At 37.2% G+C, this 72089-nt stretch overlaps 6 protein-coding genes across 8 annotated transcripts; 3 read left to right on the plus strand and 3 right to left on the minus strand.

Moving 5' to 3' along the window:
• Nucleotides 1–18994: 18994 nt before the first annotated feature.
• On the minus strand, nt 18995–20069 carry LOC145051961 (thioredoxin-like protein CXXS1). Of its 2 annotated transcripts, none has more exons than XM_078999788.1 (3): nt 19920–20069; nt 19545–19661; nt 18995–19333 (listed from the first exon to the last, which is right to left on the minus strand). In XM_078999788.1, exons 1-3 carry the CDS (start codon nt 20013–20015, stop codon nt 19142–19144), a joined length of 405 nt encoding a protein of 134 aa, XP_078855914.1. In that variant the 5' UTR covers nt 20016–20069; the 3' UTR covers nt 18995–19141. The 2 variants fall into 2 exon arrangements, with proteins under 2 accessions (XP_078855914.1, XP_078855913.1); XM_078999787.1 differs by having other exon boundaries at nt 19539–19661.
• A 4319-nt stretch (nt 20070–24388) lies between these two features.
• On the plus strand, nt 24389–25844 carry PNSL3 (PsbQ-like 1). Its single transcript, XM_078999790.1, has 3 exons — nt 24389–24733; nt 24988–25274; nt 25459–25844. The coding sequence occupies exons 1-3, from the start codon at nt 24457–24459 to the stop codon at nt 25555–25557; spliced, it is 663 nt and encodes a 220-aa protein (XP_078855916.1). The 5' UTR covers nt 24389–24456; the 3' UTR covers nt 25558–25844.
• A 2876-nt stretch (nt 25845–28720) lies between these two features.
• On the plus strand, nt 28721–34464 carry LOC145051963 (uncharacterized). The gene is made up of 6 exons (XM_078999789.1): nt 28721–31014; nt 31313–31772; nt 31845–32739; nt 32823–33031; nt 33110–33345; nt 33419–34464. Exons 1-6 carry the CDS (start codon nt 30871–30873, stop codon nt 34298–34300), a joined length of 2826 nt encoding a protein of 941 aa, XP_078855915.1. The 5' UTR covers nt 28721–30870; the 3' UTR covers nt 34301–34464.
• A 6764-nt stretch (nt 34465–41228) lies between these two features.
• Nucleotides 41229–42035, minus strand: LOC145051965 (putative histone H2A.3). The gene is made up of 2 exons (XM_078999791.1): nt 41765–42035; nt 41229–41656 (listed from the first exon to the last, which is right to left on the minus strand). Exons 1-2 carry the CDS (start codon nt 41954–41956, stop codon nt 41444–41446), a joined length of 405 nt encoding a protein of 134 aa, XP_078855917.1. The 5' UTR covers nt 41957–42035; the 3' UTR covers nt 41229–41443.
• An 8604-nt stretch (nt 42036–50639) lies between these two features.
• LOC145051968 (uncharacterized) lies at nt 50640–52083 on the plus strand. The gene is made up of 2 exons (XM_078999794.1): nt 50640–51261; nt 51418–52083. Exons 1-2 carry the CDS (start codon nt 50640–50642, stop codon nt 52050–52052), a joined length of 1257 nt encoding a protein of 418 aa, XP_078855920.1. The 3' UTR covers nt 52053–52083.
• A 1611-nt stretch (nt 52084–53694) lies between these two features.
• LOC145051969 (calcium/calmodulin-regulated receptor-like kinase 1) lies at nt 53695–56602 on the minus strand. Of its 2 annotated transcripts, none has more exons than XM_078999796.1 (5): nt 56378–56602; nt 55264–55606; nt 54819–55185; nt 54444–54719; nt 53695–54300 (listed from the first exon to the last, which is right to left on the minus strand). In XM_078999796.1, the coding sequence occupies exons 2-5, from the start codon at nt 55578–55580 to the stop codon at nt 53962–53964; spliced, it is 1299 nt and encodes a 432-aa protein (XP_078855922.1). In that variant the 5' UTR covers nt 55581–55606; nt 56378–56602; the 3' UTR covers nt 53695–53961. The 2 variants fall into 2 exon arrangements, with proteins under 2 accessions (XP_078855922.1, XP_078855921.1); XM_078999795.1 differs by having other exon boundaries at nt 55264–55594; nt 56378–56601.
• Between the last annotated feature and the right edge of the window lie 15487 nt (nt 56603–72089).

The raw sequence follows: 72089 nt of genomic DNA on the forward strand, positions 1-72089 counted from the left end.
GGAGAGTTGACTTTGTCCAAGGGTAAAAGAGTCATTTTACCCAGTGCAGTGTTTAGTATTTGATTGAGTGTGTTATGGATTTGTAGCCGGGGAGATACCAGAGCAGCATCAGTTAGCTTCCAGAGCCATACACACAGCATCCAGTTCATGAGGTGAGTTTCCTTCCAGTAGGGACGGGTCTAAGGCCACAATGCCGGCCCGTTAAGTTAGCAGTAGTTTCCGGACTTCGGTCTGATGCAGTAGTTAGTATGTTTGATGCCTTCGTGGCTCAGACAGGAATTATGTGTTATGTGTTATGTGATCCGGGCAACAGCCCGATATAGTATGCAATATATATGAGGATGCTAGTTGTTATGTTATGCTATGCTGTGTTCAGTCAGTTCCGGACTTTAGTCCGATACAGTCAGTTCCGGACTTCGGTCCGATGCAGTTAGTTCCGGACTTCGGTCCGATGCAGGGGACAAGGTCCCAGTCAGTTCCAGACTTCGGTCCGACGCAGTCAGTTCCGGACTTTGGTCTGATGCAGTTAGTTCCGGACTTCGGTCCGATGCAGGGGACAAGGTCCCAGTCAGTTCCGGACTTCGGTCCGATGCAGTTTCCGGGCTTCGGCCCGATGCAGTGGGCAAGGCCCAGTATGTGCTTTTTATGTTCTGTATGGTATGTGGTAGTTTGGGAGAGCTCACTAAGCTTCGTGCTTACAGTTTCAGTTTTGGTTTCAGGTACTTCCGCAAGCAAAGGGAAGAGCTCGGGATGATGGCATCGCACACACCACAGCTTCAGTTTTTATCCTGGGAGCTTGTTCAGTTTTCTTAGATATGTTTGATACAGTTGTGACACAGTTCTCTTTTTACAGTATTTTAGTATAGTTTTGAGATACGCAGCGCACGGTCTTATTATGATATACTCAGTTTTATGATTTTTGGTTATATTAAAAATGAAATTTTTGGGTCGTATTTTGGGTCGTTTCATCTATGCACATTCTCATGCTTCCGTCCTTCTTCTTTACGAATAACACTGGAGCTCCCCAGGGTGATGAATTAGGTCGAATGAAACCGTTGTCCAACAACTCCTGAAGTTGTGTCATGAGCTCCTTCATCTCCGTCGGTGCTAATCGGTACGGTGCTTTCGCTATCGGTGTTGTTCCTGGTAACAAGTCTATACGAAATTCTACTTGTCTATCCAGTGGTAATCCAGGACGATCTTCGGGAAAGACTTCTGGATAATCGCACACAACCGGTATATTCTGCACCTCTTTCTTTTCTTTCTTAGCATCGATTACGTATGCCAAGTATGATGCACATCCTTTGGACAGACATTTTCTGGATTTCATCAGGGAGATGATTCCAGAATTCACTCTGCGTTTGTCCCCGTACACCATAAATGATTCCTTTCCGGGTGGGTTCACCCTCACTATCTTCTTTCGGCATTGAATCTCAGCATCATTGGCGCTAAGCCAATCCATACCCAAAACGATGTCGAAACCGTTTAACTCTATGGGTAATAGCTCTTCATGGAATTCGTTTCCGTTTAGGTCGATGACGATGTTCCTAATACGATTACTAACAGGTACGAATTTGCCACTGGCAACTTCTACAATCAGGGCATTATCAAGTTTTTTTTACAGGTAATGCTAATTTCCCACTAAATTTATGCGACACAAAGGAGTTGTTGGCTCTGGAATCAAATAGTACATTTGCAGGCAAACCATTTACAAGAAAGGTACTTGAAGCGACGTCTGCTGCTTCCTTTGCAGCCTCGAGCGTCATCTGGAAGGCTCTCACCTTCGGCTTCGGTGGTATGTTGGGTCTTCCTGCCTCCTTCTTCTTTGGGCAATCCTTTGAAATGTGCCCCTCCTCGTTGCACTCATTGCAGACCTTCTTAGTGAACGTGCATTCGTTGGTGTAGTGCCCAAGCTTTCCGTATTTGAAACAAGTGACCCCTCCGTCACACTTCCCAGAGTGCTTCTTCTTACACTTGTCACACCACTTCTCTTCTAATCCTCCTCCTCTCAAACCAGACTTCGAGAATCTACTCTTCTTGTTGGACTTCGAGGATCCATCGAACTTCCGTTTCTCACCAACCTCAGCTCTTTCTAGACCTCTTTCCTTTTGTTGGGTCTCCACATTCTTTGCTGCTCGAACGGCTGATTTCAGAGTGGTTGCCATCTTGACTGTTGGGCCAAAGTCAGCCGGTAGTCCGTTTACGAACTTCTCAATTTTGGAAAGTTCGGTTGGCACTAGGTATGGAAACAACTTCATCTTTTCCGTTAATGCAACAACATAGTCATTGATGCTCATTCTCCCCTTTTTCAAATTTTGGAACTCATTGTTCAGATCAATCAGATCTATCTCTGAACAGTACTGCGCCTTCAGTTGTTCCAAGAACTCATTCCACGTCATTTTTAGAGCTTCTCCTTGCGGCATTGTATCTGCCAATAGCTTCCACCAGCTCAACACTCCAGTTTTCAATTGTCTCACAGTGAAGACAGTCTTCTGCTTCTCGCTGCAGTCGCAGCTTTCAAACACCATCTCCATCTCGGAGATCCAGTCCATGATCTCAACAAGCTTTGGGCTTCCTGAGAGACTTGGTGGTTTCGCACCTAAGAAATTTTTGTACATCCGTCCATCCTTGTTGTTTCTCCCTTCTAGGCCATCCCTTTGCTCACCTTGAGTCCCTATTTGACTCACTTGGCGGCTGTAGTTCCCTTCCTCGGATTGCTCGGGAACTGGCTCCGTCGGTTCAACATGTATGGTAGGTTCGTCCCTATTCTCGTGGAGCATCCGTCTCATTTCTTCCCTTTGTTCAGCTAGCATAGCCTGAATCATGGCTTGAACTCCAGCCATGGTGACTGGCTCAGGTGCAACTTCTTCAACAAAAGGTATTTGCTGAACCACTGGGGGTTGGTTCCTATCCCCATTTGCGTTCACGTTTCCACTACGGGTCCTTGCCATCTTGATCTATACACCGAATAAGGTGAATTTAGATCTTTATTTAGGATAAATGTTTAAATCGTCCTTATCACTCCGAAACGTTTACATGCTAGTTCTAATATCGTAGTCGTACGTTTAGAATCCTAAACACATAAGGTTTCCAGATCCGGTCGGCAACAGACCATAGATCCAAACAATTAACAACATATCAAGCACAAAGCATTTAGCACATAAAAGCATTTTAGGCATAATTCCTAAAATAAGCTAGTGCTCACACCTCACAATCATAGCTTAGCATTCTAAGTTTAAGTCTAGAAATCCTACAAATTCCTAGTTCGCTTAAACTAATGCTCTAATACCAACTGTGACATCCCCAAAATCACGGCGAGAAAAAGACTGGTTTTGTTTATACTTTATTTCAAAATCAGAGTTATCTTATAATAAAAGGGTTGCAGAATTTGTCCCAAAACAATAATATGATAAATATTTATCAAAATCATTTCCTTAGAAATGTATTTCATTAAAAGACTTGGGATGTCATGTTCGATACAGTACATAAGTATAAACAATACAATATAAGCCTTACTACATTATTTCATATCTACAGGCCTATATCCGTAATCCCTCGTCCAAACATCATATCTATGCTCAAGCGCCACTACCTGTAATACATAAAACTGAGTGGGTCAGGCTTGGGAGCCTGGTGAGCACATAGGGTTTTCAACCCACAATAAATAAGTTTATTAATTCCATCAATCAACAATAACCCGATTACCCGTTCCCGTTATCCTCACATTACGTCCCTAAACACCTATTATAAGGGACCTATGCTAAGGATCATCATCGGGATGGATACTACTACTAAGGGGGTTCCTCAGCAATAAATGCCCTAAAGGCAACCATGTGGGGGATGGAGTACACCGGTGACCACATCGTTCACAACACCTACAGGTTGCGAGCTTGCCAGCGTTCCACTGGACTGTCTAGAAGAGTCCGTGGTCGTCATCTATACCCCGCTAGATGACTGGATCAACAACAACAACAACAACATTGAGGTCTCTCATCATTTTATCACACATCGTCTTATTACATCTACCCATGTTTTACCCCAACATTTTTGTAGATATAAAATACATATACAGTTTAAATCATTTAAAACTTGTATAAAAACATTCATCCAGCATAGATAACTGATGGGTTTTAGCCATAAGAACTTTCCTATGTGCGCATGCAAAACCCTAATGCTTGGATCTAGGCTTTCTAATAAACATGCTTTGAATCCAAGTCTTCTAATGACTAATTAGGTTAAATAACAACATTGAAACAGATCTAGAATCATACCTTTGAGTTCCTTGTTGATCTTGAGGTCTTGGAACTTCTAGAGTCACAAATGTCACTCCTCTAATGGCTTACAAACACCAATAGCAAGGAAGATGATTTAGGAGAGAGGAGAGGGGAGGAATTCGGCCAGGGTTCTCTTACTTTATGAGATGTTTCGAATTCCCTATGCCATGGGGTCTATTTATACTTGTAGACTCCTTAAGGGTTACAACCTAAACCCTAATTGGATAATCTTCTCTTAAGGCTATCCAAATCCATTCCATAGATAAGCCTTTGGACGATTTTAGCTATCCTATATCTCATAGAATTCGTCCAAAGCATATCCCAATGGATTTACAGTCTAAAGTTTAACTATCAAACAATTGACAGTTTATACCCCTTTATTTAATTAATCTCTTTAAGTCATCAAATTAATTCTAATTAATTCTATGACTTATATTAATCAAATAACAAATATATTATTCTCATAATATATTAATAATATTTACTCTCTCTTAATAAATCATCCTATCAAGTTGCTATGGTGAAGGCAACCCAAAAGGACCATGCACAACCGAGTCAAACACTTGTCTAATATAGTTGCAGCCTTAGACACTATTCCAACAGTCTCCCACTTGGATAAGTCTAGTAACCATACTCACAAGTACAATTCGGTTTGCAATCGTAGCTCTCAAAGACGCTGTCAACTCTGATCTAATCAATCTTGTCCTTTAGATAAGGGAACGTACAGTCCTCTGTTAGATATCATGCTGACAATCCTATGGAATGGTTAGTCAAGCATTTAGGTTTCTCGATCTCTGATTTATTTGACATAGAACTTAATCGAACACATCAATTCAGTTCTGACCGGGCCCGGCACATAAGTCAAATCAAATCATCGAGCGGCCGAGATATCGCTTTTACCTTCTTAAATAAATGTTACAGATAAACTTCGACTTATATGCATTTACTTATTCATTAACCAACTATACACAACAATACGTTTTATAACACCAAGTTACTGATGCGTTTTCGTATTATCAATGTACAATCAATTAACAAATAATAAACCATATATCTAGGTTTTAAGACTATATGATATTATCGTCTTGCGATCACCTTTTATATTGTATTCCATAAGGTGATTCCAGCAAGCGCGGGTTTATTCCAATGCTCAAAACTAGTTCATAAGCACTCATGAACGTTGCAGCAATCCTTTGCTATGTCTAACACCATTTAGACATTCTACACACCAATTCATGACAATCTTCATTCATATCTACTCCCAACATATGAACGATTGTGGACCATTTGAACAATTCGATTATTCCTAATAAACTCAATTATTCTGGAAGTCAAAACATGCAAAGTGAAACAATAGCTAAACAATTAACATAAGATAGTAACATTACTCATAAATAAAACTCCTTTATTTAATCATCAAATGTCAATTACATTTATCTATTACACGTTTCTAATACTATCTAATCTATGCTAATATCATCCTTCAGCCCAATACTCCTAGCATGCTGCAAGTGCTTAACCCTACTCAGTCCCTTCGTAAGCGGATCTGCTGGGTTATCTTCTGATGATATCCTCTTCACTACGAGTTGTCCTTCTTCTACACGATGTCTAATGAAGTGATTCTTTCTGTCGATATGTCTTGATCTACCATGATCCCTCGGTTCCTTGGTTAAGGCAATCGCGCCTTCGTTATCACAGAAAATCTCCATTGGCTCCTTTATGGCAGGTACAACTCCAAGATCACCGATGAAGTTCTTTAGCCATATTGCCTCCTTCGACGCTTCGCTCGCTGCAATGTACTCTGATTCGCACGTTGAATCAGCTACGGTTTCCTGCTTGGAACTCTTCCATGTCACTGCTCCTCTATTTAGGGTAAAGACCCAGCCCGACTGCGAACGGTAGTTGTCCCTGTCGGTTTGAAAGCTGGCGTCACTATACCCTCACACCTTCAAGTCATCACTCCCTCTGAGGACTAAGAACCATTCCTTCGTCCTCCGAAGGTACTTAAGGATGTTTTTCACCGCAATCCAATGTGCTTTCCCAGGATTCCCTTGATATCTGCTAACCATGCTCAAAGCGAAGGCTACATCAGGGCGAGTACAAGTCATAGCGTACATGATTGAGCCAACTGCGGAAGCGTATGGTACTCGGCTCATTTCTGCTATTTCAGCTTCGGTACTCGGACTTTGAGTCTTACTCAATTTGGCATTACTTTGTATCGGTAGTTCTCCCTTCTTTGAGTTTTCCATACTAAAACGTTTTAGTACCTTCTCTAAGTAAGTATTCTGACTAAGTCCAATTAGTCTCTTACTTCTTTCTCTTACTATCCTTATTCCCAAAATGTAAGAAGCCTCTCCGAGGTCCTTCATAGCAAAGCACTTCCCGAGCCAGGACTTAACCTCCTGCAGAGTCGGGATGTCATTTCCTATGAGTGATATGTCATCGACATATAGAACGAGGAAGGTTACTATACTCCCACTGGCTTTGACATATACACAAGATTCGTCTTCGCTTTGTACAAATCCAAACTCTTTGACTTTCTCATCGAAGCAAAGATTCCATCTGCGAGACGCTTGCTTAAGTCCATAAATGGACTTCTCAAGCTTACACACTCTATCCGGATGCTTCGGATCCACAAACCCCTCTGGCTGAGCCATGTAAACATCCTCAACCAACTTTCCGTTAAGGAAAGCGGTCTTGACATCCATTTGCCAAATCTCATAATCATGAAATGCAGCAATTGCTAGCATCACTCTAATAGATTTAATCTTTGCAACTGGTGAGAAGGTCTCATCATAGTCAACTCCGGGAGTTTGAGTAAAGCCCTTCACGACCAATCGCGCTTTATATGTGTGTACGTTCCCATCCACGTCGGTCTTCTTCTTGAAGATCCATTTGCACCCAACGGTCTTACGTCCGGGCACGTAATCAACCAAATTCCAAACTTGGTTATCATACATGGATTGGATCTCGCTATCCATTGCCTCTTTCCATTTTACAGACTCCGAGCCTGCCATGGCTTCCTTATAGCTATTAGGTTCATCAAGATTTACTAGTGTACCATCACTAATATACGTGTCCCCTTCGGTAGTAATATGAAAGCCATAAAACTGGGGATAAACTCTAACTCTATCGGAACGTCTAAGAGGTAAGGATTCGTCAATCGGTTCAACCGGAGTTTCCTCCTCGGGTTGAATGCCAGCGGTAGAGGTTCCTTCATCTATCGACTCTTGAATCTCTTCAAGTTCGATTTTCCTCCCACTGTCTCCTTGGCTTATGAGTTCTCTCTCTCGGAAAACTCCTCTCCTCGCAACGAAGACAACATTGTCCTTCGGTCTATAGAAGAGATATCCAAAGGATGTCTGCGGGTAGCCGATGAAAATACATCGCTCACTTCGAGGTTCAAGCTTGTCGTGAGTATCTCGTCTTACGAAAGCCTCGCAACCCCAAACCTTGATATGTGCCAACGAGGGAGCTTTCCCTGTCCACATCTCGTGAGGTGTTTTGGCAACCTTCTTAGTAGGGACTCGGTTAAGGATATGGGCGGCAGTCTCTAAGGCATACCCCCAAAAGGAGATTGGTAGTGAAGCACGACTCATCATAGAGCGAACCATATCTAATAAGGTTCGATTACGCCTTTCTGCCACACCATTCAACTGCGGTGTCCTAGGAGGCGTCAATTGTGAAACTATTCCACACTCCTTGAGATAATCGTGGAATTCAAGACTTAGGTACTCTCCTCCTCGATCGGATCGAAGCATCTTGATTTTCCTGCCCAATTGATTCTCCACTTCATTCTTGAACTCTTTGAACTTTTCAAAGGTGTCTGACTTTTGCTTGATTAAGTAGATATACCCATATCTACTATAGTCATCGGTAAAAGTCACATAGAAGCGGTTCCCATCCTTCGTGGTTGATCTAAACGGTCCACATACATCGGTATGTATTAGGTCCAATAGACCCTCGCCCCTTTCACATGTACTCGTGAAGGGTGACTTAGTCATCTTTCCAAGCAAACAAGACTCGCATGTTTCATCTTCCCTAAGGTCGAATGACTCCAACACTCCATTCTTTTGGAGTTGGGCTATGCGTTTCTTGTTGACATGTCCAAGACGACAATGCCACAAGGATGCTTTATCCATACTAGTGGAAGAATCAATATTCAAAACATCATTTCCTAAGTTATCAACAATCATAACGGTTTCATATATTCCATTACATGGTATAGCTTCAAAGTAAAAGACACCATTTAGATAAGCCAAAATAGAACCATTCTCATTATTAAAAGAAAATCTAAATCCTTGTCTATATAAACCATGAAATGAAATGATGTTTCTAGCCATTTCTGGCGAATAGCAACAATTGTTCAAATCTAAAACCAAACTATTCCTAAGCACTAAAGAATACACTCCAATCTTGGTCACAGGCGACGATCTTCTGTTCCCCATGATTAGATTGATCCTTCCTTGCTCCACATCCCTACTTCTTCTTAGTCCCTGCACATTAGAACAAATGTGATAACCACAACCGGTATCAAGAACCCAAGAAATAGCATGATTAGAATCGTTAGATTTGATTGTGTATATACCTGAGAAAGATGGCTTGATCTTTCCCTCTTTGATTGCTTGCAGGTAATCTGGGCAGCTTCTCTTCCAATGTCCTATCTTGTGGCAGTGGTGGCACTCTGCCTCCTTCGGGTTAGAACAAGGCTTAGCGGGATCAACTTTGGTCCCACTAGAAGAGGCACCATCTCGGGCTTTCACCTTGCGATAGTTCTTCGATGAAGCTTTCCTCTTCTTTCCCTTCCCTTGACCAATAGCCAAGACAGGAGCAGCGGACGGATTGGGAGTAGGTGCAACAGACTTGTCCTTGAAGTTGCTCTCAGCGACCCTCAAGAGACCTTGGAGCTTGCTTAGGGTGACCTCTTCTTTGTTCATATGGTAGGTCATCCTAAATTGATTGTACATCGGAGGCAAAGAGTGAAGCACCATATCGATCGCCAAGTCTTCACCGAAGTCAACATTTAACTTGCGAAGGCGGTCGACATACCTTTGCATCTTTTGCAGGTGCACGGTAAGAGATTCTCCATGACCCATCTTCGCGGAAATCATGTTGGTGAAAATCTCATAACGCTCTTGTCTCGCGTTTTGATGGTATCTCTCCAATAAGTCTTGGTGCATCTCGTATGGGTACATGTCCTCGTAGGACTTTTGGAATTCGGAGTTCATGGTGGCGATCATGATGCAATGTACCTTCGTTGCATCTCGCTCATGAGTTTCAAAGGCGGTGACTTCGGCGGGAGTAGCAACTTCGGGGTTGATTTTCTCGAGCTTCTCATCGAGGACATACTCCTTATCCTCATAGCGAGCAATGGTGCGAATGTATCTTATCCATTCGCTAAAGTCCGTTCCATTGAAGGTGACCTTTTGGCAAAGGCTCATCAACGTGAAAGAACTAGCAGCAACGTTGTTTGCGTTCGACATCTACAATTAGAAAGGACAAAGATAGATTAGAATAAGAATCCCTAATTATCACCCAATAAGAAAAATTAGGGCTAGGATCCAACAATAACATTTACATACTAGAAAAGGGATGCCGTAATCTAACATGCAAATAAATTGAAGGTAAGTGAATGACGATTCACTAATTCTCCATCACAAAACTTAAACTATTAGTCCTAAGTGTTTTTGAGAATTCCTAGGTTCGGATGAGATTCATTGAAACTATTCAATGGCATGTTTAAATCTCGATATGCCCCTCTTGTTTGTGACTGGGATGCCGAGGATCACAAAGCGGGTGTGAATTACCATGCAAATTCACATGGTGCCTTCATTGTAACGATCACCTATTCGATGTGCCGGTAAACCACACACGCTCCATCGAGCTATGATAAACAATGAATCACCCTTTGCCACCTTCGCTTAGAACCAATTAGTGTGCCGGTAAACCACACACGCTCCACTAACATCTTAGCAAGGTGCAAAGTGTAATTTCATGGGATTGCATCAATTCACTTTTCCTAAAGTAACTAGGATTGGGAAATTTAAAAAAAAAATGTGTAGTTACTTTGTATTTCTTATTATACTTTTAATGAGAGGATGAGGTTGCCCTATCCTACCCGTTCGGCTAACGACCATCCACCAATCAAGCAAGCGGTGGGTGTGAGCGTACACCCATTAAGCGCCATTTTATAGGCCGCAACCTTATACCCACCTTATAGATCGGCTTCGTGAATAAGGCCTACTAACGGTAAGACTAGCATTTAGTTATACATATATATATTATTCTAGTAATATCATATTAGTATACGGTTGTATTTTAAAAATTTTAAAATCTAGGGTTTGAAATTTAAGTTGTCTAAATTAAAACTTTTAATCACAAATATAAATTTCAAAACTTGAGGGTAGGTTTTAAACATTTAAAACATGGAGGATCAAATAACAAATAATTCCAATTAACAATTAATATCCTAATTATCTATATTTGATTTTATTCAAGATAATTACCAAAATAATTAAAATAATTAATTAATTATCATATAAGGAAATTAAATATTTTATTAGTTGATAAATACCTTTAACTAGATCAAGATAATAGTCATATATATCAAAAAATCGGATTTAGATTGATCTATTATGATTAAGGTAAGTTTCCATAAGATAATTATGAAAAAATCCCGAATATGGCCATTCCTGACGCCTGGACTCGCCGAGTGCACAAGGGGACTCGCCGAGTCAGGCCTACTCGCCGAGTCCACCTTGGGACTCGCCGAGTCAGTGACTCAGAAACCTAAAAATCGAATTTTGCAGGTTTGTTTCAGTTAATCAAGCAACAATTTAAAGAAAACCAAGCTAGGCTCTGATACCACTGATGGGTTTTAACTATAAGAACTTTCCTATGTGCGCATGCAAAACCCTAATGCTTGGATCTAGGCTTTCTAATAAACATGCTTTGAATCCAAGTCTTCTAATGACTAATTAGGTTAAATAACAACATTGAAACAGATCTAGAATCATACCTTTGAGTTCCTTGTTGATCTTGAGGTCTTGGAGCTTCTAGAGTCACAAATGTCACTCCTCTAATGGCTTACAAATACCAATAGCAAGGAAGATGATTTAGGAGAGAGGAGAGGGGAGGAATTCGGCCAGGGTTCTCTTACTTTATGAGATGTTTCGAATTCCCTATGCCATGGGGTCTATTTATACTTGTAGACTCCTTAAGGGTTACAACCTAAACCCTAATTGGATAATCTTCTCTTAAGGCTATCCAAATCCATTCCATAGATAAGCCTTTGGACGATTTTAGCTATCCTATATCTCATAGAATTCGTCCAAAGCATATCCCAATTGATTTACAGTCTAAAGTTTAACTATCAAACAATTGACAGTTTATACCCCTTTATAATTAATCTCTTTAAGTCATCAAATTAATTCTAATTAATTCTATGACTTATATTAATCAAATAACAAATATATTATTCATTATATTATTCTTATAATATATTAATAATATTTACTCTCTCTTAATAAATCATCCTATCAAGTTGCTATGGTGAAGGCAACCCAAAAGGACCATGCACAACCGGGTCAAACACTTGTCTAATATAGTTGCAGCCTTAGACACTATTCCAACAATAACAAGTATACAGATACTATGCACACATAGCACGTAATATATAAAATACTTCATATCTATGTGTAAGATGAAAGTAACTATGCACTCACCTGAAAAGGTGGTGATTCCGAAATCAGACAGCGCTTCGCTTCTTAAAATAATTTCCTTCGACGAAACCTAGTATTATTACCACTAGAGTTTAGTCTATTATTCGCTGAGACTAATTAATAGTCTAGCTATTATTACTATTATATAAGCGTTAAAAAAATACTTATATAACCCATAATAGTAGCCCAAGTATTTATTATAAGTTCCTAATAACGTTACTATAATTAAATAAAAGCTATATTAAAAATAGCGTAGGCGTAGCTCACTTACAATGAGTTTTATATAAAACCAGGATTTGCTTGGAGCAGCGTTCCTAAGCCGAAAAGCTCTTCTTCTCGGAGCCGTCGAGCACTCCGGGGCTTCTGCCTCGTGCTAGGGAGGTTCCCTAGGCTTTTCGGGGGATTTTGGGGCTAGAGAGAGGTTATAGAGAGAGAGAGAGAGAGTAAAGAGAAGAAAGAATAAGAAAAGTGTGAAGAAAATGAGGGTGGGAGAGGTGGTATTTATAGGGTGAAATGTGGCTGAACTTGGTGCCACATGTCACCATCTGGTGGCAAGCCTTGGGGAGAAAGCAATGGCCAAGATTGTGCCACATCACCCATTTTCGCACAACACACTTCCGACTTCTAAAATCCGTAACTTTCACATACGACCTCCGTTTTTGATGTTCTTTATATACACGCATAGGTAATAATAAGATCTACAACTTTTATTTTGACTCCGTCGGCTAATTCTCGACCGATCTTAAATTTAACAGTACAAGGAGATTATGCTGTTAAACGTCCGCGTAAAATTCATAACTTCTACATACGGACTCTGTTTTCGTCTGTCTTTTTACAGTTGATTTCCTATTAATAACATCTTCAACTCTCATTTAGGTCGCGTAAGCCAAAAGCCGCTCGAACTAAAATTCGAGTTTCGGGCCGTGCACTGCTAAGCCGAATCTTAGAAAAATCACAACTTCCTCATACGAAGTCAGATTTGGGCGTTCTTTTTATGGATGTTCTCGGTTTAACATATACTACAACTTTGGTTTAGATCACTAAGGCTAAAAATCCCTTCATCGTAAATACACTATTTACGTCTCCCAGTGTCGTGCCGGTTTTGCCGTAAGACTTCGGCGAGCCATAACTTCTTCGTTATAACTCGGATTTTGGCATTCTCTATATCCCCAGAATCCTTGTTTCGACCACTACAACTTTATATAAAGATATCAGGCTTATCCCATACTTTAATTTTGACGCTTATTTTTATTCTTTATTAATTATACATTTATAATTAAATAATAAGCACATAAATACACATAATTCACATAATACTCAAATATTTCATCTTTATTACTTCAAAAAGAGTTACAAGAGTTGACCTAGACTATTACATTGACAAATATGCTTAGCCCTGAAACCTGGGCGTTACACCGGCCAACAGTCCACCTGGTCCACCCTCCGAGTCTAGCCATATACATCGTGTCAGGAGTGTGATTGGTCCGCCCGCACCAGGCCTTCAATCCACCTGGTCCACTCTCTGAGTCTACAGTATGAATGGTCCGCCCGCACCGGGCCTTCAGTCGGCCTGGTCCACTCTCCGAGCCTCGGCACGTCTGGTCCGCCCTCTTGGGGCCTACAGCCTATCCGGACCGCTCGCTGGGCCTTCGGGACAACCGGTCCGCCCTGGGTATCTTGGCCTACAGCACAAAGCAGGACCCGCCTCAACCCAATTCCAGTCCAAACAACCATGTGCACATAAAAATACAATCATATAATAATTCACAGTCAACAAAACCGATCAAACAGATCACATAGTATATCATCATCCTAACCAGGATACCCACCTAACCGGTCACTAGCATAGCATCACCCTACATAACCGGATACCGACCTCAACCAGGTCTCTAACACATACCATCCTAACTACCGGGATGCAAACATATCAAAGCAATAACATAACAACAAATACCCGGATCTCAATCCGATAAAGGGCCGGCCTTGGTGCCTTAGACCCCGCTGATATAGTGAGGATAACTCACCTCGCAACTGCCGACTGAACAGATAAACCCGAGCTGCTCCGACCACTGATAAGATCTCCACCACTCGCCAACCACCAAAACACTGAACTCAAAACAATAACCAACAATTACCAAAATGCCCCTGGAATCAACTGGTCAACCCTTGGTCAAAGTCAAAGTCAACCCCTGACTGACTCTACTCGCCAAGTCAACCCGATGACTCGCCGAGTCCCCATGCACAGCACTTCCGCAATCCGTGACTCAACTCACCGAGTCACCCCGAGACTCGTCGAGTCCACAACTCTGAGTCCTTTCACACTCGACTCACCGAGTCATCCCTCGACTCACCGATTCACAGCTCAACCAGAAGAAAGGTTAGGACCTCACGACCAGACTCGCCGAGTCCAAGAACAGACTCGTCGAGTCCAAGGCTATCTGCAACCAACTCGCCGAGTTGTTCTTCCAACTCGTCGAGTTCCCGCCCATATTCAACCAACTCGCCGAGTTGTTCCTCCAACTCGTCGAGTTCCAGCCTATCTTCAAGCTACTCGCCGAGTACACCCTTGTGACTCGCCGAGTACCCCTAGATCTGAATCCATACAGAGGCTTTCCAAGCCATGCAGAAGCTCAAAACCATAGATCTACTCTTTTACAAGCCAACCATCACGTAAAGTGGCAAACTTGACGTGGATCCAAAGAGATCTAGGCATTTTACACTCTAGGGTTAGGGTTTGGGACAAGGTAGCTTCGTCAATCACTTATCAACAGGGACTTTATGCGATTTTGGATCATCACCACTCCAGATCTGAGGTAGCATCCTCAGATCCATCCTCCAATCCCGAAATGACTCATGAAATCCTCCAAAAACCCCAAAACAACCACCATAGACGACAATAAGGGAAAAGGGGTTCAAGACAGAGGATTCTTACCCCAAAGATGAGCCTAAACTGATGTAGACTTCAGATCCACAAGCCCTCTTGATGCTATCCTCGAATTCCTCCAACTTCTCTTCACAAATCCCTTCTTCCAAGCTTCAATCCTCTCAATAATGGAATTTCTCACGATTAGGGTTTTCTCTGGAACTCTCAGGGTAAATAGAGGCTGAAGAGAAGGCATAACATCCTTTAAATAGGGGCAAACCTCGAAGATTAGGGTTTTCTTCACCAAGCACCAACTCGCCGAGTCCAGCCGCCGACTCGCCGAGTTGGCCACTTAACACTCGACCGGAGTCGCGACTCTACTCGCCGAGTCCACCCATGGACTCGCCGAGTTTCCCTTATACATTTTCACTTTTAGCCCTTCAACTCTACTCTTGATATTCCGGGATGTTACAGTATGTTTGTTGTTTACGGTTTCAGTTTTTTGTTTGTCATGTCACTCTCTAGCATAGTATTTCAAATTATAATCTTATTACGTAACATTCATTATTCATATCTTTGTTGTTTGCACAATTCAACTAAAGAAATACATAAAAGATGATGAATACGTACAAATGAGGTGGATGCAAACAAATAAAAACGTTAGTAAAAAGTCACACTATTTTATTAAAAAAAAACCTACACTATTTATATATAAAAAATTTGCACTCAACATCACTATTTTTATATAAAAAATTGCACTATTTTTATAAAAAAAATCACACTTAACAACATTATTTTTATTAAAAAATACTGCATTATTTAAAAAAAGAGTAAATTACACTAATCGTCTCTCGGTTAGGCACCAAAAAGCGTGTTTAGTCCTTATTTTCAAAATTTAAATCGAATCGTCCCTATGTTTCACTTTCTTTGCACAGTTAGTCCCTATTGCCGTTAGCCGTTAGTGGTTTCTGTTTAAGTGCGGCAAAAGCTCGTTTAGTCCCTCGTTTCTTTCAAATTTATCATTTTAGTCCCTCGTTTCATTTTAAAAGAATATATTGTCAATTTTTATTTTATTTTTTCACTTATTTGTATTTTATCAATTAAATTAGATTAATTATAAATATTAAAAACTTATATCATTTCTCTCTCTCTCTCTAATTTTTTTTCGAATCTGTGTTCTCTTTCTCAATTTGGGCAACTATCTAATATCATCGTCGACAACCATATCCTTTCACCATCAGCACCTTTACCAACCACCACCCATCAACACCAAATTTGATGCTATAACCAAAATCTAAAACCCAAACCGAAATCTAATACTAAAACAAGAATCTATAACCTATAGTTAACACCAAATCCTAATCTAAAACCTTTAATTAGCACTGATTTTCAACATGAAGTCCCAAAACCTATAATCAATCATGAAATCCCTACATCGATGCAAAATCCAGAGGGAATGAGATGTAGAATCAAAACCCTAGATTTGTGTCTTATCTTCTTTCTCAGCTCTTGCAACCACCGCTTATCACCACCAAAGAAGAGAGAAGAGTTGTCAAAATTTAGATCCGCGAATGGAGTATATATCTGAGATCTAGATGTATAAGGGTTGTTGATGGCATGCCCTAAGTTACATATTTAAATAGAGAAGCAAGAGAGGACGACAACGAAGGGAGTTGGTTGTCGGCAATGATACGGGGTGGTTTCCCATATATATATATATATATATATATATATATATATATATATATATATATATATATATATATATATATATATATATAAAGTTTTTAAAATTTATAATTAATCTAATTTACGGTACGCCAACAACAACTCCCTTCGTTGTCGTCCTCTCTTGTCTTCTATGTTTCAATTTGTGATTTAGGGCATGCCATCAACAACCCTTTTACATCTAGATTTCAGATCTATACTCCATTCGCATATCAAAATTTCGACAACTCTTCTTTCTTCTCAGTGGTGATAAAGAGGTGGTTGCAAAATCTGAGAAATAAGATAGGACACAATTCTAGGGTTTCGATTCTACATCCCAGTCCCTCTGGATTTTGCGTCAATGTAGGGATTTCGTGACTGATTTTAGGTTTTGGGACTTCATCTCGAAAATTAGTGTTGATTAAATGTTTTAGATTAGGATTTGGTGTTGATTATAGGTTCTAGATTATAGTTCTAGTATCAAATTTGGGTTTGATTTTTAGATTTTGGTTATAATATCAAATTTGGTGTTGAAAGGTAGTGGTTAGTGAATATGCTTACGGTGAAAAGAGATGGTTGTCGATGATGGTATTTGATAATTGCTCGAATTGAGAAAGACGATAGTGAATAAAGAGAAAATGAGAGAGATGAAAATGATATAGGTTTTTAAAATTTATAATTAATCTAATTTAATTGATAAGTTATAAATAAGAGCAAAAAATAAAAAAATGGCAAAATAGTTTTTTAAAAAGAAACGAGGGACTAAACATGTTTTTGGACACTTAAATGGAAACCACTAACGGCTAACAGTGATAGGGACTAACCGTGCAAGAAAATGGAAACACAGGGACGGTCCGAGTTAATTTTTAAAAATAGGGACTAAATGTGTTTTTTTGTACCTAACCGAGGGATGATTCGTGTAATTTACTCTAAAAAAAACTGCAGTATTTTTATTAATAAAAAATATAGTAGGAAATAACTTTTGGTTTTTCAAGAAAAAAAATCGACACTATAATACGATCAAGAGAAGAGACCGAAAAAAAAAATTGACACTATAATGTGATCCACAGGATAGGCCGAATCAATTCAATTGGACAACATTTTTTTTTATTTTGGTAATTCTCGCTTACTGTTTGTCGATCAAAAAAAGAAAATAATTTTTGGTTTTCCGGTCCGATCCGGGTTAAATCATTTAATTCGGGTACGGTCCGGTCCAAACCCGAAACCCGATTATTGATAAAAACAAACCTGAAAACCGGCCCATTAATATGATAATCCGGTTTGGTCCGGGTCCGGTCCCAGGTTTTTTCTGATCCGGTCCGGTCCCACGGATCGTATGCTCATGCCTAAACAAATCTAATGATTGTAAACTTAATGGGATGGTGATAGAAATGTTTATAGAAATGTACGATAAATATAACTATAATAAATGGGCAACTGACGATGTGGTTGATTGCAGTTGTTCATTAAAGAAAGAAGAGAATTTAAGGCGTGTAGAATTCAAACACGCACAGGACATGACATCACTAAGTAAATTGATTTTTGTTGAGCAAGATATATGGAAGGTGGGTATATTTTTAGTTTTAAATTTAATATTTATGATTAAATACCATACCCGGATAATCACTAATAAGAGCAAATTGGATGATGTCAATGATACAATACAAAATAATAAATGTCAATGGGATTTGCATAATTTTTTTTTTGGTGAAATTTATTATAAATAGTATCCACTACAAAAAATTTCATAAAGTACATTTTATTAATATCATCATTTCGTAAAGTACAAATTTTGCAAAAAAAATTGCATTTTCACAAAATGTATGTTGCGAAATAAGTAGTATTTTATGTTATGTGTTCAAAACTATTGATTTGATAACAACAGTTAGGAAATCCCGATTTTTTCCATGGTTAGCCGAAAAACAGTTCCTCCAAGGTGTGTGGATAAAGAACAGATCCGCAGAGATGTTGATGCGTTCCACAGAGGTGTCTTTGCGGAACCTTTAGAATCATTTATATTCTTTCAGCTATCATTTCCTTAGAGAGATCAATGTTCCGCAATGCATACCGCATTTCCGCAAAGCCATCTTCTGCGGAAGTATGTACCCTACCGATTTTTTTTGTCTTTTTCCCCTGCCACTTCATTTCATCATTGTTGTTCACATTCCTCAGAGCTATAAGGCTTCCGCATAAAGGGTCTCTACGGAAGTCATGATCATTTTACAAATCTTAGTTTTTCATGGTCAAATTCTTCGTACACACCCTATAATTTGGTCATTTTATAAATTTTTTCTTTTATATGTACGTATAATATTACTAATACAATGTTTATAGGACTTTATAGAAAGAGGAAAAAGAAATACAACCTAAATCGTGGACGACTATTCAAATTGAGTATGTCTAGGTCGTCCTAAATAACTATTAAATACTTTAACAAACTTACTAGAATGTTTTATTTGATAGATCAAAGTACAAGTGTACAACAATCTTTTTTTATAGGATTTACATTACAAACCTATTCCAAAATCTTGAAGAATATCTAGAGATATTTTTTGAAATAACTTGTGCTTAATTAACTAAAACTCTAAAACTTCAACGTTATTTTGGACTTGTATGCAACCAAATTGAATAAAAGCAGCTATTCTCTTCTTGATCTCTTTTGGATTAGCACCAACAACTTTATCCATCACTTCCCATTCTTTATTTTTGTTAGATGTCATCATTAAAAAAGTAGGCATTGCTTTTATTTTCATTTTCTCCCTCAATCCCTGTACATTTCACGAAAAAAATATATATATTCAAATATTAAATAACCAACTGTTAGTGGGGCCATCTACGGTTTTAATACCATGCTTCTAATTTCAATTAGACATAAAATAAACAAATATTACATAAAGTATTAAGTATATCAGTTGTTATTTAAATAACATGTTGATATGAATGATTATATTAGTCCTAAATAATTAACGTTACCTTCACCTCATCCACATCAACAGATAAGAAAATGGCATCTTTATGTATCAAAGCTTGTTCTTGAAACAATGGCTCCATTGCTGTTGCAGGTTTGCACCACATTGCAGTAAAATTCACTATTATCTGCAAAAGTTTCATAATAATCAACTTTATATACAGTATAATTCATCAATGCATGTAAGATATCTCAAGATATATCAAAAACTTAGGTTATAACTGCTTAATGTCTAATGGGTTATATATATATATATATATATATATATATATATATATATATATATATATATATATATATATATATATATATATTCTTTTAAGATATATTTTTTATTTTAAAGCACTTAACATAAATCTAAATATGAGATAGCTTAAAAAACTTACAGGAGAATCTTGATACATAGGCTTAGATGTGATGTGGTTCCATTTTTCTTGAGAGTCTACTTGCACGACTCTAGATTTGACACCTTTCTTAAGCATTGTTTTTCTTAGGGATTCTTCTTCCTAATAGCTTGAAGGCTTATATATAAACTCGGGCTATTTATAGAAAGTTGAGAGGGAACAACTTCTTTGTGAGCCAATAGTATTTGAAGTCAACTTTAACCCACTTTTTTATATCAAAAGTAATAATTTTGCTTTCAATATATAAAAATGTTTGCTATAAATGATAAGATCTTTTCTTTGATTACAAAGTGAACTTTATTTTATGTAATCAATCTTTTATTTTAAATATAAATATAGAAAAAATATTAAAATTAATCTAAATTTTAATGTATTTTATTCTTGTCTTTGAAGTTTAATTAGATACCGAGATTCATTTATATGGTATTAGGTGTAAAACCCGTCTATAACACGGATTGATTAAACAAAAAATTAAATATTAAAATATAAATGTTAAATATTTTTTAAATAAAATTTTGAAATAATGAATGTAAAAACCTATTAATTATAATTACTATAACATTTAGTATTACATTTAATATTTATATATATAAATATAGAAATTATGTGACTTTTTAATATAAATTGAAAAACCAACCATATGTAGATATTATTTATTTTAAAATATAATAAAATAATAAGTGTCAAAATTCAAGAGAGATTGACACGTGTCAAAATTAATTTTCATTTATTATAATTGATGTATACAAAGTTTAATTGTGTTTCATATTTTAATCTTGTCATTGAAGTTTGCAAATTACCAAGAAATTGTCTGAGCTTTGAAAAGAAAAATCGTTTAGATGTATTTGGAACAATAATATCTGATTTTGGGTAAATACAAAAATGAAAACCTATTTTAATTTGGTCATCAAAATTTAAAAATCATCAAGAAATTGCTTAAACTTTACAAAAGAACTTGTTTTGGTGATACTAAGAAAACCCTTATTATCATTTTTTTTGTAATCTTAACATGGTCAATGACTCAATGCAGACAATGAGTAAGATGTAAGATCTATATTACCTTAAATGACATCGTTTAGTAGAAAAAAAACATTTTTTTCGTGGATTTGGATTAAAGAAAAGCCTTAAAAGCCTAAAACACGTTTTCCCCTTTTTCTATACCATTACATTTATGTGACATGGTTTTTGACCATTTATACTAAGACAAGTTGTCTGATATAATAATATATAATTAAAGCGATTTGTTTTATATTTTTTGTATGCGAGATTCACGAGAATTGACTATTTTGTATATGATTGTTTTATATTTTTAGTCGATAGAAATTGAAGATTGTTGAAGTTTAAAGTAGGAGGGACAACAGATTAGGTTTAGTTAAACGGGCTTATAATTTCTAACTCAATTCAATTTGTTTAATGAATGGGTTGAAATAGGGTTTGATATGTTTATATTTTTTCACAACCTAACATTTTTAATAAATGTGGATAGACCCGTTTAAATATAAAAAGTTAAATAAATTGAACTTGTATGTTACATATCTCTAATCATTATTCAAATAAAACTAAAAATTTACAAACTCAAATAATTATTGAAGTTTGAAAATAAAAAACTACCGAGCCCAATTGTTCAAATAAAATTAGAAATAATACTATTTAATAAATATAATCATTAAATGTTGAAATTAGGTTAAAAATTCAAAGCATAACTCAACTCATTTAATAAAATGGATTTGGAATCTCAAACTAACATGCTAATTATTGGTTTGGATTGATAGATTGGTGACTTTTTACGTGCTCTAGTTTAAAAAGTTTAAATTGTTTTTAAAATTATGGTTATACAAATCAATAATGAAAATTTTACATATTTGTGATAAAAATCGATTTTAAAAAAGCAAACATTATAATATGCAACATAAGAAGCAAATTATTATCAATTATGTGAAAAGATTAATTGTTTAATTGTGGTTGGATTAAGATGGCAACAAACTATATCTCCTAATCCAATTGATTGATATTATATATCCTCGTCAGCATTAATATCCATTATTCCTACACGGATCAAACTTATCGGTTAGAGATGCCATAGTCCATAGAGGGTGGAGCCACAGCAAGTGAACCGGATATTTCCTTTTTTTTTTTTCCTCCGGTTAGGTTGATAAGTTGATTAGAAACACTTTTTGTTTAAATTTTTTGAAAACTTGCATAAATAATATGTATCAGTAAGCAGTGACGAATCTAGAACCAAAATCAACGTGGTTCTTTATATAAATGAAATGGAAAAAAGTATAAAAATGTGGGTCTTTTGACAAAAATAAGATAGTTCCTTATGTTTTTTTATATAGAATTGTTATATTAAAAAAGAAAAAAAGGTAGGTCCTAGGACCCACCTTCACATAGTGTAGCTACGCCCCTGTCAGTAAGTAATAACTAAGTTTTGAGTAAACGACACAAAAACCTTTTCAAAGTTGGTTCATTCGGTACTTATAGTTATTTTCTTATTTTATGGGGTATAAAATAGGTTATGATTTGTTTTTTTTAGTCTCTTCAACCTCTTTCAACCTCTAATAACTGGCACACCATATGACATGTGACCATTTAGACCCGACAAAACTCAACTTATGCTCCCATAAAGCCAAAAAATAAGTTTGAGGATCATTTAAACCAAAACTCAAAAACACACACTTGTTTTAGTCTTTTCAACCTCGCATAACCAATACACCATGTGCCATGTGATCATTTAGACCCGACAAAACTCAACTTATGCTCACATAAAACCAAAAAAATAAGTTTGGTAATCATATAAACCAAAATTTAAAAACACGCATTGAAAACACACACTTGTTTTAGGTCGACTTCATCTCAGCAATCTCTGAATATGAAGAAATGAAAGATACACGAAGATCTGAAGACATCCCTAAAGATGAAGAAAAATGTGACCAATAGTTCCATTAGTTGAAGACTAATAAGATTTTAATAATTTGGATGCTTCTCTTCCAAAATGGTATGATGAATAGGGAAAGATGATGATAGAGCTCTTGTTGTTCCATGGGTGCTAAGTTGTGTTAGACTTGATCTCTAAATGGATAACGTGTGTTGTGTCTCCATAACTTTAGTAGCATAGGTTAGCTTAGCGAAACTCCATAACATAACTTGTGAATGTCATTATGCATCTATCACACATGCAACCCATTAAACAGATTAAGCTATTAAACAGTTAAACAGGCATCACGTTAATAAATTAATTACCCTAATTGAACGACATTCATATGATCCCTAAAAAGGCAACTTTCAACCACTCAATCCAATCAAGTAACAAATCACATAGCAACTTGAAAAAATTCACACCTTCACGACATTGTACATCACTAGAATGCAATTGAAATCACAAGACGCAAATACAAAATCTTTACCTTAGATTATAACCATAAAATCCTACAATCTGAAAACCTAAACAGCATCGATTGCTCTTTAAATTTCGAGGTTTCTAAGGAGATTAAGTTGATGCAAAATTAATTTTTGAGTGGTTCCCTTGAGCATAGAGACATTTATCATATTAATTTCATCACCGCTGTCTCGACAAGACATAAAAATGACGACAATTAGTGGGCAACCTCCTTGTTCAATTTGGCATTTGCTTTCTGTATGCAACAACAAGGAAGAAAAATGGAATACTCTGCTAGCACATCGGTGGCGCGTGGAGACAAAGAGGATTATGTAGAAAAATAATTGGCGGAGACGCCGTCGGCCCCACCGGACAACACCGTATAAGTGGTTGTTGGTTGTTGGGTAAGCTCCAAGTGCTTTGAAAACATATTGGTGTATGGCTTCAAATTACTAATAAAACAAGTGAGTATTTCAATGTGTTTTTTGAGTTTTTGTTTAAATGATGCTCAAACTTATTTTTTGGGTTTTATGGAGGTATAAAGTGAGTTTTGTCATGTCTAAATGGTCACATGTCGTTATGATGTACCGGTTATTAGACGCTGAAAGGACTAAAAAAACAGTTTGTAACCTATCTTAAATCCCTGTAAAACCAGAAAATAATTTTAAGGATTTGATCAATCAACTTTAAAAACATTATAGGAATTTTGTTTTGTGATATTTCTCCATAATTTTTTGAAATAAACAACTTTGCATTGCGTTGAAGTGTTCAGGACTTCAAGTACAACTCCCGTTTGATTATTCTATTTCTTTTCTCGCAGATTAAACAGCACACGTCACTAAATGAGTCATATGAGGTTTTACTCAACGTAACGTGACACATAGCATATTCGAGTCTATTGGGCCACATGACAGACAGGTCTAATTGTATAAATCTAAAGCCCACAAAATTTCCATATACATATTACATAGACATAGACTTACCATAGAGGTTATCAACTGGCCCAAGTGGCCTATCTGGCTGTGTAAAATTACCGAATTGCCCTCAGTTTAGGATGTCTATTTCGTGGCCGGTAACACCCATCAATCTTCAAAACCCATAACACTCTTATCAGCTAAACACCACCAACAGGCTACAACCATGGCTCCGATGGCAAACCTTAACCAAATTTTCAGCACTTTTCCGGCAATCCCAAAACTTTCCGGCGAAGGAAAGTCCCGGCCAGATGTAGGTGCAGCCCGTTTGACAGGAATCAATGCGGAGGAAACTCAAAACCACCCATTAAAACCAACAAGAAGACTGGCATTAGGACTCGGCTCTATGGGACTCTTTGCAAATTCCAACATTGCCGTTGTTCTTGCAGAAGATAACGGTTTTTGGCTCACCGGACCTATTCCGATACCCCGGGCCTTAAATAGTAACTCTCTCGTATCCTTCTTTCAAGAAATAAAGAATGTTAATTTTAACTTTAAAAGTCAAAACACATCACTTTTCAGTTCAAGATTATTAATCAATATGAATTTTTAATCATGTAGAATGTTTTCCCTTTTTGAAAGTAGTTAAGATGATATTTAACCTACTGTCGACAAGTTCGATAAAAATAAGGAATTTGCTTTGAGTCTGGTGTTAGAATTTTCACGACTTTGACTTCGAAAGTCAAAATTGTTACAGTGATCGATAACTTGGAGACGGGCACACGGTCTTTCTTAAAGACGGGAGTGTACATAGCCGATATTGGGACTAAAGGAAGACAATTTCGGCTAAAGAAGTACGCATTTGATCTTCTAGCATTGGGGGATTTGATAGGTAAAGATGCATGGAATTATGTTCGAAAGTATTTGCGTCTCAAGTCAACGTTCATGTACTTTGACTTTGATAAAGTGATCTCTGCTGCTACATCCGACGAAAAGCCACCACTCCTCGATCTTGCAAATAGATTGTTTGATACGGTTGAAAAGGTAACTAATTCAAAACACCACATACATAGATCAAGTTTATAATCTTGACTTTTGGGATTGGAAGATCACCGAAGTCAAAAGTCAAACCATACTTAGAAATCAATAAATTTGAAAAAGAGAGGGTAAAACCGTAAAAGTGCATTTTGTTCTGTATATACGTGTGACTCATCTTTTTTTTTCACAGCTAGAAGATGCAGTAAAGAAACAAGACCTTCCTCAAACTGAATTATTGTACAAAGACACAACAGTTATTCTTCAAGAAGTTATGACGAAAATGGCATAAAACTTGTCATGACAAGAAATGTATGTGCCATGATTGTGAATCATCTTCATCAGCTTTGTTTTTATTGTTAATTGTTCTATATGATGATAGAAATACAACATGTGTTGATCATATACATATTCCAAACTTTTAATGTTCACATATAGTCATATGTTTGTTAGAAATTAGGAGTGTGAAAAATGGTTTGATAATCAATGAATATGGATTTCTTCAGAATTATGTTCTGTATTGATATTTCTCTCAAATGTATGGGTTAACATGAAAATCAATGAATATGGAATTTGATATTTCTGTATTGATATTTCTACTCTCTCTCTCTCTCTCTCTCTCTCTCTCTCTCTCTCTCTATATATATATATATATATATATATATATATATATAGAGAGAGAGAGAGAGAGAGAGAGAGAGAGAGAGAGAGTAGAAAATGGTTTCTAGAGATAGCTGCCAACAGCTCCAGCTGCAGTGGCGGAGCTACATGGTGCGTTGGGGGTGCAGCACCTCCTAAAAATTGTTTTACATATATATAAAAAAATATTATTTATAAGCATGTTTCATGTTATTGTATCCCCAACTAAAAAGATTATATCATGTTTTTAATGTCCGATTGGATAACTATATATAATACATTGACAATCTCATATCAAAATTCCTGATTCCGCCACTGTCGAGCTGGCAAAACGGACCAAACAAACATCTTGGCTCCAAGTTGTCGACAGTAGGACAGGCCGTTGGACATGGTTGTGAAAGAGCTTAAGATGATACCAACAAACCCAAACTTACCCTATTTCTTCTATGTTCCTTCATTGACTTAACATCTACATCGACAACTCAAAATACATTTAATCAACATTCAATGTCATATAAGCCCTCCCTTGCTTCTTTCAATTTTATTAAACTTTCACTGTGACTTCTCTAAATTTCATTGTGACTTCTCTAAATTTTCAATAAGTTTAGGAATACTTTATGAAAACGTGAGACTTTAGATTTCTTCGTTGTCTTATTAGATATTTTCAATTTTTAACTTTTATACTCATGGCACACAAAATCATCTCATTCCCCAAATAAAATTCTTGCATAGTGAATTAAGTTTTCATGTTAAGAACGGCTTATAGCCTTACACATTCATACTAATTACTTTTAAATTTATACATTTTGTCCACAATGATACTTAAACTCTCAATCTTAGGTTGAAGTGCACATAATGTTTATTTAGGCAAAAATCATTTGATAAGTTTTCATGTGTTATGTATCATCCCAAAACAACGTTCATTTAAAATAAAATTTGAATTTAAAATGTTATATTAATGACAACCAATAAATAAGTTTCGAAAATATTTAAATGTACCTGTAGTTAATTTCTTATATATCTAGAGTAAATTACACGAATGGTCCCTACGGTTTAAGGTAATTTGCGCGTTTGGTCCCTAACTTAATTTTTTAATTCGGAAGGTTCGTACTATTTGTTTTTGTTACACGTTTGGTCTCTGTCTTACCTAAAAAACTATTTTGCCCTTCATTTTTTTAAATATTTAAATAAACACACCCCAACCCCAACCCCCTTCACCTTACCTAGAGGTGGCAATCGTATCGTGTCGAAACAATAAACGGGTTGAAAGTGTTTGACCCTAACCCGACCCATTTAATTAACGTGTCGTGTCGTGTCAACCCATTTATTTTCGTGTCGAGTTCGTGTCGGGTTTCAGGTTAGGGTTGTACCTTGAAATATATCATGTCATGTGAGGTTAAAAGATTGAGCATGTTGAAAGAGTACGAGTTGGGTAGGCGGAAAGTAAAAACCAATAGTTTGGAGGCAGAATAGATGAAGTCATAACAAGTTCAGATGACAAAATTAAATGAGTGGGAGTTGGGTAGGCGGATGACAAGGTCATGTGGATGTGAGAGTGGTGAAAGAGACTGGGCAATTTGGGAGAGAATGGAAAAACTTAAATGAAGTCTTGATTTAAACGGCTAAGTATTTTCAACATTACAAACATGAACATCTTTCATCCACATCCATTTTTGGATGTATGAAATGAATCTATGAAGGTATGTGGTGTATGATTGTATGCATATGACCAAACATGAACATCTTTCATCCACATCCATTTTTGGTGTTGCGTCGTCAACCATCTTCATATCGCTAATTATATATTGCTTAAATTGAATCTTTCCAAAAAACGCATACATGTTGTCTTTGAACGGAACAGTTGACTGCTCTGAATGCTTGATATATAAAAAAAGTAAGGTAAATAGCACCATCTGAGCGACACAAGTCAATCCTCCCCAAGACATACGTGAGATGTCAGTCGATGAACACTAGCAATATTTTAGGTGTGCCAATGTTTAAACCATATACATTGGATGTGATTATTTTTTCAACCGTTAAGCTCCCATCATGAGGACATATGTTTGATGTATAATGATCAACATTTTTGACTCATGCCCTACATTTTTTTTGAACAACCGAATTATTATTAGAAGACACTAGTTTTTACATTTTGATTCGTATTTGCAAACAAATTAAAAGAATACAACATGATTATCTTGAAAAAGAATGCAACATGATTATCACAAAAGTTAGAAAACCATAATAATTCGGTAGGTCCACAACAGTCGTATAGTAGTCATACAAACAACCTCCATCACAACTCTTTTGATCATAGTCAACGACAACTATCCACCCCTTCAAGTATATCACGAACTTGACTGATATTAGGGAAGTTCAAATCCATCCAAGAGGTCACCTAACTCTATGAACTTGAGATGCTAACAGAAAAGATGATTAGATTTTTCAAAATAGAATGTCAAAGTTTCGAAACCAAGTATATCTCCCAAATGGTTCATGCGCTCATGTAATTGAATATATGTTGTCAAACATACGTCATGTACATAAATAATCGACAAAACTTCATAAATGGTCCTTGTGGTTTCACAAAATCTGAAGTTTAGTCCGTAAGTTCAAAAAACCTCATTGATGGTTCATGTGGTTTCAAAACTTTTAAAAAATGATCATTTTAGCTAACGCCGTCATCTTTTGGCCGTTAATAGAAGGGCATTTCCGTCCTTTCACAAGACAGGGACCATTTATGGAGTTTTTTCTTTATTTAAAGAAAATTATAATATAATGATTTAATATAAAAGGTCCTCTCTCTCTCTCTCTCTCTCTCTCTCTCTCTCTCTCTCTCTCTCTCTCTCTCGTTCGTTCCTAGTGCCAATCCCTTTCAATCCTCTACTGAATGAAGTTTTGTTGTAAACTTAATCCTTTCAATCGTCTCCTTAATGAAGATTGTATGTTATTCGGCAACATCGAGTAAACATCATCCCTAGCATCGACTCCAATCAATTGTGGCGATCATATCATCTTCTTTGTCACGATGATTCCTACAATCTCAAAAGCCAATACTAGCGGCAGAGTTTCCTTCCAAATTGTTGTTGTTTTGTGAAGTGGAACCAGAAGAAGGGGGCGAAACCCCACTAATATTAAGTCATCTTGCAACAGGTTTGTTGTGGCCCTAATTTTAATCCCTACATTTTGCAGATACTGCTTTGGTGAGGTCGAAGCCTCCGATAAAATCCAATGTCATCTTTGATGCCAACCACCTATGACTCCAATTTCCAGAAGATGACACATATCACGCCTCCGCCTCCACCTTTTGATGCGAGATCCAGATCCATTTTATGTTAAAACTCTTCCAATGTCATCAAAAGCCAATACTCTGACCATTGATTTCTTGATCACCGGTTTCCCGTTTGGTAGGAGAGAGTGACCATGGGCGAAATCGAAGCTATGTGAGATCGATTTTTTGACCTTGATTAGTCATGTTTCAAGACCATATTGTGGTTTCGATTTCGTTAGATGGAAACAAACAAACAAACAAGTGTGTCTGGATCAAATATTTGAGCAATATATAGTGGGGTTTGGTTCTGGTTCGTTGAAGTAATTAACACAATAGCAGGTTAACTGTTTGAGGGTTTGATTTGCGTGATCGAATTTAATTCGAGAGAAAAGAGAAAAGGAATTGCAGAGAATATGGAGGATTAAAGATTGAAGGTTTATGGGCTCATAAGAAGTGTGAAGAGATTCATTATATTGCCTGCTTTCAAACCACTGTGTGTCTGTGTCTGTGAGAGAGACGGAGGTGAAGGACGATGACTATGGTGGTTGGTGGGTCTCTTACTCTGAGAGAGAGAGAGAGAGAGAGAGAGAGAGAGAGAGAGAGAGAGAGAGAGAGAGAGAGAGAGAGAGAGAGAGAGAGAGGGCCCTTTTATATTAAATAAGTATATTTTATTTTTTATTTTTTTAAATTAAGCAAAACTTCATAAATGTCCTTGCTTTGTGAAATGACAGAATTGCCCTTCTATTAACGGCTAAAAGATGACGGCTTCAGCTAAAATCTGTGAGGTTTTTTAAACTTAGAGACTAAACTTCAGATTTTATGAAACCAAGGACCATTTATGAAGCTTTGTCCAAATAATCTTTATGTACTCATTACATTAAATTGTGTCCATGCAAAAGATTTTATGATTTAACCGTGAATGTTTTTTTTTATCTTTACCATCTCATTTGAATTTCATTCGTATTCCTTCACCCCCAAAACTTTTTGAAAAAAAAAGTTCCGATTTTTTTGAACCTTTTAACATGAATCTCAAAAGGTTTTCATTAAATCTTTGAAGAACAAGAAGACGACGACATGTCAACAATTTGGTTTTCTTTAAAGAAATCATTTCACTGTAAAACGAATCCTTCAGAATCAATATCCAAGAACCATTTATCCACCATCTTGACCCGAAAACCAGGCAGGTGGGGTTGTTCAAGATCCATTTCATATCTCCGTCGTCTTTCTTACATTCATAATGGAGTATGATTTTTCCTTGAAATAGTCGACGGAGTTGCTCCCTTTCGAAGACGTCCCCTTTCTCTGTTCGTGGAATTTTTTATGTAACTTTGGGGGCGTGAAGAAAGTATATCAATCGAAAAAAGGGAATGAAATTAAAGCTTATTTTAGAAATCAACAGGAATTGGAAATCGACTATAATCAATATTCCTCATACATAATACGTGATTATAGGTTTTGCTCGAGAATCTCGTTAATTTCGAGTTTTTTTGTTGCTTGATTAGACGAACAGGGGTTATCCTTGTCCGCGACTTGTTTGGATTTTATCATTCTCGATTATTATCGAACGAGATTTTTTGAATTATTTACGAAAAACCTGCATACGGTTGGCGATGATCAATGTTTTAGGGTGTCATGTTCTTTTGGTTGTGTTTATATTGTTTGGTGAAATGATTCGGATTGATATTTCAAGAGAAAATGGGCGCCAAAGTGGTGATTTTATTCATGACAATTATCATTCTACTTTACCCTTTGGCAGAGGCAATAGAATCAGACAGACATCGCCAACAACTGCCTCCTGACAACCAAATGTATTTGGAGGAGACCATGGATGAGGACACGGTATTACTCCATTCTTCCTCTTACTTTGAGCTTGATATATGTTCCAGAAACTGTCAGACTTGCTTTTCTTTTACATAATGTTAGTTTAATCTGTTGAAAATCAAATAAGCAAATAGTCTCCAATAAGCATCACCAATGCCCACCATGTGTTTATGAAAAGACTTACTAAAATCCCATTGTTCCTTGGTATCCATATTCATGTTTTAGAATGTTAGAATCTATTAAAGTGTTGGTTTCAGCTAAAGTTTGAATGTGATAGTCGTTTAGATCTTATTAAGTTGTGTGGATGATGATGTAGGCAGAACTATTATGGGTGAACTGTGGAGCAGAGTTGATGTACACAATGGAGGCTTTTGAAGATCTTGAATATTGTGGTTGTGATAAAAGCATTACAGGAAAAGAAAGAATAATAAAAGCTATAAATGTCCAGGACCCACATGTGAAGAAAACTATATTGGATTGCTTGAAGGAGAAACGTATTGTTTTATCCAAACTCAGAAAAGATAAACTTTCTACAAGAACAAGTTTGTACATAGAGTATTTAGTTTCATTTTTAAGCAATCCTAATATTATTATTGATCATGTTCATGGAAGACGAAAGTTGGGTGAAACTGTTAGCCAGGGCACAGTTGTTGTTGCTGTAATTGTTACTGCAATCTTCACTATGTGTCTCGCTGGCCTTCTCTTTTATTGTTACATTAGAAAGCATGGTGGAATTCAAAATAATGATGAAAAGCCTCTTCTCAGTTTAAGTATGGGTAAGAAGAAATTTAAATTCCACTATCATTTCCATTTTTTGATGTTGAGTTAGCAATGCATTCATCTTTTAGGTGGTTTTCGAAGAAAGTCTACTGATAACCAATCAAATGGACAGAAAAATGATTCGCCGATGGATGCTAGAGTCTCTGTTGATCCAGATGCTTCTGGAATTACAAACGTTAATGATGGCTCATCTTTGGATCCTTCTATGCAACAACCAAGGGTAAAAGAGTCTTTACGCCATACTTTAAAGCCTCGAGCAGTTAGGGCAGAATCGTCTTTGCGGCCTACCGGAAAAACGGAATTTGCTCTACGGCCTTCCGCCGGAAACACAGGGTCTCCAGTTGGGGTTGGTGGAATAGAATCATCTCCACAGCTTGAATCGTCTGAACAGCAACCACCGCCTACCGGATCTTCTCTTGCTCCTCCTGCTCTTACCGCTGATCCTCCTCCACCTCCAGCTCATGTTGTCCCTCTTGTACAACTTACTGAACCTAAACCTTCTTCTGATGAGCCGCCACCTCCTCAAACTCAAGGAGCGGCGCCGCTTCCTCGAACTCAAGGAGCGTCTCCACTGCCTTCTCAAACTCAAGGAGCACCACCATCTCCTTCACAAACTCAAGGAGCACCACCGCCACCACCTCCAACTGGGGAAGCAGGAGGAGCACCACCGCCACCGCCACCAGTAGCTGAAGGATCAGGAGCACCACCGCCACCGCCACCTACTGGAGGATCAGGATCAGGAGCACCTCCTCCACCGCCCAAACTTGGCGGGAATGCAGGTGCACCTCCACCTCCTCCTCTACGTGGATCTGTGGCACGGCCATTAAGTGCAGCCTTGAGACTTCGACGAACTGAGCAAGTTGATGCTTCTAAAGCTAAGCTAAAGCCATTCTTCTGGGATAAGGTTATGGCCAAACCTGATCAACAAATGGTTTGGGATAAGATTAGATCAGGATCATTTCAGTAAGTTTTATTAACTCTTATTTCTTTGATATTTTCATTTTGTACATATAAGCTCATAACGTATATGTTCCTCAATCAAATAGGTTCAATGAAGAAATGATTGAAAGCTTATTTGGGTATCAAGCGGCTGAAAAAAACAAAGATCAAGACACAAAGAATGCTGCCACGAAAAACAAGGATCCCCCCGTGCATTTCGTTCAAATTATTGATCCAAAAAAGGCACAAAATTTGTCTATTCTCCTAAAAGCACTTAATGTGACAACAGAAGAAGTTTCTGCTGCGCTTATAGAAGGTAATTCTTCTTTCTTCATATACCATTTTATTCTCCCACCTAAAACTAAAAGCATCTAATTTTTACGAGTTGAATCAGGAAATGAGCTACCACTAGAAATCGTTCAAACTTTGCTAAAAATGGCGCCCACTAGTGAAGAAGAATTGAAGCTGAGGTTATACGATGGGGATCTTCATCGACTTGGACCTGCAGAACGATTTCTAAAGGTTTTGGTTGAAATACCTTATGCATTTAGAAGACTAGAATCCTTGTTATTCATGTGCACACTTCAAGATGAGGAATCGAACATCAAAGAATCCTTGGAAACCTTAGAGGTTAGTGTTTTGAAATATCTGCATTAAAACATAACCATTCTGTGTTAATTAATTTTTATAAAAAAAATCACAGGCTGCTTGTGTCCAACTTAAAAAAAGTCGGTTGTTCCTCAAATTGTTGGAAGCCGTACTGAAAACTGGGAACCGGATGAACGTGGGAACATTTCGTGGCAGTGCAACCGCTTTCAAATTGGACACACTTTTGAAACTATCGGATGTTAAAGGAGTCGATGGAAAAACAACTCTTTTGCACTTTGTAGTTCAGGAGATTATGCGGTCAGAAGGTATACGGGCAGTCCGGTCAGCCAAAGAAGGGAAAAGCATCTCCAGTATCAAAACCGAAGATCTTCTTCTAGAACCTCCTCCTGAAGAAGCCGATGAACATTACTGTAAATTAGGGCTTGAAGTTGTTTCATGTTTGAGTAGTGAACTTGAGGATGTGAAAAGAGCAGCAATTATTGATGCGGATGGGTTGACGAGTTCGGTTTCGAAACTCGGGAATGCGCTTTTGAAAGCGCGTGAATCGCTGAATACGGATATGAAGATTTTGGAAGAACAATTGGAAGAGGAAGCGGATGAGTTTTGGTTGATTTTGTCAACTTTTGTTGAGAATGCTGACAAGCAGATTACGTGGATGCTTGAGGAAGAAAAGAGAATAATGGCGCTTGTGAAAAGTACAGCGGATTACTTTCATGGGAAATCTGGGAAGGATGAAGGGTTGAGATTATTCACGGTTGTTCGAGATTTTTTGATTATTTTGGAAAAAGTAGTTAAAGAGATTCAAGCAGCACCTATCAAGCCACTAAAGAAGAAAGCTGACATGTCATCAGGTACACAAAAGAAAGAGGACATGTCATCGGATCCTGAAAGAAAAGATGATCAGAATCAGGCGACGAATGGAGCTCCTACGTTGACCCGGATACCGAATTGTCAAATTCCTTCTCCTCCTGATTAAGGACAACACATTTGTGCATAGTTCTAGTTCTAGTTTAGCAAAGATGGTGATTAGTCCACATATTTTTCGAGTCGTATAAACTAGGTGTTGTGTTTTACACGTTATAAGATTACATTACATGACTTTGTCCGTTGTTCTCGTAAAAAAAAAAAATTGTAAACAAATCAACCACACCAATCTGATTGTGATTGAGAAATCAAAATCAAATGACCCCAAGAACACACCTTGAAGGCTCTATACAAACAAAACAATAATGATATAACCAATCAATAGAATAGGTAACCGAATAAAGAACAATCAATATAAACAAACAAGGTAAGGAGTCGATGAAAAGGTAAGTTGAATCCTGAACATAACAAAAGGCGGGGGTGAATAGGTCCATGTCCACTTATGGGGGTCAAGAGGCAAAGCTTTGGTGGTGTTCCTACAGACTAATCAATAGTGGGTCCAGGGACAGCTCCTCGAAACCTCTACAAAGTTTAGGTTGGAATTTTGGTGGAAAAACATGATTAGAGCAAATGATAAAATGAAAGAAGACATATTTTGAGTCAGGGGCAACAGCTTATTGTGTGTCAGCCAATGTTGGTGGCAGGTTGGCAGCTATGCATCCTAAAATATTCGTCGTTAGTTTTGTCAAGCAGCTCGAGCTTCTAATGGTTTTTTCATAAACTGTTTGCTTAATGCTAAAATCGTAATTTTATTCGGTATTATTCAAATTTTGGATGTATGAGTAGATCTAGCCATATCTTTTCAGATTATGAACTCTTTCAAGATCTAGAGATTTGTATATGATCCGGTAAAGTTGCTTTTTGTTTTGTGCTTAAAACTGAAATTGTTCATGGGGAGTATTAATGATTGAATTTCTTGAAACTTGTGCATATGGTGTAATATGAATTTAAAAAGAGAACTTACAAAGTCCTCAAGTGGCCACTGATGAGCCCCTCAGAGTTACTCTAGTTCATAATCAGAAACATATAATCTTAAAAATGCATGTATAGAACGCAGAGGCTCTAAAACTAAATCGGTATCATCAGGCATAGTAAAAGCATAGGCAATAAGGTCAACTTGAGCATATCTTTTGGGATGTACTATTTGTCCCTCAATATATCTATTGCAATGTTGCACGATTGGAGAACCTTGTGTTTGTAGGTGAAGTGTAACGCTCTAAAAATTCCAACCAATTTAAACTTTTTAAAAACAACCCACTTTCATAAAGTTATTACAAAAAGGTTTTCAAAACATTTATTGTCAGAGTATTCCCAAAACCATATCATAAAACATAAACATGAGGAGCGGTACAATCACGTCTTTGCCTTGCCACGGTCTCCTGAAGTACCTAAAACATTTAAACCACAACTGTAAGCCCGAAAGCTTAGTGAGATACCCCCAAAATACCAACCACATATACCATACACAGAACATGCCATATCGCAACATAACGCAGAACAGCCATGTACTTCGGGTCTACTGTGTGACTAGTCCGCCGCACCGGCCTACAGTCCACCTGGTCCACCCTCCGAGTCTAGCCATATACATCAAGTCTACAGTGTGATTGGTCTGCCTGCACCGGGCCTTCAATCCACCTGGTCCACTCTCTGAGTCTACAGTATGACTAGTCCACCCGCACCGGGCCTTCAGTCGACCTGGTCCACTCTTCGAGCCTCGGCACGTCTGGTCCGCCCTCTTGAGGCCTTCAGCCTATCCGGACCGCTCGCTGGGCCTTCAGGACAACCGGTCCGCCCTGGGTATGTTGGCTACAGCACAAAGCAGGACCCACCTCAACCCAACCCCAGTCAAACAACCATGTGCACATAAACATATAATCATATAACAACTCACAACAAATCAACTAATCTAGCAGATCACATACGTAGCACATCCCTACTAGGATTCCGACCTAACCGGTCACTAGCATAGCATCATCCTATAAACCAGGATACCGACCCTAACCAGGTCTCTAACATATACCATCCTAACTACCAGGATGCAAACATAACAAAGCAATATCATAACAAACAACTACCCGGATTTCCATCCGATAAAGGGTCGGCCTTGGTGCCGTAGACCCTGTCGATATAGTGAGGATAACTCACTTCGCAACTGCCGAAAATCTGAACTGAAGAAATAGATGCCCGAACCACCGTCTCACTAAAAATCCCGAACTAGCCAAAATAGCAGAAATAACCATTAGATCAATCACAATATCCTTCCAAGGGTAAATTGACCAATTTACCCTTAACTCAATCTAGTACATGACTAAGGCTCACAATCAAAATATGAAAGGCCCAACACTAGGTAAGCTCTCAATCCCACTAATGGCCCAATTTGCTACATTGGGCCCATTCTCCTTATTGGGCCTTAACCTAAGCCCAACACCCATACTTGGACCATCTTCCCTGACTCCTGATGGCCCACTAAGGCCCAAAGACCCAAAGTCCAAAGCGCAGCCCACACCGAGGCCCAAATACTCAAGGCCCAACTGGCAGCGTTACGCGGGGCGTAACTCAACGTACGCTTAGCGTACCAGCTCCATGACGATTACGTTGGGCGTACCTGCACGTACGCTCAGCGTAGTGCTCTGTTAAGTCATTTCCTCATTAAGTGCTTACTACTCCATTCCAAGGGCTACCAACACAGATCCAGATCTTATTTCACGACTTAAACCATAAAGTCACTGACTTGGTGACTTAATATGGCTCAAACCAACTCAAACTTCCAAAATGATCTTCTACATCCAATAAGAGAACTAGATCTCATGCATGGGTTTAATAGGACCCCAAAGGTTGGAACTTTACTGCTTATGGGACACATATGACTCTAAGGGAGGCAACCCTGGTCTTAGAAACGAGCTTAACTCACAAAGACCCAATCTTGGGACCAAAAGGTCCATAAACTTGTACTAGAGGAGATATAAGAGATTAGACATCAAGCTCAGAACTTTTTACCTCAAAAGGGCTCCAGAAGATGATAACTTTCCAGATCTACGAGCTCCAGCCACCCCACTCCTTCTTTGACAACTTCCTCTTTCTTCTTATTGGCTCTCCTTTGCCAAAACAAGCTTTCCAAGGTCAAACACACCCAACAATGGAGGTGAGACGGCTTTCTAGGGTTTTATGAGGGTAAGAGAGTGTTTATGGAGGCTAGGGTTAGAACCATAATGTTCCTTTTATAGTGAATGTCCCTAAAATTAGGGTTTCATGACTCTGGGCGTACGTGTCCTGGTACCCGCGATCACTTACCCTACTACGCTGGGCGTAACCCAGCTTACGCTGGGCGTACCCACGCGTGTCCCCAAACGCGTGCATGGTCTTTTTCATCACTTTTTCCATTATGGGCCATAAATGTCAATATCTTTAAAGTATCATAACTCCTTCATTCTAGATCTGTTTCCGACGAACTTTATATGCTCGGAAAGGTGGCGAGAAGATCTACGATTTTAGCAACACACCCCGATCCGAAACCTTCCCGAATAATAACACATTGCTCATGAAAGACCGAAACGCCCTTACTCTTGATCTCGAGAACCTATATATATATATATATATATATATATATATATATATATATATATATATATATATATATATATTAAGAACGGGGTGTTACATGAAGGAAACAAGTTAACCACATGCTAACTAGACGAAGATGGCTCCCGTTATATGCGTAGTGGTGTTAATGAGAACTCTACCTCCACTTAGCAACCTCGTGCATTGATATGTGCATATTTAGTTCATATTAAGTATAGATTTTTATTCATTTATTAGCTAAATTATTGCATTTTATGGACAAAAGGTACTTAAAAGTTTTTGAATTATTTTTTCAGTCCAAAAATGAAACTCAGAAGTAAAAGGAAGCAGGAGAAGCGGTTGAGAGTTCGAGAATGGAACAAAGAAGAAAAACACTAAAAATAACACCTACTCGGCGAGTAGGGTCGACTACTCGGCGAGTCCATATGAAGATTCGAGAAGATAAAGACTTGGAAACCCAGAGACTTATCACAATACGGGGAATGAGAGATGGACTCGACGAGTCGATTTGTATATATAAAGATAACTCCACAGAACGATAGAAGGAAATTTTGGAACGATTCAGAAGGATTTAGCTGCGATTAAGAAGTCAGAAAAACCCTAGAAGACGAAGTCATAAGCTAGAATTCAATCCCGAAGGAGAATTGAGGCAAATCTCATCATTATACTTAATCTTTTGTTTTGTCATTATGGTTAAACAATTAGATTATGTTTGTTTGCTGTTATTTACTTCAATTATGAGCTAAAACCTTTAGACTTCTGTTTGGGGATACAAAATTGATACTATGGTTTGATTGATTGGTAGGATTAATTCTAAGTTGGTGATTTTTGTTATTTTAGCTTGCTAAAGAACCTTGTGTGTGAATAATAATTAATTTTCTGTTAATAGGAAGATAATTGATTAGCATGAACATCTATTGATTATCAACCTCATATGTTATGTGATCACTTTGTCATATGTCTAGGATTAATGAAATGAAACTAGAGTTAATAAGAAAATTGAGTAAATTCATGTGCAAGCTTGTTTGATGACCATCAACAAGAAGTTAATAAAAAGACCAAATTAGTTAACTATTGCAAGTCTAATTTAACCCGAATAATTAATCTAGTAAATTTAATTAAATTAGACAACTGGCCACTGTTTAAGTTAGTTTATTTGCTAAGGATTAGTGTAGTGAATGCGAATCTAATCACTTGAATCGGTAACCGACAAAAGAATTAATCAATTGCACCATTACCTTGAAATCAACCATAGGATCAATTGAGTTGAACTAAACAGAAGTTCCTTCCCATTATTGAATCTAGTTAATTCTTTATTTTCTAGTTTTTTTTAAATTAGTAATAGTTAGCAAGTTTCTAGTCTTGTAAAACTAGAGAAAACCCTTACTTATTAAATTAATTTAGATAGAATTAGTTTTTAGTTTGAATTTGCTGTTCCCTGTGTTCGATACCCTACTTATTCAACTATACCACAATTGATAGGTTCACTGCCTTTGTGTGTTATTTTATAATTAAAAGTAGGTTTAAAACTAAGTGAGTTTGCACACATCATGCATCATAGTGGTCACATCAAAAGTCAATCTCTTGAGATAGTTACTTTTTTTAGCTCATAACTTTATAGCTTTAGTTTTTTCCTCTCAAATAGTTCCTGATGGCGTACCCCATAGTGGTCCGTCGTGACACGACTAAACACGATGGTATCCAGTCATGACGAAACAGCCACTAGTTCGAACGGAGCAAAGGAAAAATAGTTGGACGACCCCAACCAGCCAAACCTGGGAGCTAGCAGAGACCAACGTCGAGGCTAGACAATAACAAGACAAACAAGAGGACCAGCTATTCCCAACAGCCAACGTCATACAGGAGAAGACTTCTTGATCTCCACACAAGGCTATGAGCTTGCATAGAGGTGGCAAAAATTGACACGACACGAAACCCGACACGAAATAAATGGGTTTGGGCAAGATATTTCAACCCGTTTAAATAAACGGGTTGACACGACACGACACGAAAATTAAATGGGTAATGTTAGGGTTGAGAATTTCAACTCGAATATGACCCGAAAATGACCCGTTTATTTATATGCAAGTTTTTTTGAATTATTTAAATAAACTAGAAAGATACAAAACTAAAACCATAAGTAAAAGAAAACCTTCGAATTGAATTGTTTTGTAATGTTGAAATGACTTAGCCGTCTAGATCAAGTCTTCATTTTAGTTTTTTCATTCTCTCTCAAACTACCTACTCTCTTTCACCACTCTCACATCCTAGTGACCTTGTCATCCGCGTCCCAAACTTTCAATCTTTTAATTTTGTCATCTAAATTTGCTATGACTTCATCTATTATGCCTCCAAACTATTAGTTTTACATTTCCGTCTACCCAACTCCTACTCTTTCAACATGCTCAATCATTTAACCTTACATGACACAACATATTTCAAGGTATAGTCATAACCCGAAACCCGAAACGAACTCGACACGAAAATAAACGGGTTGACATGACACGACACGTTAATTAAATGGGTCGAGTTAGGGTCGAGCACTTTCAACCCGTTTAGTGTTTCGACACGACACGAACCTGACCTGACACGATTGTCACCTCTAGTACGAAGGGAGGCGTCAGTATGGTTGTGCACCAGCCACTACTATTTATTCCCTTTGCACCAATCAAGGTAGAGAAGTCAGACGGAGACAAATGGATCAATAGCAACCTTGTATGCAAAGTGTCGTTGATGTGGTCCCCTCAACTAAAAACCCTAACTATATAAGTAACATAAAGATTGTTTGAGGAGATACATCCTCTCTGGACTCTCTCGATACGATATCACTTAAAGTTTATCCCATGGACTCTCTCAATACGATCACTTAAAGTCTATCCCATATCCCATCTCACTGACTAGAGCGTCAGAGCGTCCTTCCGGGATTTCATTCCGAAGAATGTCTGACGAGTTTATTGGTTGTGACTATAGGTTCCGCTTGGAGATTCCTTAGTCAGCCAGAGTCATGGTTGTGGAACAACATCGCAGGAGTTCCCAAGAAACACACTCAATTGCTCTTGATTCTAAATCTTCATTGCCATCGAGTGCATATGTTGCACATCCTGATTCATAAAGTCTCAAATTTGAGTAGTCAGCAGCTTTCCCACACCATATATCATTAGGAGCTTTCATCTCATCTGTTCATAAAAGCTAAAGTTTACTAAAATAAACAAATTATGCATTGAATCCAATGAGAGTCTCCTTTTAAATAACATAAACAAATTATGCATTAAATCCAGGAAAGGTTAACAGGTTTGCAAGAAGCAAAATCCGGAAAGATTCTTAAAGACATGACCAAAATTTGTACAATTAAAATAACTTTCAAGAACAGAAGTAATTAAAATGTAAAAACAAATAGTGGATAATTAAAAAGCAATATCATTGAATTAACAAGTTTTTCATGAATACGAACAAAAGAGATTTTTCATTAAATTTAACATATATAAACATATTAACTAGTTAAATTCCTACCCCTAACAATTCCAACAACCACCGATCCGATAACAAACCCTAAATCGATGTCCTAACCCCAACAGAACAAACCATCGTTTGATGTGAAATACGCAACTTTCTCGTTCTAATCGTCGTCACCAGTTGGCTTAGAAGAACCGGGTGCCTTCTTCGGAAGCAATAGGTTGTGGATGTTAGGCATTACACCTCCATTAGCGATTGTCACATCACCTAGAAGCTTGCTTAGTTCCTCATCGTTCCTTACGGCCAATTGGATATGTCTCGGCACGATTCTCGTCTTCTTGTTGTCCCTTGCAGCGTTTCCAGCCAACTCAAGCACCTGCAGATAATTAATTTCAGAATTTAATAACCCTCGATTAACAAACCCTAGAAATTTCATATACACGAATGCACATCTATAAACGAAAGATTGACGAGTGAAACTTACTTCTGCTGCTAGATATTCGAGAACGGCGGCAAGGTAGACGGGAGCTCCAGCACCAACACGCTCAGCGTACTTACCGGCTTTCAAGAAACGGGCGATACGACCGACGGGAAATTGAAGACCAGCCTTACTACTTCTTGAAGTGGCCTTCTTTGCTGCTCCGGATGATGCTAGGGTTTTGCCTCGACCAGCCATTGTTTCCGATGGAAAATGTATCCGGGTAACGATCAAAGGCCAGAGAGTGACGGCGATGAGGAAGAGAAAGATCTGGTAAGACTTATGGTTTTAGTTTGTATATATACCCGTTTGGACAGGTTAATATTAGCCAATAGAATTGGAATACATGGATCGTGATTATTATCCGTTCGATGAAATAAGATATGGGGTTGAGATTCGTGCGGCATTCCTCGTGATCTCATTGGTAATTCATATTGAATATAATTATTTAAGGGAGTGTAATTAGGAAGAAAAAAAAAAATGTTGTAGTAGTTTAAGAGACCTAATTTGTTCAGAGCATGCATCAAAATGGGAAAATGATTTAGGAGGGTAATTATCTTTTATCTGTGTTTACATATTGGCAACTTTTTTTTTTGTACATAATAAAGCAACTAACTTGTTTTAACTGTTTAAATTACACCAATATTACCGGCTAATACTTGTTTTAACCGGTAACTCAAATGGAAAATGACTTAGAAGGGTAACTACCTCTTATCCGTGTTCACATATTGGCAACTTCTTATTTTTTGTACATAAGAAAGCAACTAACTTGTTTTAACTGTGTAACATCTCAAAAATCATGACCAAAAATTTCGTTTTTAATTTAATACTAAAACCATAATTGTCAAACCATTAATTTAATACTCCAGTATCGGGCCCCGCCCGACATCAGGACCCGCCTGGCATCGAGCCCCGCTCGGTATACAGATCTGTCTCTCTTAGGACCCGCCTGTCTCCAGGTCCCGCCCGCTAAACACATATAATCATATAACATGCTAACACATAAAGAAACATACTTTACTGTATCCATGTCCTAAGAAACATACTCTGCTAATAATGAGATACTGAACATCGTCCGTACTTAACTAGTGATGAGATACGGGACCTCGCCCACACTCACCTCCCTACCAGGCACATACAAGTATCACACACACAACAAGTATAATCTAACATGCAAACATTCCTCGGGCACCCGCCCAACATCGGACCTTGGTCTGGAATAACATACTAGCATACAATGCCTAGGGCTAACCCCCGAGTCTTCCTACTCATAGACTACATGGGCTGGCATTGTAGCCTTAGACCTATTCACACAGTGAGGAGACTCACCATGCACTGCTGAAGCCCTGGCTGGAACTAGCTGAGTACGGACGAAGTTCTATATCTCATTATTAGCAAAGTATGTTTCCTAGGACAGGGATACAATAGAGTATGTTTCTTTATGTGTTAGCATGTTATATGATTGTATGTGTTTAGCGAGCGGGGCCCGGAGACAGGCGCGGCCTAAAAGAGACATATCTTTATACCGAGCAAGGCTCAATGTCATGCGGGGCCCGATGCCGGAGTATTAAATTAATGGTTTGACAATTATGGTTTTAGTATTAAATTAAAAACGAATTTTTTTATCATGATTTTTGGGATGTTACACAGTTAAAACAAGTTAGTTGCTTTCTTATGTACAAAAAATAAAAAGTTGTCAATATGTGAACACGGATAAGAGGTAGTTACCCTCCTAAGTCATTTTCCCTTTGAGTTACCGATTAAAACAGATATTAGCCGGTAATATTGGTGTAATTTAAACAGTTAAAACAAGTTAGTTGTTTTATTATGTACAAAAAAGATGAAGCTGCCAGTATGTGAACACGAATAAGAGGTAGTTACTCTCCTAAGTCATTTTCCCACATCAAAATTTACTGTCTTTTTTTTTTTTTTTTGGAAAATGACTCTTGAGGTAATTAACTTTTGTGTTTGTACTCATTTAGTCTCTTTCCTTTTTTGTATTCAATATACCATCGAACTTGTTGTTTATGTTCACCATAACCCTTTTGACCGACTTTTGACCTGTGATAGCCGGTCAAAGGGTTATGGTGAACACAAACAACAAATTCGATGGTATATGTGACCAAATAAGAACAAATACAACAGTTGATTACCCTCCTGATTCATTTTGTTATTGGAATCAGTTTTTTTTATATGGGTTCTTTGTCGGAAGATTTACGATGGTTGATGGTGGTGTTCAGTGGATTGGGCCATTTTGGGATTTGACGATAAAGCAAACAACTGATGAACTTTTCATTTGGGTTCCATAAAACCAACTTTTATAGAATTATCCACATGGACGTCATGTCAGCACTATGTCATATGGGCTATCAATGGTGTTTAACCCTTCAATTTTGAAGGAAGGGTATTTATAATACTGATTTTTATAGTTCAAGCACCCAGACTGCTAGAAAAAAACATTAGGGACCTTTTAAATCAAAACCCAAAAGTTTGTTTGGTTGTAATGAAATAAACCCTTATCAGTATTAATGTTTGAATCAATTTTAATCATTTAACTATGTTTAGATTGTTGTGTGAGATTGTAATGTTGAGTTATACACTCATATCTTTTTGATTTTATAATTTTGTTGGTATGCTAATCAATCGACATAATCCATAATCATACATTTAATTGGTTTAAGCAACAAATAATACACTTAAGTATGTAATAGATTTTGATGTCATATCATAGAATTATGTTGATACAATGAAAATTCTCAAAGTTTATGTATGGGTAATTCTCAAAGTTTATGTATGGGTTGATTGTTGTTTGGTGCTTCATTTGTGTGTTATATTAGGTATGAGTCACACCTAGCTTTCAGCAAAAATAGAATGTTTAAGTTTGTGGACAACGGCGAGTCTGTAAATTAAATGACAATCATTACACATAAGAGTCTATGAATATATGTGTTAATCTAGTAAGGATATTATAGTCATTTTTAATAATGATATTATAGTCATTTTATGTATGATAGTGACACTTATTAAAAATGATTATAATATCCTTACTAAATTTCATTTTAATTTACTTACCGTTTTTTTATAGATTTAAAAAACAAAATGGCCCACTCCCACCATCCACCCAATGTTTTTCGCAAAAGATACTTATTACACCCTCTCTCTCTCTCTCTCTCTCTCTCTCTCTCTCTCTCTCTCTCTCTCCCTTCTCTTTTCTTAATTAAATTGAAGAACTTTGAATTATTTTCAACCACAACCGTCGGAGAGACCACCATTGTGGATGACCAAAGTTAAAAATACACCACATAATATACTCAGACCACCGCCATCGTATGCTTTTGTTTTCTCTAAACTCATTCTACGCTATCACTCCATATGCTGCCACCAAACGTAAACTCCATCTACACCATCGAAAATCTCTTCACAACCATCTTCTGTTTTCAATTAAAAACCCTAAACCATACTTTGACCATTGAGACTATTTGTTTTCTCTATGACGATGTATTCTAACTCTCCTACGCCGTCTACTTTCATTCTTCTTCTTTCTTCCCTTTCTCGATTTCATACAATAAAGGAAGGATTCAACAAATTTTGAAGGTTTTGATTATGTCAAATTCAAGTTTGAGGTTTTGTATTTTAATATTTGAATTTGAGTTTGATTTCATATATGATTTTGGTTTGATTTTCATAACGTGGTGGTTGTCGGCAATGAGGGGGTGGAGCTGCCAAACCTTTGAAAAAGAAAAGAGTGGGGTTGGCGCAATCCTGTTGGGTTTAATACAAGAAATCTCCATTCTTAATAAAACCTCTCCTACATACCACATGTCTCACTTGGAGACCTCATTATTTCCACGTGTCACTCTTACAGATATCTTATCACTTATTTTCCCGCCTATTCTTTCACCCAGATCCATCCCTCAAATTTGAAATTGATTCTACCTATCTGTGATTGTAGCATGATTATGCGACTTCTTCCCTTCTTTCCTTACTAATCCCCGAAATTTTGGGATTCAATATTTTCAGTTCAAACTCCCCTTTCGTCATTTTTGAAATGCTACTGAATGATTTATCTCTCATATTGATATTGATTCTCATATACCTATACCTATATTCAAGGGTTCCATGTTTTTGGCCTCTCGATAGTCTGCCTCCATTAATGGTGCATATTTACCTCCATTGCTCGGGTGCCCTTCTACGAGGTTTGATAAAGCCCAAACAATGCATCAATGTTCATCAATTTCGCCAACGCTTGAATTTTAATTTCCCAGGTTTGATTTTTAGATCTATGTTCATCATTTTTTCCATGTTTTTTTTGTACTTTAATTTTTCAGATCCAAACAGAGATGTTGAAGCTGAAGCGTGAACAAACGATTTCGTCGCTTACATAAGGGTTCTTTACGGTGGAACTATGCTCAGACCTTACTTTTGATTTTACTTATTGTTGGAAGACATCGATAACACACAGTAAGGACATCTCCATTATATTCAATTTTTTTATCTTGATTTTGTTTTCTATGATTTTGAAGGCATGTTATAATTATGACCAAAAATCTACATCTACAAGTGGCCAAGGTAAGATGCATTTTTGCAAGGCTTAAGAGATGAAAAATGTATCGATACAAGTTATTTCACTTATACATTCTCTTGTCATCTATGTTCAATCATTTTCGTTGATTCTTATTCTATGGTTTTTATTTTTAAATTGTATGTTCTCTATTCATAAAATTGCAAAAAGACTAAATTTTTAATTGTTTTGTTATTAAGACTCTTAATTCTCAGAAATTCTAAATCATTTTGATTTAAAGAACATCCAAACACTGGTTTAATATATTCCTTTATCAAGATTTTGAATTCTTTTTGTGCAAAAACTGAGATATCCAGCAAAATATAAAGAACTTTTGTTGTTTGTTTGTGTTTGTGTTTTGCTTTTTTTTTTTTTTTTTTTTAATTTTTGCTTACTTTTTAAATTTCCAATTGAACAGATTTTGAGAAAACATAACTTTTGCATCATGAAATACAAGAGATGAAGTATAGTGGAGGTCTTGAATACAGACAAAGTTACTTCCCATTCTTGGCGTTATGCAAGTTTAATGGAGGTTGAATAAGGCTGTAACTATGCCCACCAGGTGCTCGATTAAATGCCAATGTGAGTTTCATTTTAATATTTTTTTTACTGTTTATACAATAATCTTAAAATTATATTCATACTATTTAGGTTTGGATTTTATTGGTTTATTCACGTGATGAGATGGGATGTTTTAAATATTCACAACCACCACCTTACATTGTTTCAAAGAATGGTCTAATTCCATTTACAACATGTTAATAAAGAAACTTTAATGTCTTAATTCATATATCTTAATATTTTACTCGAATGGACCATATGTATAAGCATATTTCCAGATTAAGTGTATTTTTAAATTATACAATTCATATAGATTGGAGTTGGTTGATATGGAGGTCGTAATCAAGGAGAAACATATATGAAGCAATAGAGAAACAATGATGAACATGTGGTGCATGACGTTTTTTTTTTATGGCTTTTAGTTTTTTTTTTTTTTTTTTTTTTTTTTGCTTTTAGTTTTTTTCTAAATCTAAAAAGTAAAATCAGTGAAAAATGGATGGAAGTAAAAATTCACAGGTGTAATACACAAAAAAATGTCCTAGAATAAATGAAATTACTTTCAAAAAAGAAAAAAAGAGCAAAAACGATAATAGTCTTTTTGCAATCAACATTGTATTTGAAAATAATACCATTATCACAATATGATAATCAATATCTGGGTAATTTTTTAAAATACAATGTCCTAATAAGAAAAAAAAAAATTGAAAGCATGATGTAATTAATGTGTAAAAATAATAGCAAATTGTCATGGTATGAATTCGACCAAAAAGGCTAAGATGGTCATTTTCACTAAAAAACTTCAAAATTCTGTTTTGACTTTTTATTATCATTATAACTTTAGGAAGGTTTTGACAGGGCAAGAAAGGTGTTTGGATTAAACTGTCAATCCATCTTTCTAAATATTATTAAAACTACAATAAAGGTAGCCTTCTCATACATATATTATGAATATGCTTGGTTGGGCTTTTTTTTTTTCTTTTTTTTTTCTTCTATACATATGTTTTTAATTGGTTATCGGAAAGATCACATAGAGCAAGAATGTTAAATTCACTCTGCAATGGCTTAAAACCTGTAGAACGACATCAGGGAAATATTATCATAGCCTCTATTAACTGGTGAGACATTAAATTATTTCATTTAAACATTGCCCACAAACTTTTTGATAGTTTTTGTGGGTTAAGTTGGCAATTTTTCAGGCATTCATGGGTGTGATTTTTAAACTTTGGAGCTTTGATGGTGGTTATAACTTTGAATCTCGATGGGGGTTTATTTCACAGTCAATCAAGGAACGAGGTAAGGACGTCCCTTTTAATTTTAGGTTGTTTATGATGAATATGTAGTTCAAATCTGAAGTTGATTGGGTTTCAAACTGGTTTTTGTGGTTAGTCAATTGTTAACCTAAAGTTGTTCACGATTAGATGTAATATATTTCCTTTGAAGGTTATAACTGCTTTGATACAAGGAAGATACAAAAACTATTCAAAATGGATGTTGTTTATAGTTAATTTTAGTAACTTATTTGTTATTCTTTATATATGTAATTTTCACTAAAATGTTATAATAAGTATGTTGTTTCTTGAATTTTACACTTTTTATATGGACCTATTCAAGGACAAGGTGGATATCATCAGGGAGATGGCGGGCCTGCATCCAAGTGGTTTACAAGGTGTCTATGTGTGTGTAGTAGATCTAGAAACTGATTTTACCTTGGTCACATTTAGATAATCTGTTTTGGAAAATATTAGTTATTTATTTGAGATAATCTATTTCTGATGATTGGTTTTCAATTATCATATTTCTTTTTTCTCATTTTTTTTCTTAAAATTTTCTAAGAATTAATGTAAGCCTCCTCCATATTAAGGTAAATTGAACACTTCTGGCAGAAAATTGTGTTTTAAGTGATTTGTAGAGTTCTAATGGCTTTTAGTTATGTTTGTTTGACAAGATTTGATGTACCCTATTGATTTATGAAATTTGTATATATGTCTCAGTTATATCTCCATCATAAGATTTTAGGTACACATTAGTTTTTATCTTTAATACTGATAAACAATCTTGTGAAATTTGAATCTAAAACTCCCGTTTTCCACACTCAAAGGGTTAATCTTGAAAATCTCTTGAGGGGTGCATTTAATATTAGGTAAGTTATCTTTTATCTCCTTCTACTAATCATGATTTGGGTATATAATTGATGCAATAAAAACCAATGTGCTATCATTGATTTGTTTATTATAGCATCATACTTTTATTTTTTTCTATTATATCATTGTACTTTGCAATGTCATCCAAATAAATCACAATTTTCACTTCTATAAGTGCGAAAAAAATTTAATTATAGTTATATACGTTAGTAGATTTTTCGAAGTACAACTATTATTTTAGGGTTATGACCGTAAATATGACATTTTTATGAGCTTTACAAACTATTTTTTTTTTCTTTCAAAAAATAGTAACAATAACTATTTATTAACTAATTGCCAATTATAGATATATAATTTCGATGTATAATTTGTTATTTTAGTGTTATGTTATACTTTGTTATTTTAGGATTATGTTTCGAAATATATCATTAATTAAGTTCATTAAACTATAAAAAAATAATAACAATAACCATTCCTATCATTTATACCAACATACTTTTAAAGTACATTCTTATTTTTCTCTTTTATGTTATCAACACGTGTATTACATGAGTTTTAACTTATAAATGAATCTTAAATTTATATTATTATGTTCTATAAATCATAATTACAATAAATGTCATCACATACATAACGTAAATAAGATATTCAAATAAAAAAATATATATTAATTTTACATAATCAATATAAAAGTATGTGTATACTTGCACCTTATTAGTTTAATAAAATTTTATAAGTCTTTTACCCGTGGTTTCCACGGGTTATAACCTAGTAAATAATAAATGATACAAATACATTACAAAAGCTAAAAGATATACAAAATAACTATATAGTCATTTTAATACATAAGTATATTATAGGCATTTTATATATAATAATTATACAAAATAACGATTAAAACTTTAAAATATAAGTATATTATAGTCATTTTATATATAATATGGATTAAACCCAAAACAAAAACTAAACATAGAACGGTCCGTATTAAAAGAAAAAAGTTGGTGACCCCAAAGTCCCGAACCATAGGGTCTTTTCGTGTAATTTTATAAAACTAAAGTGGTGTTGTATAAGATAATTACATTTCCCAAACCATAGGGACTTTTCGTGTAATTTTATAAAACTAAAGATGTGTTGTATAAGATAATTAGATGAAATATGAATTATTTTGTAAGATTTGAAAAGTAATTGATTATTCGATTGTTTGAGCTTCAAGATCCTTAAAATCAAAATCAGTTGTTAAAAGTTTAAGGTTAAAACATTAAAATTAATCATTTATAACTTAAAATAATAATAATAACAATAAGATAATTAAATTAATTGCGCCTGTATAAACACAAGTAATAATATGTAGTATGTTACATGCTATATGTCGATCAATTTGTATTGAATTTAAAAAAATTCATAAATACTACTAGTTTTGGAAACACGAATATTTGAATCCGTCCAAGATTTTATGATTTGACCCGTGAATGTCTTTTATCTTTACCATCTCATTTGAATTTCATTCCACTCCCTTCAACCCCCAAAGCTTTTTGAATAAAAAGTTCGGATTTTTATGAATCTTTTAACATGAATCGCAAAAGGTTCTCACTAAATATTTGAAGAAGAAGAAGAAGCCATGTCAACAGTTTGGTTTTCTTTAAAAAAATCATTCCACTGCAAAACGGATTCTTCAGCAGTCCACGACCCGAAATCCAAGAACCATTTATCCACCATCTTGACCCGAAAACCAGGCAGATGCGGTTGTTCAAGATCCATTGCAAATCTCAAAGATGTCATCAATGGCGGAAGCAAGCGGCATTCTGAAAATACAGTCAATTGCAGTCCAAGATCTATCGGAAGTAGCGATTTTCCAAATCCCATTACCCATGAAGTAATTCTCAATAGTTCAAAATGCGAGCTCAAAATCACCGGATTTAATGGAGGCGCCACCGCTGATGGATCGACATTTGTGGGTACTTTATTGCCCGGCACACCAAGTCCCTGCGCTAACCCTGCAATGCATTTCAAGAAAACGCCATCAAGAAAGATGACAGAAAGAGATGGGAATGGAATCGGAATTGGGAATTCCGGTCATTTAGGTGTTTTCGGGAAGAACAGTACATTTATACAAAAAACTAGACACCCGTCTGGTAAAGAATCCGAAGAGTATTCCGGCGAGGGAGTCACGTGCCATAAGTGTGGCAAGCAGTTTGGCAAATTGGAAAATCTAGAAGCTCATCATCTATCCAAACATGCTGGTATAATCTTGAATCTCAATTATTAAGTGTTATCATCATCGAAATTTGATTATAATTTTCAGAATTATAATCGGTTTCTCCTATTTTTATTGTGGCTGGCTTTAAATCTTCATATAATTCCTCCAACTTTAAAACATTCTGTGGAATACGTTGCAGTTACAGAACTAATGGAGGGTGATTCCTCGAGAAAGATAGTGGAAATCATTTGTCGTTCGAGCTGGATAAAGTCCGACAATACCTCCGGTAGAATCGAGAAGATCTTGAAGGTCCACAACATGCCAAAAACCCTAGCTCGATTCGAAGAGTATCGAGAATCGGTGAAAACGAAAGCCAGCAAATTACCCAAAAAACACCCTCGTTGTCTCGCCGACGGGAACGAGTTACTCCGTTTCTACGGCGCCACAATCGCTTGTTCACTAGGCATCAATGGCGCCTCCTCGAGTCTGTGTGTCTCGGATAAATGTTGCGTTTGTCGGATTATACGAGATGGGTTCTCGACGAAACGGGAAATCAAGGGCGGGATCGGCGTTTTCACGACTTCGACTAGCGGCAGAGCTTTTGAATCGATTGAAGTGATTGAAGAAGGGCCGGATACACGGAAGGCGTTGATTGTGTGCAGAGTGATCGCCGGGAGGGTTCACCGGCCGCTAGAAAACATCCGAGAAATGGCGGGGCAGGCGGGGTTTGATTCGTTGGCCGGAAAATTAGGACTTTATTCCAACATCGAGGAGCTTTATTTGCTTAGTCCCAGAGCTCTTCTCCCTTGTTTTGTGGTGATTTGCAAACATTAATCAAACACAAATGTTCAATCCTTTTTTCATACATTTCTCTCTAATATTTTTTTTTTAGATAGGGTCATTAGTTTACTACGTCTTCTTTTGCTTCGTTTTTTAGACTTAGGAATATACTTTATTGGCACAAGTGCACAAGGTTCTTTGTGTATAAAATACAAATAAATATACTACTAGTAGCATATTTTGTACCCGAAAAGTAGCTCTAAATTCTCCAAACAAAAGTAATGGATTTTGGAATTGGAAAAGTGGATAGTGGTCCTAGATCCTTTAGAAATTTAGTACATGTTACTTGTTATGGACCCAAAGTTTTGGTTTGGTTTGTGGGTCTATGAATTAATTGAACCTCCACCTTTTATCGGAACAACTCGCTTGTTTAGATAAGGTTGTGTCCTATCTCTTTGTTCTTTGTTTGAACTTTTAGTCTGGTTAATTTGAAAGCATTCATGAAAAAATCTGATTGTAAAAGTTTTATTTAGAGAAATACGGATTTCTACTAAAAAAATACCATGCAAATATTACATGAAATACATAAGGGTTAATAAACTAGAAAGGTAACGAACTTTGGTTTTTGTTCATATTAAGGCAACCATGTTTTTTGTACACATTTGACTAATAAATTTGTTTGACCTATTCAAAATAAGGTAATTATACTGGTAATTAGCTATAACATTATCCTATTATGAAATGTCAAATAAGTTTATTGGTCAAATGTGTATGAAAAAAACATGATGTTGGTTCTTTATGTTCAAATATGTTCAGTGCAAGTTGTTATAAGATCCATTGATGTGACATGAAATTGGATTGTCCGGTCTTTGTGTATGAGGAGATGGTTAAGCCTTGGGCCAACCTAGTTTGGGCCCAATTAGTTAGGGGTTAGGCTATATAAGCTTAAAGGGCTAGGTTATATGTGTTTTAAAGACCTAACAACATAACCTAACTCATGACTAGTTGGGACTGAACTGGGTTAGACCAAGTCTAACCTAATTGTTCATTGACTGTCGGAGCCCGATCACAGGGCACAATCCCTGTCTTCCTAAGACGGTTCTTGTCCAATATTACGATTGGTCTAACCTAATTGTTCATTGACTGTCGGAGCCCGATCACAGGGCACAATCCCTGTCTTCCTAAGACGGTTCTTGTCCAATATTACGATTGGTCTAACCTAATTGTTCATTGACTGTCGGAGCCCGATCACAGGGCACAATCCCTGTCTTCCTAAGACGGTTCTTGTCCAATATTACGAAAACAGGTAAGAAACTTTGGTTTTTGTCCATATTTAAGTAACCATATTTTTTTTGTACACATTTGATCAATAAACTTGTTTGACATGTTCATAATAGGGTAATATTACCATAATTATTAGTCATATTACCCTATTTTGAACAGTCAAACAAGTTCAATGGTCAAATATGAATGAAAAAAATATGATTACCTAAATATGGACAAGGACCAAAGCTCGTTACCTTTCTACATCATTAACTACATCATTAACCTAACATGTAATAAAGTAGAAAAAAGGGCATGTAAATACTGTACAAAATGCTCAAACAAATAACAAAGAGTTAGGATATTGACTAGACTAATGCAACATCACTATAGAATCAACCTTATAAACCCAAATGTGGGTATAAATGTACAATAAGTGAAATTGCACTTCTATTTCCTAAATATCATTTTTCTGTCTTTACACAAAATTGGGATTACATCCACAACCAAATAGAGAAAGGTGAGACACGATTAGTTGTTACACAAGGGACTTCATTTGAACCCTAATTTCCTGAATCAAGACCACACCAAAACCCGAGCTATGTGCTTTAGGTCAAAATGGTCAAATATATTACACAACAAATAAAAAAACAAGACAGTTGAACAAAATCAAAAGAATTAAAAAGAAAAAAAAAAGTATTTAAACTTCAACTGAGTCGGGTATGCTGTCCATGGATTCGGCCCGATGGTGTTCACTATTCATTGAGTTTTGGCGAGCTGATTGACCGATGGTGATAGCAACTTCTGATGATGATAATGAGGAACGTCTTTTTTGATGCCTTTTGTTTTGTATTGTTTTTAAGATATGAGACAACACTTGTACATTGTCCCTCATTGATGGTCTTTTTCTCGGTGAACGGTTGACACATTTGTACGCGAGTGCCGCCACGTCATTCAATTCACGCTCATCAAAATTCCCGTCTAGACGCGAATCCGCTATTTCTTCCCATCCAACTTGCCCTTCCGTATTCAATGCCGCCTGTTTATCACAAACAATCACATCATTCCATTCCATTACTTTGCTTTTTTTTTTTTTTTTTTTTTCATTCCATTCTATTGTACCAATGGAATGGAATCACATATGAAGAAAATAAGAGAGAGAGAGAGGGAGAGAGATCTTACTAGCTCAACATACTCCATGAGACCTTGTTGAGGGTTTCTTCCTGCAATAAGCTCGAATAGTAATACGCCAAAGCTGTAAACGTCGCTTTTCTTGGTGAATGCACGTGATGAAATATATTCAGGATCTAAATACCCGAAAGTTCCTTGAATATTTGAGGCGTTTCTATTAATCATGTCTTCTCGAGAAAGCCCAAAATCAGCTACCCTAGCGCCCATCGATTCATCTAACAGGATGTTGGAAGATTTTATATCTCGGTGTATAACAGGAGGAACTGCCTGCAAATGTAATCAAAACATGTTTCTTTTTTTAGACCAATTTCACCATTTTACCCTCGTATTACAAAATCAAAATTAAGTTAAAAAGAAACAACTTACTCCATCGTGTAGATATTCTAATCCCCTTGCAACATCGAGAGCGATTTGAACCCTCAAATTCCAGCCTAAAAGTTCACGGTTTTCGTTGTACAAATGAGAAGAGAGACTCCCTTTGCTCATGTACACATATATGAGCATATGTTGTCCCTTTTCTGCACAATATCCTACCAAATTCACAAGGTTCCTGTGATGTAATCTTCCCAATAACATAACCTCCGTATGAAACTCTTTCTCGCCTTGTTTTGAATCAGTTGCGAGGACTTTAACAGCAACAGTTTCACCGGTTGTCATCTGAGCTTTGTAAACAGGTCCAAATGCACCTTGCCCTATTATTGACGTGAAATTACTTGTTGCTTTCTGTAGATCTCTGTTTTCATCCAGAAAAATAAAGGGAAAAGGGTAAGAAGATTGAAGTTGACAGAATAAAAAAAAAAGTTAGACTTACTTGTAAGAATATTCGAGGATTCCTGAAGCTGCAACCACGTGAGATTTTCTTGGTCCAGTAAACCAAAATGAAATGCCGTTGTGTATAGATGCTCTTGATGATGTCTCCGTACCCATTGATGAATCGGATAAAACTGTACAAGAATCTGCACCATTTGCGCGTATGGGGATGGTTGATGCTCTTCTGGAACTGCTGTTACCTATTTGAGATCGTTTCCTGTGAAACCTAAAGCAGAGTAGTCCAACAATGGCTAAAATTGCTCCGATTACCACCCCAATTGAAATACCGATGATCAGACCTGATGACTTCGCTTTCATCTCTTTGATGTTTCCTACGCAAGCAACTAATTCATCAACAAAAGGGAAAAGTATTTGTTATAAATCTAGATTTCAACTATGGCCCAATTCACTGTTACTGGAAACACGGTTTTGAATTTTTCCAATATTAGAAAGCCAGATGCGGTTTTGTACTTTCTGGTCGAAGCTAACAATTATTCAGTAAAAATGGCTAAAATTGTGTGAAGCAATCAAACATGTAAAACGCCATCTTCACCAGCACAATAGGAATAAAAAGTAGAAAGAGATAAGTTGAAAAAAAAAATCAAAGTACAATCATCGATACAGATCTCTGAGAGGGAAGGAAAACGTAACATCGACCACTAAATTGGGCCAAGTTGAAGAAAAAACGAAGAAGGTTCGATGATTGCTCCATGTTCATACACACGATAAAACAGAAATTAAAGAAAAGAGAAAAGAAGAAGAAGAAGAAGAAGAAGAAGAATGGTTTTAGGAGCTAGAAATTAGGCCTACGCGAGTAACCGATGATGCTAAATCACAGTAGAAGAAAGTCGAAATCCTCCAAAAATATGGTACCAAAAATAGCATCGGTTGACGAAATTAATGTGCCTTTTACTTTTTTTTTAACAAAAAACATACACAGTAAGTTGATTGAGACAAGGCTAACGATGTCGTCCAGATCAAGCATGATGAACAGTCATTAACACATAAACTAGACGATTGTGACTCAGATTACATAGAAGACAAGTATAGTACTATCAAAATTACGTATAAACTGATTCTTAAACAAATCATTAGAAGTTTGGTTGACGATTTACCTGTTGATACGATCGATGATTGAACTGAAAAACCGTTACATTGCTGAAGAATTCGGAGGGGAAATGGAGAGAGAAACTTCGGGTATCAGAACAATAGTTCTTTTCCATGTTCGAAGACTAATTTGAAGAGACATTAATCCAAAATATACTGCAAATGGAGGAATTTTATGAATATTTTTCTTGTGGGATTAAATAAGAAAAGCGGACTGGTCGCCGTTTTGTTGCAAATGGAACAGCGTGTGATGCCGTGTTTCAGGGTTTATTGCGAATGATTTCCTTCTTACGTCATCGAATATTAACATGGTTTGACGATTATGCCCTCAAGTCATCCACCCTACTTCCTGTTTTTTTGTTTAAATTAACCAGAAAAATTACATAAAAATAAATACTATGAGAAATTAAAAAAAAAAACTGTACATACTTTGAATTTATTATTTAAAAAGACCATAACTTAAAAAAGCTAAAAAAAAAAAAAAACTAGTTAGCAAACACAGCCTTAATCAACATTTTATTTAAATTTACCTTTGTGGTTATCTTTATATATATATATATATATATATATATATATATATATATATATATATATATATATATATATATATATATATATATATATATATATATATTAGATAACCAAAATAAATTCAATCATGAATGAAATTGATCATAATCGTCGCACTTATATTAGATCATAGCAAATATATAGAAAGTGAAAATTTTCAATTTCCAAAAAAAGACAATATTAGTGATGCAAAATAATTTTAAAATGATCCTCGAGCTTTGAGTTTAAACTTAAAAGTGCTCAACAACTTTGAACATAAACATACCCCTCCATTGACAATCCCCAAAACCCGTTATCGAGTTGTAAAATTAATACATTTTCTAATATAAGGTTGAATTTCAAGAAATAACTTTATGATATTCTAATTGTCGTGTACTGAAGTTATTTACGTTTTATACTAATATATTTTTAGTTTCACGGCTTCATCATCAATTAATTACCTTGTTCACAAAAGCCTTACCTTGTTACCAAAATATATAAAATATAGATTAAAATATTGATTGGATTTATAAGTCAAGTAAACAAGTGATGTTGGAACATGCATATAAACTATGGAAAATTTGTAATGACCAGTTTTATTATTTTTTTAATTAACTGATTATGATTAATGATTGTACTATTATTAAATATTAAAAATAATAAGATGATGATTGGTTGTAAGAAAAATAATTATTATGATAAATATAAATCATCTAACCATCCTCTCATTACAACAAGATACTTCAAATCACAACAATCACTTGTAAAATTGCATATCCAAAATCAAATACACCTTTGTAATTTTTGGATAATACTATTTATCATTTCTTTGGAATAAGTTGAAATTCAGACTTTATATTTAAACAATCTGTATTATGAACTAATCACAAATTATTTAGTATTAACAAACAAATGAATAGACAAATAATATTTATGATTAAATATCCAAAACGCTTTAAAAAACAACCAACTCTCTCAATTTTGAGTTAAAGAAACAAAATGAAAAACTTTTTTTTTTCGAAAAATTTCTTCCTATGTTAAAAAAGGAAAACACATGTATCTTGCTGACAAATAATTTTTTTTCATACTGAAAAAGAAAAAGTTGTTGATCATGCTAGATGCATTCAACTCATTTTGAAAAACTAGACCTCTTCTCACCTTAATGTCACAATAATTATTAATGCTCACATTTCAGATCGGTGTGAGAAAATTCTTGGAGGCGATATATAATGTGTTGTTTCTTTAACCAAAGTTGGTGAGACCAAACAAACCTTCTACAAAGCTGACTGTTTAAAAGAAGTTTTTAAAAATAGATTTGCGAGTTCTTATTTTATAAATCAAACTTTAATTGATACCTGTTGCTCCATTGATTCTAACGGCATCACCAATGTGTTTCTCAATTATCTGTTGTTGATCCCTCTCATCAACCTTTTCACTGTGAGTATGTTCTTCCCTCCATTAAAATTTTGCTAAAATTTCCTATCTGTAATGGTGAAGTTTATTTGGTAAAAAAAATTCTTAACATTTTTCCTCAGTGATCTGTTAGCAATTCTGAACTTGAAGATCAATCAAAGTCCCCTACTTCTAATGAATGGTTCATGAGACTCATGACAAGGTATCATCTACGCATACCATTGATGACATTCCTTGTTCCAGAACTAAAACAAAATCTCTTAAATCAAATTGTCAAAGTTCTTTGGATTCAACAGTTAAAAAGAAATCAAAATCTATTGTTAAAGGAAAGAATCATGGAATCAAAGTTTGTTATCGATATGGAGATACTTCTCATAAAGTCAGCGACCACACTTTTGAAAAGAACTTCGTTTGTGTTGATAACATCATAACTCGTACTAACAAGTGGATAAAAAGGGGAACTCGTTGAACTGTATCCCTTATGATCGTTACAATATCTTTTCTTCAATGACCTATTGCAAAATGGGTCAGTGTATATTGTGTGTGTGTGTATTTTTGTTTTGTTTTTTTTTGTAAGGGCTTATTGTATATTTTAGTTTCAGGGTAAATAACATATTTGGTATTTATACAGCGGTTGCTCAAAGACATATGATTGGATTCAAGTCTCTCCTGGAAGATTTCATACAAAATGATGGTACAACTGTTACATATGGAGATAATGGCAAAGGAGTTATGAGGGGATATGGATCCATCAAGTGTAATTCTGTTGTTTTCAGGAATGTCTTTACGTGAAAGATCTTCAACATAATTTCATTTCAGTCAGCTAGCAGTGTGACGCTGGCTATGAAGTTCTCTTCAGAAGAGAGAAGGAAAGGTTGTTGATCAAAAGAATGACACTGTTCCGACTGCAAACTGAAAGAATGACATTTATGTTTTGGATATGTTTTCTACTGAAAACTCTCTTCGTCACTGCTTTTTCTCTCGTGCTCAGTCTCATCTAAATTGGTTGTGGCACAAGAGGCTATTGCATTTGAATTTCAAGAACATATCGAAGATCTCAGGGGATCAGCTTGTAAGAGGAATTCCTAAGATGCGTTTTTTCAAGGATAAGATGTGCTCGAAATTTGAAAATGAAAAAAAAACCAAGTCCTCCTCAAACCAAATTCCTGCACTTCCATTATCAAACCTATTCATCTTCTTCAAATGGATCTTTTTGGACCAGTTCCGGTTAACTCAAGAGCTGGGAAGAAATACACTCTCGTTATTGTGGATGAATTTTCAAGGTTTACGTGGGTAGTCTTTTTAAGAAAGAAGAGCCATGCCGCTGATGAAATCATTTCTCTCATCAAGCAGTGGAAAGTTCTCTATGATCACAAAGTACAACAATTATGTAGTGATCATGGAACTATTCATAAACTTCTCTCTGGAAGACTTTTAATCAATTTCAGGAATTTCCCAGCTATTCTCTACGGTTAGAACTCCTCAACAAAATAGTATTTCAAAGAGAAGAAACATAACTCTTATTGAAGCTAGAAGAACTATGGTCGTTGAAGTTGGCCTTCCTTTGTCATTTTGGGCTGAAGCTATCAATACAACATGTTATACCCAAAACCAGTCCATCATTGTTAAGCGTCATGGATAACTGCTTATGAGCTACTAAAAGAAAGGATACCGAACATCTCTTATTTTCATGTGTTTGGATGTGTTTGTTACATCTTAAATTAAAGTGATCAGCGCTCAAAGTTTGAAGCTAAAGCTGATGAAGGAGTGTTTTTAGGTTATTCCAGTGTATCCAAGGCTTTCAGGGTATTCAATCTTTCAAGGCAAACTATTGAGGAAACAACTCGTGTCACCTTTGATGAAGAATCATTCATTCATGATCGAGTTATTCACTCCTCATCAATTTTGAATGAACTTACTTACAGTCCTTCAAACCCTGTTCCCGATTTCTTGCCAAATGACGTTGAGCATGTTGTTCCCGATGTTGGTTAATTCATCATCTCACAACCTATCTTTGAAGATCATATTGGGATCCATAAAGAAGCTAAGCCATTCAATCAGGAAGACTCTGCTCAAAGTAATACAAATGAAAGTTCTAATCCATGAATTTTTCACGATCATCCTGAATCAAAAATCATTGGAGATGTAAATTCTGGGATTCTCACTCGTAGCAGAGTCAGCAACTACTTCTTCATGTTTGTAAAATTCGTCTTAACGATTGAACCAAATAATGTCGTTGATTCCTTGAAAGAGGATGATTGGATCAAGGCTATGCAGGATGAGCTTAATGAATTTGAATGTCATCTTGTGTGGACTCTTATTTCGAGGCCTCAAGGAAAGACTATCATTGGCACTCGTTGGGTTTTTAGGAACAAAATGGATAAATATTGGACTGTCAAAAGGAAAAAAAACTAGACTTGTGGCTCAAGGTTTCGGTTAGCTGGATGGGTTAGACTATGATGAAACATTTGCTCATGTTGCTAGACTTGAAGTAATTCACCTATTTCTTGACTTTGCTTCTTTTAAGAACTTCAAAGTCTATCGATTAGATGTCAAGGCTAACTTCTTACACGGAGATCTTCAAGAAGAAGTTTTTCTAAAACAATCATCAGGGTTTGAAAGTGAAGATTTTCCCAATCATGTGTATCGTCTTGACGAAGATGTCTATGGTTTAAAGCAGGCACCTAGAGCATGGTATGACACACTAGCGAGCTATCTTCTTGTAAGTGGATACAAACTAGGAAATATTGACAACACACTGTTCATCAAGCATTAAGGACCTCATATCATTCTTGCTTAAGTGTATGTTGATGATGTCATTTTTAGATCCACTGATGAAAAACTAAGTTCAGAATTCACGGATATCATGGCTAAGAAGTTCGAGAGGAGCATGATGGGTGAACTAATTTTCTATTTGGGATTGTAGGTTAAACTACTAACCGAGGGAATTTTTTTTTTCAAGCTAAATATATTGCATATATGTTGAAGAAGTATGGTTTCTCTGATTGCAAGCCGGAAAAGACTCTGATGTCCACATCAAAATCTATTGGCATTGATCCAAATGGCGTTGATGTGAATGAAACTTTGTTTTGAGGAATGATAGGCTCTCTGCTCTAACTTACTGCCAGTCACCTTGACATTATGTTTGCTATTATATTTTGTGCTTCTTATCAAGCCAAACCTAAGGAATCTCATCAACTCGCTGTGAAAAGGATCTTTTTGTAACATCCCAAAATTCATGACAAAAAATTTCATTTTTAAATAAGTTGTTATAAAGACCAATAGTATAAAAACATTCATAATATCATCCCATGTGAAAACCAATATATCGATAATCAAAACATGTCATCATAAAACATTATCAGAGTATAATCCCAAAGATCTCATGTGCAGAAACATAGTGTGATGCACTTCGATCATGCCGACTCCTTTCCTTTTGCAAAAGAAGTACCTAAAAACAAAAATGAAAACCGTAAGCATGAAGCTTGGTGAGTTCCCCCATTATACCACATACCATACAAATAACATACTGTCAGGCATATCTGGGTGCCCGACCTACCCCTTCGGTCTCTTCAGCCGGTAACCGCCTAACATATCTGGGTGTCGGCCTACCCCTTTAGTCTCTTTCAACCGGTAACCGCCTAACATATCTGGGTGCTGGCCTACCCCTTCGATCTCTTTCAACCGGTAACCGGGGACTATTTCTCCCCTACCACTACCACATAATATCCTAGCATATACACATAAATCACATACTGCCTAGCATATTTGGGTGCTGGCCTACCCCTTCGGTCTCTTTCAACCGGTAACCGGGGACTATTTCACCCCTACCACTACCATATAATAACATAGCATACTAGCACATAAAGCATAACAGATAGTGATAAACCAGACAATTATCACAAAGACAATCATCTCAAACATAATAACCTACTGGTGGGTCGTCATTGGTGCCTTAGACCCACCTCTACTGGAAGGTAACTCACCTCACACTGCTGAACTCCCACAGACAAAACTCAAGTTGATGGATGACAGATTCCTGAACTGTCAACATGACCACCCAATTAATAATTGGGTTCCATCACATAACCATAGGTCCATGTTTGGGGTAAATGACTACTTTACCCCCAACTTAGCTTGATTCAAGCCGAAGGCCCAGTCCAGAGGGCCAAAAGTCAAACAATGAACCAAAGCCCAACATATGGCCCAATTTTCCAAGTTGGGCCCAAACCTCTACATGGCCTTACCCTAAGGCACAACCATTTATTCTAGTCCAAACAATTGGCATTCCAATGGTCCAATACCTCATAATCATAAAGGCCGAGCAATGGCCCATCTATGGCCCAATTTTCCAAATTGGGCCCACACCCCTCACATAGACCTTACCCTAAAGCCCATCCAATTATTCTAGTCAATATGCTTGTTCTTGGACGGCCCATCAATTGCCTAATCACCAAAGCCCAATAGAAAGGCCAACTCAAGGCCCGAGTAAAATTAGGGTTTTCACATAAAATAATGATTAGGGTTAAGTGTTTCTTACTTAACACATTAAGGACTTAATCCATTAAGTCCATCACTCTACTAAGTCAACTTACAATGTGATCGGGATTAATTCATGATTCCAATCCAATGGTCCAAACTTGCGGGTCCCGACAATTCCAAATTAACATATACAAAATTATGATTTCTAATCCAGTCACATCCCAATTAGTCCATTTGTTAAAGCTTTTAGGTTAATTAATTGTTAATTAAGTCGGGCACCACCCACTACCACTTTGAGTAGTGGTGGTCAATGGCGGCTTACGGCGGCAGCCACCACCTCGCAGTGATGGTGACGGATTTCCTTAATTATTTTGATCAAAATACAATATTACAATGCAATATCCAAATGAACGCACACATACAAATAACACATACACACACATCCAACCACCCTTTTGGCGGCAGGTGGTGGTTGGAGGTGGTAGCCACCACCTCATGGTGGTGGTGGTGGGTTTTTTCCGGGTTTTCCGTCCAAATAATGTACATACAATGTTATACCACCAACACACACCTAAAAACACAGTAAAACATGCACACAACCACACTTGTGGTGGCCGGCGGTGGTAGAGAGTGGCAGCCACCACCTCACGGTGGTGGTGGTGGCTTTTCTTGTGAAATCCTTGCCAAGCAACACACACCCACAAACTGAAACACGCACACAATACATGTCTTTTGCTTGGAAATAAGCACAACCACCCACCTCACGGTGGTGTGCGAAGAAGGCAGCGACACTGGAAGGCGGCCACAACAACGATTAACTGCGATAATGAGCGCGAAAGGGCGGTGACGGACATGGCTGTGGTGCAACACCGAAATGAAGGAGAAGAAAGGATCAAGCAGACGATAGCAGCATCATCGACAGAAGGTAGAAGAAGATGATGACGAAGGAGGGGGTGGCAGTAGATGTTCGAAGCTTCGTCAGCGGTCTTCAATGTCTCCTTCCCAATAGCCCTCGTTGCCGATAGTAGGAGCTCAGCAATAGTCTGCGAATTCGACAGCAGGGGGTAGTGGTGTCGGCCGGAGATAAGGGATGTAAGGATGACAGCTGGAAGATGGGAGGTATAAGGGTGGTGTGGCTGTATATCTTTTAGGGTTAGGGTTTCCAGGGTGACGAGTTATATACCCTGAGCCCCATAAAACTTCCTTCCATAATGGCAAAATTAGTATCTCCTTCCCCTTTTTCTTTCAAACTAAGTCCATAATTTACCCTTTTAACCCTCATAATTCCGAAATTATTTCAATTTAGATCCAATACCTACCAAACACCCCCTGTCTTCTAAAAATCTTTACAAAATAAATCATGAAATTACACTTTAACCCATGAATATTCCAAATTATAACATTTGGCTTCCCAAAACCAACACCCCACTAAATATTATGGATTTTAGGGCTACTATTCATTCGTCAAATTAATCTATCTATTTATTTAATAAACGGGATGTTACCACTCCACCCACTTAAATTAGATTTAATTCTCGAAATCATTCCTTACTATCCCTTACATCCCCGACAACTTGAACGACATGGCCACAATCCCGAGCATCATCCCAGCCTTTCCAAGGCAATCTAAATCATCCCTCGCAGGGTTCTAAAACCTGATCATGAACAAATTCCTTGCAACATGACCAAATCTATTTCGTCTGAAATCTGTAGTCTCGAGGTGGTCTGACCCCCCTGACAGACCGACCATACTGAATCATTATTGATGAACACAGTCCACTTATCTCTCATCTGACTACTCAACTTCTGCTAACTCGAGGTTCCCACTAGAAAACAAAATCATAGATCCAATTATCCATGCATATCACTTATACTTGGCCAAGGCTCATATATCCCGCTGTGAGTGACTTAGCATAATCCAACTAGTATGTTACCCATCCATACCTGAAATTCTAAAACACTATTACTAATACTGCCAAAACACTAAAACTGCTCGAAACGGCATGCTGCCACATGGCTGGTTTCCAAAATCTACCGAGACCTCCCTGGTCTCAATTCGTTCACCTGTCATCTGAAATACTGGGTTCCGGCCTGTTTGCGGAGCCACAAGACTCCCACGCAGTCACTCACACGACTTCCGAACGAAATCCTTGCCTGTCAATAGTTGCCACTAGTTATCTTGCCATAGAGGCTCTAATGACCTCCTGATCCAACCGATCGGGTCCATGCGTCGAATCCTGATGTCACCAAATCCAGGCTAAAAGTGATTGCTACCTGACTAATGGTAGCCTTATATCACAAATGATCTTAAGCAGTCCATTGCTTCCTTGATCTCATAACTATTGTAGCATTCCCATGGTCTTATCACTAGATCAACCACGTCTATTTAATCTGGGGAAATCCATAGACCAATCCTTGGATTTGCCACGCCCTCACCGTTGCACCCGAACTGGTGGGTACCACTGTTTCTTCCGCATTCCAAGAACGCGCTCATTCTATCTACCAACCTAGTTAATGCTACGACTACACCTGTAGACTACCACACTTCTCACACTACCTAACCGCTAGTGAATGCTACAACTACCCCCGCAGTCTTACAACACTTTCCACACTATCTGATCGCTAGTGAATGCTACGGATACCCCGCAGTCTTACAACACTTTCCATACTATCTGACCACTAGTGAATGTTACGGCTACCCCCCGCAGTCCTGCAACACTTTTCATACTATCTGACTGCTGGTGAATGCTACAGCTACCCTCGTAGTCTTAGAACACTTTACATACTGATCAAACACACACTCAACCTAACACTCAACTAAACTTGAGTACTAACTGGAGCTCTAACTTGGTACCCAAAACCTGCTATCCGATGCCAAGGAAAGTGTGTACCAAATGATGGAATGTTTTCCGAACTCCCAACTCACAATCCTCAACCTAGACGGCCACTCGACCGTCTTCCTCCTTGATGGGAATGTAAACTCATCCTAGATTCATTCCTATTTCTTCTCCTAAGTACCTGACCGATTCTCCCCCACATAGATTCAACTACATATTCACAACACATAAGAATTAAAGGGTTCCTAATCCCCTATTGCTTTCTAACAGTCGAACAGATGGTAACCAGATCTTATCAATTCTAGTGCTCCATCACTACCACTCAACTTCTATTGACCAAATGAAACTTCCTGAATCCTAACGTAAACGAAAACCTATGATGCTTGAAATGATATTGCACACAAATATTGAAGCTTAACGATAGATGCTCCAACCAACACCTCAACAACGAGCCACTTCCCTTGGTGCTTCCAACAGTGTAACGACGAGATTTTTGAAAACAAATTTTGTTTTTATTTTTCAACAACCAAAATTTTTAAATATAGAACATTCTTAAAAGTATTCCATAATAGTTATCAAATCAAACATATCCCAAGATCACAAATCAAATCTCCTCTGTGTGTGTACGGTTCATGCCGGCGCCTTCCCACGGTCCTCGCTAGCACTTGAAACACATAACACAACCACTGTACGCATAAATGCTTAGTGATTTCCCCAAAATACCACATACAACACATACTCCACTCGAGGATACTATACGACCCTCCGGCCGATGTGTCTCAGCGGGACCCTCTAGTCCTGTAGCTCGTTGGACCCTCTGGTCCGGTCATAGCTCATTGGGCCCTCCGACCCGGTCTGTCTCGTTGGACCCTCCGATCCGGTCTGTACAAATATATATATATATATATACATATATATATATATATATATATATATATATATATCATACATACATCACATAGCACATAGTCTCATACATGGCACACAATCTCATACATAACACATAAGACCTTCCGGTCAACTCATAATACCACTCTAGGTAATGTATAGTGAGAAGACTCACCTCGTGTAACTTGGTAACTCCGAAATCTCGGTCTCCGTGAAATAGGATCTAGCCTCAGCCTAATCATATGAAAATAAACACTCGACATCAACACATTTCCCAAGGCTAGACCATTCCCTCTCTTAGCACTCTCAGGAGGGTAAAAGACCATTTTACCCCTCTCAAGGCTCAAATACTCTAAAGTTGACCAAACCCTAAAAGTCAACAAAAGTCAACGATCAACCCTTTGACCAAACTCGCCGAGTGCACTATTGTGACTTGGCGAGTTCAGTCATGAACTCACGTCCTCAAAATCCCAAATGACTCACTGAGTCACTTTCCCAACTCAGCGGGTTACCATCTGTGTGATTTATGGGGAAAACCCATCCTACTCGCCGAGTCTGTTCTTGGACTCGACGAGTTCAAGCCATGCTCAAACTCAAATGACCTCCTGAGGTTAGATCCGTTCCTCTAACCCATAGATCTGGTCTCCTTAAGCAAAATAGACACGTAAAATTTGGATCTTGATGCCCATGCAAAGACCTAATGGTTCTATTTGAAGAAATTGCCCCAAAATGCCATCCCAAGCTCTTATCCCCCAATGACACTCATAAAGATCGAGGATTTAAGGTCTTTGGACTACTTTGGATCCAGATCCAAAGTCTCAACACAAGAAGGGACCAATTGCACCACATTCCATGCTCTAAAGGGGCTAGAAACCCTAACTCTCAAAGATTAACACCAAACTAAAAAATGATCAAAATATATACCTCAGAATGAAGTGCCTAGCCTCTGAAATCCACAGAATATCGCCCTCTTTAGATCCCTCTTGCCTTGGCCACCTTCTTCTTGCAAAAACACCCACACAAAGATCAAAAATGACCTCTTCTTCCTCACAAACGCTCTGGATCTCTTAGGGTTCCTCTCAGGGGTCTGGTAGCCGCAAATGGTGGCTATAAGCCCCTTTAAATAGGTCTCAAACCCCAGAGATTAGGGTTTCATTAAACAGCATGGACTCGCCGAGTCCGCCATTAAAACAGTCCGACCATCCACGATCCTACTCGGCGAGTCTGAGCGTCTTCTCGCCGAGTCTCTCTCCCAAAAACTCAATATAAATGCATAACATAAGATACCTGGGAGTCCGGATGTTACAAACAGTCAATCCAAGATCACTACTAACCACTAAGTTCTGATGATGCTGAATAACCATCCCGCTGACACTGACCCCAGTCATTCCAATAATTCTCCTGACCGATCTGTACGATGAACCGAGAGAACACCGAACACCCCGAACCAGCAAAAGGGAAACGACCTTACACTAACCACTAATAATTCACAGTATGCAAGTGGCATATGACAATAACTGAAGATATAACCCAAACATGAGCGAATAAAGGATCCAAATACATGCTTACCCAAATTTATGTAAACTTTTGACAACCATAAGCTTGATAGAAACTATGAGCAAAGCAAAATAGAACATACCCACAATATCACCTGTAGAAACCCTGAATCTCTCTTCCTGTCGAAGTATCTGCGAAGAAACTTGAGCTGCCCCAACCACTAAGCGGGGGCAACTCTCCCTAATGTGACCAGGCTGATGACAACGATGGCACAACTCTACCTCCAATGTGCATTCTTGGTGATTGTGATCCTTCCATCTGCTGCTACCGCACTTAGCCCTGCTACGTACATCCTACTGCGCCCTTTCTTCATTTGTGTAACTACCATGACCCCTCGGGTCTCTTGCACTAGCTATGGCAGCGTCCAACTGCTCAATTGTTGATCTTGACTAGAAGTCCGCTTCCTCTTCCGCAACTGCATATCTAAACCAATCTCTTGCTCCCATGTTACCTCGACCATCCCATCAATCTCCTGTATAACTAAGGCCCACCCCTCGAGTCTGGCGACCACTCTATCAGTGACACGCCCAATGATGTTGGGTAACTCCTCAGGTAGGGCTCATGTAATCTCCACATTGACCCAATCATGTGGTAACCTCTTCTGAAGAAGAGGTGCATAACCCATCTCGGATCCCAAACGACTCAAGCCAACAATAGGATCCTCCTTCTAGAAGGATCCCCGAGATCCACCAACTTTGGACTCCAGATGAACCCCCAACTACCCTGCCACAATCTCGGTCTGATAGGCCCTGAGGTGACTATCCAATACCTCCAAAATGCCCTCCTTGACTAAACCAAATATTACAGGGTCTGTTCCAAAATACCATGGGTAATCTCCGACGAGATGAATTCCCGTGTCTGCTCGCTAATCAACTCAACACATGTACCTGATTCAGCACCCTAACCAACACCACCTCCCCGAGTGCTTATCTCCAAACTGAAAACCACAAAAACCACTGGTCAAAACTAATGGGTTATGAGCATTCTTACACTCCTAAGTGTACATGCAACCATAAATACCTTGGATCTATGTTTTCTCTATTATACATGCAAATATGAATCTTCAAAGGTATTACCCTAACTAGCATACAATCTTTGTTACTTGGGTAATAAACTAAATAGAAATACATACCTTGTTGATGTAGCTTGACTCCATGAAGCTCGAGAGCCTATTGCCCCAAGTGTGACACCTCAAATGGTTCACACAACATCACCAACACATGGAATAACCATGAGAAGAAGACACTCATGCTCAAATCGGCTAGCCCTCATATATGTGTCACTAGTCCCAATTTCTTGATCCAAAGGGGTCCTTATATAGTGTGCACATTAGGGTTACACCATGTAACCCATGACTTTACCCATTCCTTATGCACCATGGGTCACCACATGGGTTAAACCCAACATAAGGAATCATGGATCATAAGCACACATATATAAGAATGAATGATTTACACAATCAATCCCCATATATTTAATTAGTCTCTTTTGATCACTAAATTAGTTCTAAATTAATTCTTGATCAATACTAATTAAATAACATGATTTCATATTAATATATTAGAACTTATAATACATTAATATGTCACAAATGTCCTCTTCTCACAAACGGTCTATCCAAATGTTCCGATGCCATGCAACCCAAATGGACTATGCCGAGTTGGGTCAGGTACATACCAATTATAGTTATGGACTTAGACACTAATCCAACAAAAACATACTCAAGGATTCTCCTTCTAAAGCTTCTCAGATTCTCCAAGACTCTCTCTGATTCGAGTATGGATCCCGTGCTTTCAGTAGTACGGGCCCAATACTACCTTCCACACCTGTCCATACTTTCCTCAGCAATCCTCCTGAATCCTCTAAGTCACTTCCTCAAACTGTTGCACCCAAGTCTCACTAAACCACACTACTAATCCATCGTAACATATCCTAGGCTTTCCTAGGTTCCCAAACCCACCCAGTCCTTAGCTGCTGAAAGATTCCCAGTAATGTCAACTAGCTACTTTATGAATATAGCCACATGTAGTAGGGATCAATAATCCTTCAAGTAAAATACTCATCCCTAGAACAGTTAGACTCAAACGAGAGCTGCATAATAGGGTCAAGTCCATCACTCCGAGATTACCCAGCATGTGCCACATGTGGCCTAGCATATTTACTTAGTAGCTTGCTCACATTGCTAAGAGTCCCACAAAGCACAATGCAAGCAACATTCTGACAATGGAAATTTTAACCAACATGATCCAACCAAACCATTCTATCCCCTTATCATGAATCTATACTGACATGAGATTCTAAAGCAGATATAATTAGGCATAACCTAAACAAGCCATCCTATCACTGTGTAACATCCCGAGTCCAGGTACACCTCGTAACCCTTGGTCTTTTGAGTACTTGTCCATTTTAGCCACTTATTGAGAAAAGGTGGTGAATGAGTACGCGGGGCATAAACAAGTGTATGCTCAACATACTCATGTGCGTGCATTTGACGCGAAAGACACCTAGTACAATGGGCGTACCAGAGGGTACGCTGAGCGTACTAGGCCAAGATTGAAAACCCTAATTTAGGGTGAGTCCTCTATATAAAGGTTATGATGGCCTCATTCCTGGCCACCATTCTTAGACAACAAACCCTCTCGAGCCCTAACCTTTGTTCTTAGAGCTTGTGAGTGCATTTGATAGCCTTTGAGAGCCTTTGCGTGTTCTTGAAGTGAAGAAGAAGTTTTGGAGAAGAAGGAGTGAGAGTCGAAGCCCTTGGATCTGAGCATATCTGAGTTGGGAGCTTCATATAGAGGTATAAAGCTTCAAGCTTTCTCTCTCTTTTGTTTTGTGCATTATAGTAGAGTATTTTAGGGTTTTTGTCACAAAAGTTGGAGACTTTATGAGATATTGAGCTCTAGAGACTATGATCAACCCCTTTGAGTGATTTTAGTGGTGTAATGTCATAAAAATCCAATCTTGGACGTTGGAATCAAGCCATGCATGAGTTACGAGCTTTTTGAGATAAGAAAGTGAGAGTTTTGTGTGTTTGTGACCATATCATCCATGCAAAGGCTTAAAGTCACTGACTTTATGGAGTAAGAGCTATTAGGTAGTCCAGATCAGTGAGATGAGCCAATGTCTTAACGGATTAAGACCAAATGAGTGAGAAGAGTGACACTGGGACGTATGGTAGGCGTACTCCCAATACGCGCAACGTAGGGGCTGAGCATCCCCGATGCATGCATGGCAGCAGAGTACACCTAACGTAGAGAGCTGGTACGCACAACATACTCTTATCTGTTGACTTTTAGGGTTTGGTCAATTTGTGGACTATTAAGGCCATTGAAGGGTAAAATGGTCTTTTACCCTTCTATTTCTTTGTAGAAGGGTTAGTGTAGTTTTTTAAGAGCCGTGATTAATTAGGGATAATTGTCGTATGTGTTAGGCGGAGGCTAGACCGGTGATTTGAGTTCGAGATTATCCGATTTATTGCGAGGTGAGTTTTCTCACTATACTTACCATGAGTGGGATCTTTGTGTGACCGAGATGTCGCTTGTCTGTGTATTGTGATATTCTGCTTTATGTATTTGTGATTTATGCTGTGTATTATTATTATGAGCTTATTGATTTAGGACCGGAGGGTCCACCCGAGTTGTGGGATCGGAGGGTCTCCACTGGAACACATTGACGGGAGGGTCGTATTGAGTTAGCCTCGAGTGGCTACTGTGCTGTGTGTGGTATTTGGGGAACTCACTAAGCTTCGTGCTTACTGTGTTATGTGTTTGTGTTTCAGGTACTTCCAAGAATCGTGGGAAGGCCCCGACTTGATTGTACACGCACTTGCATTGGAGATATGTTTTTGGAGGGTCCTGGATTTGGGATAAACAATTTTTGAAATATGTGTTGATGTTTGATACTTGAGATTTTTGAGAAATTTGACATGTGTTTATTTGTGTTTGAAAATGAAAATTTTTGGTATAACATCCCAATAATCGAGATCAAAAATTTC

This window comes from Lactuca serriola, chromosome 5 (genome assembly GCF_051521515.1).
Source record: "Lactuca serriola cultivar US96UC23 chromosome 5, Lser_US96UC23_V15, whole genome shotgun sequence".
Taxonomy (NCBI): Eukaryota; Viridiplantae; Streptophyta; class Magnoliopsida; order Asterales; family Asteraceae; genus Lactuca; species Lactuca serriola.

What these genes read in the sequence shown, in the direction of transcription:
- LOC145051961 (XM_078999787.1), bottom strand. Translation starts at nt 20,015, where the DNA reads ATGCTTAAGAAAGGTGTCAAATCTAGAGTCGTGCAAGTAGACTCTCAA. An exon ending in CTATGTATCAAGATTCTCCT is followed by an intron (nt 19,662 to 19,919) that starts GTAAGTTTTTTA and finishes AAACTTTTGCAG; the next exon opens with ATAATAGTGAATTTTACTGC. An exon ending in TTGATGTGGATGAGGTGAAG is followed by an intron (nt 19,334 to 19,538) that starts GTAACGTTAATT and finishes TGAAATGTACAG; the next exon opens with GGATTGAGGGAGAAAATGAA.
- PNSL3 (XM_078999790.1), top strand. Translation starts at nt 24,457, where the DNA reads ATGGCTCCGATGGCAAACCTTAACCAAATTTTCAGCACTTTTCCGGCA. An exon ending in GATACCCCGGGCCTTAAATA is followed by an intron (nt 24,734 to 24,987) that starts GTAACTCTCTCG and finishes AAATTGTTACAG; the next exon opens with TGATCGATAACTTGGAGACG. An exon ending in TGTTTGATACGGTTGAAAAG is followed by an intron (nt 25,275 to 25,458) that starts GTAACTAATTCA and finishes TTTTTTTCACAG; the next exon opens with CTAGAAGATGCAGTAAAGAA.
- LOC145051963 (XM_078999789.1), top strand. Translation starts at nt 30,871, where the DNA reads ATGGGCGCCAAAGTGGTGATTTTATTCATGACAATTATCATTCTACTT. An exon ending in TCTTCTCAGTTTAAGTATGG is followed by an intron (nt 31,773 to 31,844) that starts GTAAGAAGAAAT and finishes TTCATCTTTTAG; the next exon opens with GTGGTTTTCGAAGAAAGTCT. An exon ending in TTCTGCTGCGCTTATAGAAG is followed by an intron (nt 33,032 to 33,109) that starts GTAATTCTTCTT and finishes GAGTTGAATCAG; the next exon opens with GAAATGAGCTACCACTAGAA.
- LOC145051965 (XM_078999791.1), bottom strand. Translation starts at nt 41,956, where the DNA reads ATGGCTGGTCGAGGCAAAACCCTAGCATCATCCGGAGCAGCAAAGAAG. An exon ending in TCGAATATCTAGCAGCAGAA is followed by an intron (nt 41,657 to 41,764) that starts GTAAGTTTCACT and finishes AATTATCTGCAG; the next exon opens with GTGCTTGAGTTGGCTGGAAA.
- LOC145051968 (XM_078999794.1), top strand. Translation starts at nt 50,640, where the DNA reads ATGTCAACAGTTTGGTTTTCTTTAAAAAAATCATTCCACTGCAAAACG. An exon ending in TCATCTATCCAAACATGCTG is followed by an intron (nt 51,262 to 51,417) that starts GTATAATCTTGA and finishes AATACGTTGCAG; the next exon opens with TTACAGAACTAATGGAGGGT.
- LOC145051969 (XM_078999796.1), bottom strand. Translation starts at nt 55,580, where the DNA reads ATGAAAGCGAAGTCATCAGGTCTGATCATCGGTATTTCAATTGGGGTG. An exon ending in TAGAATATCTACACGATGGA is followed by an intron (nt 54,720 to 54,818) that starts GTAAGTTGTTTC and finishes TTACATTTGCAG; the next exon opens with GCAGTTCCTCCTGTTATACA. An exon ending in TCATGGAGTATGTTGAGCTA is followed by an intron (nt 54,301 to 54,443) that starts GTAAGATCTCTC and finishes TGTGATAAACAG; the next exon opens with GCGGCATTGAATACGGAAGG.